We start from the raw sequence: 72,089 nt of genomic DNA on the forward strand, positions 1-72,089 counted from the left end.
TACTAGCACTGGACCGGAGTTGAAGCCCAGACTGGACCCACACATGTTCTATCGGAGACAGATCTGTGTATCTTGCTGCCACAGGAGTATCTCAGACCACACAGACAGTTCATAAAGACACGGTTCATGTGTAGACGAACATTACCTTTTTGAAAAATGCACTGCGATGCCGTCGCATGAGAGGTAACACAGGAGGAAGCAAGATGTCCCTGTGAGAGAGACTTCCCTCGATCACTTCTAACCATGACCTGACGCCCATGTCCCCAAGAGTAACATCGCTGTGCTTCCCCCAAAGATTGGAGGAAAGGAACCTCTCCCCACGTCGCCGCCACAGGCTCCGACGATGGTCATCTGAGATTCACGATTGATGGCTGATCACAACACGATGCCATTCATCAGCAGCTCGTGCTTTTCTGCACGGTACCGCTCTAAACGCAGCAGTATATTTTGTGGTGTTAACGGCAGCATATGCATCGGTCGGTAATTCCTTGGCCAGGCTGCTGCTGTCCTCCAACAAATGGTGCGATATGACGCAGAATGTCGCAGAGAGTTCGTTACTTATTCTCGGATGGCTGGCATAGATGTGAAGTGGTTCCGATGTGCTTTGCGCACAATACGGCGATTCACCCTCGTGGTGGTCAGACTCCGTAGACCGGAACCAACGTTCATGCATACGAATATGCGAGCTTTCACGTTCCATGCAGTCCAACATTGGGCCACTGCCACACCCGAATGCCCTGCAATACAGGATATTGCAAGACTCGATTACACAGCTAAATGGGGACCCACAATGGTCCCATTCCAAACTCTGTCATGTGCCTCACGTGGGTACGTGGCATCTCTCGTCCTTCACAGCGATCACTCAATAGCTGATGCTTTTCCCGCTCTTCATGTACCATACTTAACATGGTAACAACACTAAACACGAACATCACTAATGCGTTCTGTTGGTGATAGAGGATTGCAATTCTAATCGTTTACATATCCACCGATGTGGAGTACATGAACGAAGTTACACTGACCACCAGCCATGCTATCTGGGAGCACAGCTTTTCTTGCCAGGCGTTGTAGCAAATTTTATCGCGAACTGAAGTCAGTCTCGGTTCAGAGGTTATAGCCTGATTATTAGCTGCATTAAAATAATGAGCATTCCATTTCCTACGCATAATTCTGTGCGCGCTGCCATTTTTCTTTTTTTCAATGTAGATGGAGTATTGAAACAGAAGATACTAGCTTCCTGGGACATGTCGTAGATGGTAAACTGTTGTGCAGGAGCTAAATGCAGTTAGCTTTACGATTGTAATACTGTACATAGTCGTATTAAGGGATACACGTTTACATCACATTACACGTTTCTTTACAATTGTTTACTTTTCATATTTTAATTTTTTTATTTCTACAACAGTATTCCGCAAATCACCTAAAGGTGTGCACCTTCCCTGTTCTACTCGCGAATGGCGCGTGCGATGAATGATAGTCTCATTATCGGTAAGCCTCTGAATTAACTCAAAATTCCCGAATTTTTTCCTTGTCATTTCGCGAGACGTATGTGGGAGGAATTAATATGTTGTCAGACTTTTTCCGGGAAATACTCTCTCGAAATTTTAACAGTAAACGTCTCTGTGATGCACGACGCCTCTCTTGTAGGGTCTACCACTGGAGCTTGTTGAGCGTTTCTGTAGCTCTCTCGCGCCGACTGAACGCTCACTTGACGAAACACGCCGTTCTTCCTTGGGTCTTCTGTATCTCTTCTATCAGTGATACCTGGTAAGGGTGCCGTATTGATGAACAGTACCCAAGGACACGTCGAACAAGTTTCTAGTAAGCCACTTCTTTAATGTATGAATTACATTTCCTTAAGATTCTACACATGTATCCCAGTGCGGCGTCTACTTTTCGTGCTATTTGTTTTATTTGGACGTTCCATTTAAGGTTTGTTACTGCTTCCAGCAATCTGTCACCAATCGTGGAGTTGTATAGTAGTATACTTCTTCTCCTATGTATGCGCATTATGTTACACTTATTTACGATCAGGTTCAAGTCCCTGCACCGTTCATCAACCATCTGTAGGTCCTTCGGCAAATCGCTACTGTCTTCTGTCGTGCTACCTTCTTTAGTCAACAGCATTATCTGTGAACAGCCTTGAAGAGACTCCGAAATTCCTGCTAGATCATTTATACACGCTGTAATCAGTAACAGTCCCGTCACATCCACTTAGGGCACACCTAAATTGGGTGGTGGTGTGGGGGGGGGGGGGGGGTCATGTGACTGGAGAGAGTCTGTGTGTGGAGTGAGAGAAAAGTTAGTTACTTCTGGGCAATCGCATTGTCTCTCTCTACAGCGCCGGCTGAATAGTAGTGTATGGGTCGCCCATGTTCGGAAGTGTCTGAATGAAACGGAGTGATAACTCTTATCGCGAAAGAAGTTATTGTTGGACAGCTGGACTGTACGGAGTACGCATTTGGCTGTGGTGGCTGGGCAGTTGTTCACATAAGTAACCTATGTTTCAAAAGTGCAAGGTACGGAGGGCAAATTCTTCCGGGTGGAAGTAGTATGACAGCCACGCATAAAAGCGTGAGTGTGAAGCATGTTTGCCATTCAACGGAGCCTTGGGAGCCTTCGTCGAACATAAACTGAGGTGACAAAAGTGATGGGATAGCGCTATTCACATTTACAGATGGCGGTAGTATTGCGTACGCAAGGTTTAAAACGGCAGCGCATTGGCGGAGCTATAATTTTTACTCCGATGATTCATGTGAAAAGGTTTCCGACGTGATTATGGGCGCACGATGGGAATTAACAGACTTTGAACGCGGAATGGTAGTTGTAGCTAGACGCATGCAACATTCCCTTTCAGAAATCGTTAGGGAATTCTATATTCCGCAATCTACAGTGTCAGGAGTAAGCTGGGAATACAAAACTTCAGGGATTTCCTTTCACCACGGAAAACGCAGTGGCCGACGGCCTTCACTTAACGATCGAGAGCAACGGCGTTTGTGTAGAGTTGTCAGTGCTAGCAGACAAGCAACGTTGCTTGAAATAACCTCAGAAATGAATATCGGACGTACGACGAACGTATACGTTAGGACAGTGAAGCGGAATTTGGCGTTAATGGGGTATGGCAGCAGACGACCGACGCTAGTGCCTTTGCTAACAGTACAACATCGACTGCAGCACTTCTCCTGGGATCGTGAACATATCAGTTGGACCCTAGACGACTGGAAAACCGTGGCCTGATCAGACGAGTCCCGATTTCTGTTGTTAAGAGCTGATATTAGGTTTCGAGTGTGGCGCAGACCCAACGAAACCATGGACCCAGGTTGTGAACAAGGCCTTGTGCAAGCTAGTTCTGGCTTCGTAATGGTATGGGCTGTGTCTACGCAGAATGGACTGGGTCTTCGGTTATGTTCGGCTACCTGGAGACCATTTGCAGCCATTCACGGGCGTCATGTTCCCAGGCTACGATGGAATTTTTATGGCTGACAATACGCCATGTCACCGGCTGCAGTTGTTCGTGATTGGTTTCAAGAGCATTCTGGACAATTCGAACGAATGATATGGCCACCCACATCGCCCAACATGAATCTCATCTGACATTTATGAGGCATAATCGGGGGCAAAATCCTGCATCGGCAGCTCTTTCGCGATTATGGACGGCTATAGAGGAAGCATGGCTCAATAATTCAGCAGGGGACTTCCAACGACTTGTTGAGTCCATGCCACGTCGAATTGCTGCACTACGCCGGGCAAAAGGGGGTCCGACACCATATTAGGAGGTATCCCATAACTTTTGACACCTCAGTGTTAAGGATGTGGCTCACTCCAGACAGACATACGTTATAAGCTGACGCAATGTGGCTCTGTATTTTTGTGATACGTACTGTGTGTTAATCGTTAGTGGCATTTTAATGGTGTATGTAGGGCAATTAGTGTTGTGGATTCTTCCTACATGGATGCCACCTTCTTAGTCTAGGATTATGAAATTTTATTATGTGGTTGTTTCATGACCTTTCCAGCTTTGTTCTCGCAATGGCGAGAAGTTGGTGGGGCATGTTATTTCTTGAAATTATTCACTGTGAAAGCTGTAAACCCTTGTTGTGGCTGTGTATAAAACAATCATCTGAATTGTTGCTGAAGTACTCGTGTTTCAGGACACACACTGCACTTATGTTAGAAAATAGTCTTGTGTGTGTGTATAGAGGACAAGTCTACGGACTCGTTTTCTTGTCGATGTTGACAAGCGATAGAAATAAACTCCAACCTGATCTGCACCCTAAGCCAGATTCGAAGTAATTTTAGTAAGAGGCATCTACTACGGACTGGACACTGAAGCGGTTTAATTCTTTCCACATTGTGTTTTAAATACTGTGATGTTAAATTTATTTTGGGCGGTTGAGTTGAATTAAAAGTTTTAATTAGAAGTCGTTGATCAGTACAAATAACCTGATTGTAAATTGTATATGGCCGACTTGTTTCTTCAAAAAAGGAAATCTCAGTTGCTGATTATAAAAATATCCTTGGATAACATATCAGGTTAGATTTCAGAAGAGCTCCTTATTCTTTTAAAACTCAATTCTAATGAATTTGTGATAGTAAAATGTATTGTTAATGTAATGTGGCATATGGAAAATGGTAAATTCTGCAATTGTTTTTGTATTCCAAGGAAAGAGCAAAAAAAAATTTATTGTTTTTTTGAAATAAATTGTCGAAACTTTGGTTGCGTGTCTATCTTTTTCCCTAATAAGCCAGTGCCAATGAGGTTTGGTCCCAGTTCCGCCGCAGAGTAGAAGCCCAAAACCACCTAAAGAAAAGAGTGTCTACCGAACCAAATTTGCAAACTATATATTAATTAATACTTTAGTCGTTTTCCAGCTTTCAAGGCTGTCTCAGAAAAAGAGAGTTGTGTTAGTTTTTGTCTTGAAGCATCATATAACTTATTATGTCCAAGCTATTTAGCTGTTACGTATATCAGTGCTCGAGCCTTCGTACTCCAGTGCAGGTTGCCGCTACTCTGATTCTAACTGCTGTACACTGCTTGTACCAATCGTACGCAGACGTCATCCATAGCCAACATTCATGTACACTTCAATATATGCTCGTCTTTAACATGTGAAACATCCCAAGAAGAAAGGTTATTTAACTGGAACATAAAGATTGTCTATGCTTATGTTCACTTCAAATGACTCCACCACATTTCCCATAATAACAAAGGACTGTTGTGGATGACATGTCTGTTTCTGTCGTAGCTGTTTATTATTTTGGTGTAACATTAAAATCCACTTTACAAATTCTTTCATCTCTACTATTGTCAGAGAAAGTCTTTTCTAATAAGATGTCGAGCAAAGTAGTTATAGAGCTCTGTTTTGGAGATTCGATGTGTAGCTACATATTCATGAAATAAATCTTAAACGGGTATGGCGGTGGGATTGTGCTATGGAGAATACGGTCTACAACTCGAAGCGCCATTGAATGAGCACTGTTACTAAGGGGGAGCGGTGGCCATGTGTGAATTAAGACAACGATTTTTTCATAGCTACGAACGTTAAGACTTCTTGTACACTGTCACCAACTTTGGAACAATTTCCGTTGCCGATAAACGGCTTTAGCAATATTTCGTTCGTGGGACTACTATGACTGTATTGAGAAAGACGTTGTAGTGAAAGACAACAGCCGGTACTACGTGTCAGAAGAACTTTATTTATTTTAACCAAGACCAGCTTCGAATATCTCCCACTCAGTTTTACATTATGTATATTCAATGTGGATGTTTCATACAAATGGTGGAGGACACTCTTGTTTAAGTTTGCGGTAAATTGAAATTGAGCTACTAATACGATACATTGTCATGTTATAAATTACTGTACAAAATTAGTACTTGGTAAGCTGGTAATTTTGACTTACTGTTTTTTTCATTGTTCAAAGTAAGGCCGCTTCAAATTATCTTAAGATCTGTTTATATAAATATAACTATTACGTAGATCTAGTTGGTGCTTAATTGCGTCGTCATAACAATAAATTTACTTAATGTCATCATCAGCTCTATGCTTCATGTCGAGAAATTTTCACCTGGTCCTTGTACCAGCACGAATGACGTGTTCCCTGGATGTGCACAGGGTTTTCAGTCTCTCAAAAGTCACACATTTCTAAAGCATTTTCTTTTAAATTTCTAACAAATATGAGAATTTGAAGAACGTCACTATGACCAATAAAAACCTGCTGTATGAATGCGAGGGCTACTCATCGAGTGTTACCAGCTCGAAACAATGAAGCTACGTTATTAATTGTTTGTTTGTTTGCAGGCACGAACCCGCAGTCATGAACACTGAAATCTCCACGCCACAATGCCATAGCATGCTCCTATATGAACCCAGCTGCACTTCAAGACATCACCGAAGTTCTTCAAATTTTTAGAAACTGTATCAGCACTACTTACAGAGAAAGGATACATCGTTGCAGATGTTTTATAGTTAGTCCCTCTAGAAATATTTAGAACCTGTCTAAAACGTATTACTTCTTTTTAAGTGCTGGTTTAACCGGCCGTGGCCACTGATGTGATGGTCAATACTTATGGTCTGTAGTTGCGTGCCTCAGTCCTTTTCTAATGTCTTTAATATACTACATAATCTTCTCGCTTTAAAATAAACTTGAACATGCCAGCAGTCGGAATCATACAGCCTACCAGTTACAAGCCAAAAGTTTATTCAGAATTTTACCTAGGTTTCGACAGATATAAACTTGTCTTCCTCCGAAGACGTAATAACACCTAAAAAGAGGATACTTTACAACCAGTACATGGACGTCGTACGTGCAGGAAATAGAAACATCAAAAATTATATACTGTGGAAGTAAAAAATAAACTTCTGTCGTATATTGTGTGAAAAGAAAAACGAAGTCATAGGGCTTAGTCAACAATAAAATCACCCATATAAATACTACGGCGTAGCCATATCGTTTAGTCAACAATAGAAATGACCAATGTAAAGTCTAAGGTAGACGTGCATCATACACCCAAACAGACAAGCCAGCCGGTTTAGTTGTTTTTTAATAATTTTTGTTACGTTACTGTGCCTGTGATGTTATTTTAATGTAATTTTATCAACATGTTAAGTGTCTTTGTGGTTGGTCACCGCTTCTTATGTGAGCGCCGTCTAGGCATAAATTTTGTGCTGGCCTGTCCCTTCTGTCGCGTTTGTTGTCTGCTTGTGTGTATGATGCACGTATACACTAAATTTTACATGGGTAATTGTTACTTTTGACTAAGTCATACAATAGTGGCGTAGCATATGTATGGATCATTTTATTGTTGACTAAGCCCTGTGACTTCTTTTCTCATTTCACGCAATATGTGTGCAATTTCTGATGTTTCTTTTTACTGAAAGAATGACTTCTACACACTGATTGTAATATATCCTATTTTAGGCGTTATTACTTCTTCCGAGGAAGACAGGTTTATACCTGTCGAAACGTCGGTAAAGGTCTGAGTAAACTTTTGACGTGCAACTAGTTGGCTTTATTATGATTCCAATTGTATCTTCTCGTTTTGTTATTTTTCTCCAGTTCGCTTGCAAATCGTTGGATTTCGAGGTTTTTTTGCTTCCCTTAACTATGATTCCATAGATCTCTGTCTGGTCACGTTGTCACAAGCAATCCGACGCAGGTATGTAGCTATCGGTTATACCGACAAAGCAGATTCTAGGGACTATAAAAAGGCCTGTGGACAGCTGAAGAAACTTTTGTTTCAATGGAAAATTTCGCTCCTGCGTGAACAATACCCCGAATGCAGTTGTGAGTAGTAATGGTCGCTCGAGTTGCGCATGTGATGTTTTTGCTTGTGAAGGGTGCGCGCCTACGGCTGCGGGGTGTCCGTGCGGAGAATGCGTTTAATAAGGGTGCGTGGGCCGAGACGCGCTTCCGCCGCCGGCCGGAAGTGCGCCCTTAGGCCGCGCGTTCGCCTTGTTTGCCGCCGACCTCTAACACTAATCGCACATAATGGCGGACATCGTGTGTCGTTTCAACCTAACTTGTTCATTAAAGTCATTACAGGGTTCGTGAACAGCCTATGAAAACTCTGTTAAGCCAATTGCTTTCCGAGCGCAGACCTCCTATTCCGGTGTAACTGCGGGTCGTCCACAAAACACGGGACACTCGCTTCGCGGCAGAATATTACTCACATTAGAGCGACCACGCTCTCAGCCTCTTCTATACTCCCCCCCCCCCCCCCTCTCTTTTCATTCCCTTTGTCCTTTTTTTCCCTCTCCACCGCGTTCGAATCGTGCCTCTTTTTATTTCTTCTCTACAGCTGACGATCTTCTGCAACAGAAATGATGGCGGCCATTCTACAATTGTTGGTCACAAGCTCTGAAACACAGGCCCAATTATTTCTTTATCTGACCTACGTATGAGAACGTATCTCTGCCGACCTTTAGTGGGCAGATGTTCTTGGCAGTTCATTTCTGAAACGAAGCGAGAAGCTAACAGCGGAAGTCCTGTTTGTTGATAGGTAATTTGGACACGAATAAAATTTTCTGCTGTCATCACTCGCTGAACACGTAGTCGAATAAAGGATTTTAACGAGAAGAAAACAATTAAAATTAATGAAAATGCTGCGTTTACTCCATTGGAGATCTCAGTGCTCCAAAATCACAATGGGAGTGGTTAATTTTTCCAGATGCTACGTGTAATCTACAGCTTTTTATTCATTTATTCATCTTTTTAGAAACTATAGGGCCTTTCTTTCGTGGTGCATCTAAAGCCCTCCAGTGTCCCGGGGGTATTTTCTACGTATACACCTTTATTTCATGATTATTAAACCTAGTGTTAACAATGATCAAGTTGTACGTTGTGCAGAGTTCTATCAGGTATCCTTCCCCTACTTGTCTTGTTTTCTTTTCCTTTTCCTTTCTCTTCCTTTTCTTACTGTGGAAATCTAGTCCCTCCACAACAATTAAATTCTCATATCTCTTAATGATCTGAATAATTTCCGTTATCTCATCGTGTATCCTTTCAATCTCTTCACCATCTGCAGAGTTCATAACCATATAGACATATACCACTGTGGTGAATATTGGCTGTGTACTGTTACTCAGAGCTAAATGAAATATTAAACAAATTATTCCTTTTATTAACCCAAAATAGCGTTTCATTTTCTTATTAATAACCCAAGTGCAATTCGAAACACAGCTATATATTTGGGACTTCATCTTATAACTGAGGGAACGTCAGTGGGCTCGAAACCTGTGAATGATGTCCTGCTTTCTCGCACCAATGGACTGATTAATTTTCCTCTATGTTATCCACATTTGAAAGGAGCCACTGGCAAACGAGGTCTTTTAGTTTTTGCTTGTAAAATAGTGCACTAATGCAACATACCTGAATATGATGCTGATGTACTCTCTGGAAATATGAGCCAGGCCCGACAGAGCTGTAATGTTGAGAAAATTGCTGAACTTCCCGTGCGTATTAAAAAGCGAACCGCGCCAGAATATCTAAAAACTGCAAGAGGAAACCAAACTGGTAATCAGGAAAGCCTGAAACACGCGTTACAGGCTGCTACAGTAGATATTAGGGCAGTTAGACAATGGGTTTGTTGCTGCAAGGCACACGCCATTCGCTGATCAAAAGGCACAAAAGCGTATTAGGGCCACTAGATTCTAATCTTCGTGGAGTTTTGAGAGAGGAGGCGAAAAAAGGAAATGTTTACAAAATACATCAGAATTCCGAACATACTTAAAGCACGTCTTAGATGATTCTGGCAGCATATGCATGACAGTGCCGATCATCCGTTTGAAAATTAGATGACTCTGCAGAGATCCTTATACCAATGGGCTAGTAACGGCTATGTGAATTTCTGTCGCTTTTCTTGTTCAAAAGCGAATACAAATAGCTGAAAAGGATATATATTGTACTGAAAAGTGAACATTTTCTCACGAAATTCGTAATACATGCCGTGTAAATTTCGATTTCTTTCCATGTCAATTAAAAGATAAAAAAAATTATAAAATATTATTTCATGATCGATAATCGCGCTCACAGAATTTACTATATATGTACGAAGAAAACTACATCGTGGTGTTAAACGTGTAGAAGGAGCTCGCAGTTCAAAGATACGCGTTTCCATCTCAGAGAAACATCCACCGTAATAAGCTGTTTTCAGAAAATGGAGGTGTACAGAGAAATGTGCAATGCGAAATAACAAAGCTGATATTTTTTACGACAGCCGATAGTACTTGTTATTTAACATGCCGTAAAATATTTCCAAATCTTTGTAACTAATATTTTGAGCGGCAATCAAGTGAAATCAGGTCAACTGCAGCGCTGCAACATTTCCCGAATGTTTCATCAGTTCCAGTACGTCCTAGTGACTGATATGCGAAGTGGAAAGCACTCGGAGTCAAATCACCATATAGTCGGAGCTTCTCTTGCAGAAGGGCAGTTGATGAACATTCCATACATTCCTTCATTTTAACGTTCATTACGGTATAACTTCCGGAGCAACTCAGACAGCTATAGGAGATTGATACATATGGCTTATGACCTTATTTTTCGTGTCCTAAAATCCGTTTATTCCGACAGATGTTCTCATCTGTTGTTTCAAACGTGTACTGGCATCGATTTTCCAGTTAAATAACTATGGGTATCAATCATCTCGAATTTCAAAATACAGTTACAATGTTGAAACAATCGTTCACCAGTTGGTATGGCACAACGATTACTTTCCTCTCTCTTATGCATACAAGAGAATTAGAAAGACTTAGAACGTCTTCGAAAGTGCAGACAGCGTGAGTATTACTTGTCGAACAACAGTCGTATTTAGTCCGACAGGCGTTCTGCTCAATCAATGAGATCTACAAAAGAATATAGTACTCCCCTGAGGGAATAACTGCACTTACTATTAAGTTTGACTCATAACATTATTATCAGCGCCAGTCCTCATTGTGATTAATGCATATTTACCCAAAACGGCAATATGCTACACTGAAGATCGATGAAAAACTTTCAACGTTTGAGCATTTGGAGGCAAGTTTTATAAAACCTTGTTTTATGTGGAAAATATTTGAACTGACACATGTATATGTTAATAAACAAGCAAACTGCAAAAAGAATCGGTTGTTCAATGTCGCGTTTTCTGTCCCTTTCCACTACATGTTGGGAGACATCATGTACTAAGGTCGTTCTAGTGGAAAACTTCCGCATTCTGAAATATCGTTATAATATTTCTTTTTGGAAAAACCTCTGTTAGCTACTCTTGGTTTTCGGCTATCATGTTATTCCCCAGTATTGCCAAAATATTGAAAAAGGTCTGTGGTGCTTGATGTTGACCTCGTACGCCACATTAAACCAAGTAACAACATTGTTGCCACTACGTAAAACGTTACAGCGCCACAAGGGTCCATTTTTAACTTTAGATGTTCAATCTTCATGCCCAACTTGCTCACTATTAGTTATATTATTTTTGGTCTTGAGAAATTAATCACGTAATTTCGTTAACGTTTAAGAAATTTCCTTCCTTACTGAAGTAAACTCCAATGAGAGGAACAACAAAAAAGAGCTCTGCATCGCAGAGAATCTTACACTCAAGGTTCCTGGAGTCTGTAACATTCTAAGGTTGTAATTTTAATTAACGTGGGAATTTTATTGTTTCAATAAATTTCATAGTTCGTGATAAAGGTTTTCATAAATAATTAATTCAGCTTTTACCTTTCACTTTTATTAAATAATGAGCGAATCAGTGAATGAAACCTAAAACAGCTGTTGTTCATAAAAAAATATTAATTAGCTGCCACTCATTTCTTATGCTTAACTTTGGCTTAAGACATCACAGAGGCCTTTACAAATCCCAACTAATTACTGTTCACTAGACGGTAAGTGCTACCCCTCAAGCCAGTTACATACAGTACATTACCTGTTACTGCTAAGAATGTCGTATAACAAAACCGCAATATTTCGTGATACTGTATATACTGTCGTCTAAACTGGAGCATATTTATAAAAATACTTCAAAAGTTTCTTTAAATAGACTTACTTCATACAGTTTATGCTACGTGATTTTAGTTAAAACACATAATCAACAGATTTTCTTCTATTTTATGTACTTTTTACAACACCAATAAGTTCGACTCTTTTGGAGCAGAATATAAGCAGTGTCCGTTACCACGTTTTCGTGTAAACAGTGACATTGCTAAATTAAGACAGCTTCCACATTGTTGAGTATTATATCAATTAAAGGCATTTATATATTCAGGAAACTCATCATACCAGTATGAATCATTGTACTAGCAAAAGATTATTAGCGACGTCGAACTTTTTAGAGCACATGGTACAGTAACATTTTAATTATCGAGTTCTTCCGTAAAATAAAATTTCCTCAGAAAAACTGACTGCTCCAAACGAATCAGCAAACTGCAGATTACCATCTGGATAACCGGAGTACAGAATCGCAGACTGTTAAGTAATTTGGATATTTACCAGGTAAATTTTGTCCGGAAGTAAATTGAAAAAGGAAAAATTTACAGGAGAGGCCACGACGTTGAGGTCACATATTTACTTCAAAACTTTGTACGCCTTTATCAGGTCATCAAAACAACATAATGTGCAAGTAGTAAGGTGCACTACTCTTGCAATTCCGTGAAAATAGAAAGAGAAGTTTTACACGTCTATTATGTAACTGATGTGTCTGTGCGAAGGTGGTTGCTGTAAGAAGTCATGGTGGTCAAGTGATTGGAGTTCGCTCTTTGAAAAAGGGTCGTGGACGAGGCGACAACTGTAATCCTGCCAACACTCATTGTTTAATCTATATTATTTTCATCACAGGTCACACTATTTAATTTATATCACATTCGAGAGGTAATATAATGAAAAAAACCATGTGCATTTTAATGAAGTTGTAATTAATTTCGTATGTTATTGGACTATTCACGATTTGTAATTAAATTTTCAAGGACGATGGACGGTCTTGGAAAGTCCAAGTCAAACTCGAAAAATAATGATGCGAATGACATTATCCACATTAATATAGGAAGTCACAATGTACCAGACCACAAGAGTAATGTACAGTTAGTCGTCGGATGTGCTCTCGACGTCACACGTTGCAGGTCGCATCTGTCACACAGACATGGAAAACATAAACTGATATCCCATGTAAGTATTTCATGCAAATACGCGTTGTTTTTTAATTGTATTACCTCTCGTATATCATATGAATTAAATAATATGACTAGTGATGAAAAATATAGATTAATAATTAAGTCCGAGCGGAAATCGAATCGTCGCCTCAAATACGTTTTTCTAATGAAGCTCGAACACTAATCACTTGACCATCGCCGGCCGAAGTGGCCGTGCGGTTAAAGGCGCTGCAGTCTGGAACCGCAAGACCGCTACGGGCGCAGGTTCGAATCCTGCCTCGGGCATGGATGTTTGTGATGTCCTTAGGTTAGTTAGGTTTAACTAGTTCTAAGTTCTAGGGGACTAATGACCTCAGCAGTTGAGTCCCATAGTGCTCAGAGCCATTTGAACTTTACCATCATAAACTCTACTGGCCAGACCCTACGAACTGATACATAAATCATATAATAGACGCATAAAACTTCTGTGATTTTCTGGGAATTGCCAGAGTAGTGCACCTTACTAGTCGCACATTATGTTTTTTTAATGGCCTACTAAAGATGTACAAAGTTTGAAGTAAATCAGTGATCTCAACGTCGTGGTCTCCCCTTGGTAGTATTTATTCTCTGCGGGAGTGATGTGAGAGAAAGTGGGGATGCCCCACATTGCTATATTTCAAGGCTACACTCCAGAAGGCGACGATAAATATACTATTTCCTCCGATTTACATCTCGTGTACTGACGCCAAGAGAAAAGAGGCGTGAAAAGAGGGATAGCGACAAACTTCCTTGATGTACGCTATCTGACAAAGAAACATCTCCAACTTAACCTTATACTTTACGGAGTAAAACCAAACCTGAAGATATCAGCCACAGCAACCGATACCGCGTGAAAATATGGGCTATAAATCTGGTGATCTTCTGAAAGCGCAACTTTTAAACTTTGGTGCGCACCTGTTGTTTGCCACTGGCTCCCCCCCCCCCTTCCCCCCCCACACACACACACACACTGCAGCCGCCTACTACCAGAGCTCGAAGTTCTGTACAGCAGAGTCATAACCAAAGATGTCCTATACGTGGGATCTTGAAGGAGAGGGAGGAGGAGGGTGGAGATGAATACATCTACACAGCGTGTTTTGAAATCTTGTTCGAGGACACACGTTATTCTACGCCTAAAACAGTAAGTAATATGAGCATGTAATACCTCACACGCATACACCCAATCACTATTATTTTAACGGAATTCTCGTACTGATACACCTCAAAATTTAAATTAATAAAGTTGACTAATTGAAGACTTACTATGAAATGAAGTTATTAATTTTCGGTTTACAATTTAATCATACTAAACACGCTGAAGAACAGGACATCTTCTGCAGATACACCACACTTTTGAAGTGTCAGCTTCGCAATTAGAAGGATGCAAAACAGCGAAGTTAATAATTAAACAGTACTATGCATTTCTTTCATTTACATTGCATTTTTAATGGAAACATAAAAATCATCAAAGAAAAGAAATCTCTGGCGCCAGATACAGATTAGAAACAGTGCACTTTCTCACAATGAACAAAGAACATTACAAATGTTAAAACAGTAATTCACAAACATCTTATTTACTCCGCTGTATAATACTTCGCGCTCGAGCATTAGGCGGCTGCAGAGGAACGGAGCGAGTGATAAACCACCAGTGAGAGTGAAAGTTTAAAAGATGTATTTTCAGGAGGGCATAACTGCTTACTGACAAAATTATAGCCCAAATTTTTGCGTGGGAGCTCTTGTTGGGGCTGATATTCTGCAGGTGTCCTTTTTCCTGCATGAAATATGAGGTCAAGTTGTTGATGTTTCCTTGTGAGAATGGATCATTATTAGTGATGGGGGTGATTGGTGGGATGGGGGAGGGGAAGGGGAGGGTAAATAACTCTGGTACATCTTACACCCTCCGACACTCGCAGTACGTTTGCTTGGATAATTTGGATAATACGGCTATGGATATACACATTCTTTTCCTTTACCGCTATCTGACCGAGTCGTAAATATCCCTTTATTTTTATTTGTCAATGAGTAGAAACTATAGTTTTCATTGTAAGAGTAATAACTTAATCAGACCATGCAGTCAATTATTCAGAAAATGACTACACTCAAGAAATGATTCAAAACATGACAAGTGAATCAGCAGTCATTTTTTGGGATGCACATTTAATAAAGAAGATTCATAGTTACAAAGGAGATATTTATTTTAGAGGACGTAGGGTACAGACGTTTCCCACTAAATATTACATCTGAGATGACTCTTTTTAGTTATAGTGTGAATGACTAATTGTGGTAGAAGGACAGCGAGATATGCCAAATTGAGCTCTAACTGCGAGAAAATTTAAGGAGATCTCCCGTATCTCCTAGTCAATATTCAATTTTTTTGATGAGGAAGATTACCTTATTTCAGGAATTCTCGATAATAGTTAATGTGTCGCCTGGAGAAAACAAAACTAACTGGGTTAAAACATTTTCAAAATGAACACTGGACAAATATAGCAACCTGGCCATTTTCGATAGGAGCACTAGGCTGACCTTCGTGAAGAACTCAACCTCGTACGTGGCTTGAGTTATTTCAAATCGGAAAATCCGAATCAAGGTTTCCATTCACTGGAGAATGTTACCCCACTTTCACACTGTTTGGTTTTCATTGTTCGCTAATATAGTGGTGACAGCGTTTTTCTAAAAAAGTGCAAACAATTCCTTTGTTACTACAGGTGTAAGGGATTATGGTAACAAACTGGAATACCGCGCCTTTAGATACACGTTTTCCTATAGGCTATCTGAATATTCATACAGTTTGGCTCCTCCCGTCGGAGGTTCGGGTCCTCCCTCGGTCATGGGTGTGTGTGTCGCCCTTAGCGTAAGTTAGTTTAAGTTAGATTAAGTAGTGTGTAAGCTTAGGGACCGATGACCTCAGTAGTTTGGTCCCATAAGACCTTACCACAAATTTCCAATTTTTTCCATACAGTTTCCTGGTAGCGTTCTGAATATTCTCCAAGGTCTAAAAGTATATTGCAGGTAAAGATGTAATATCATGTGACTAATTTAGCGTTCTGTGAAATATGGTGAATCATCTGCTACGGAGACCAAAGGTATCTGAAGTATTTATTTTCTCATTCACTCCATCAAGTCTCATCTACTATATCTTTTAGTTTTTTGCACAATAAATGCCCGCATCTCGTGGTCGTGCGGTAGCGTTCTCGCTTCCCACGTCCGGGTTCCCGGGTTCGATTCCCGGCGGGGTCAGGAATTTTCTCTGCCTCGTGATGGCTGGGTGTTGTGTGCTGTCCTTAGGTTAGTTAGGTTTAAGTAGTTCTAAGTTCTAGGGGACTTATGGCCACAGCAGTTGAGTCCCATAGTGCTCAGAGCCATCTGAACCATCTGCACTATAAATAATTTTACGTATTTCGGCACTTGGTGCCTTACAAATGGACATAACAGTGATGGTGATGGTTGATGTTTGTGATAGAATGTCCATAGCATATATGGAGAATAATGATGATATGTATCTGCGCTTTCAAAGGATAACATATCATGCATTTGGAATACTACTTTTTTTTATAGTCGCTGGTGCAGGAAGTTGATGAATACTAACTACAGCTTTGCCTAAGATTTTGTGTCTCTGTCTGCATTTGACAACTAAAGAGATGAGGCCCTCAGTAAAGAATTTTTATAGTTCCTTCACAAGGTGACCTGGATAAAAACACACTTCGCTCGTGTATTTTCAGTTGATCTCATTGCCTACGGATGTGTTTGATGCCGAAAGCGCGGTTATGAGGGAAGACATGCTTGTGATATAAGTTATTCTTACCAATCATTTCCTCGATATATTTCCGCACAAGATGACGCCGCGATGAAGGCAATAGACTCGCATTTGGGAGCAGCTGGGTTCAAATCCTCGTTTAGTCATACATATATAGGTATTTTGCGGTTCATCTAAATCGATTTAGGCGAGTGACGGTACAGTCCCTTTGAAAACCCTGCGACTGATATCCGCTCCCATTCTTCCCCAGTACAACGCAAAACTAGAACATAATGCTACAGCAATTAAGATTCCAGATTAACAAATGTGTTTTTGACCTCATAGAGTTAGAAATCCTCATTTGGTAGAAAGCTAATTTGGAATATCATTGATATGTAAAAACCAACGTGAAGCTAAATAGCATGCAATCACATAAAACATTTTTTTTCTCATTCGGCTTCATTTCTGCTTTTATTTTTAGTTATATTCTGAAACGATTCAGAACACATTCGCCAGACGATACTTTTTACATCGATACAGCAACAGAGACTTATGTTCTTGTATAGGATGTTGACTGTACACCAGAGAGCGAACATCCAGTCGATGACAAGGTCATCGCAGATAGAGCTCTGGATATCAATGGGATAGGAAATCGGCCATGGCCTTTTCACAGAAACCAGCCTATCATTCGTCTTAAAAGATTTAGGGAAACGACGGAAAATGTAAATCTGGATAGCCGTTAGGGGACTTGTATCCAGTTCCCCCAAATACGCAGAGTGAAATCAGATGTGCAAATATGAGTGATGAAAATTTGCTGATGGTTTTGATGGATTTTCATGTTGTGGTCTCACAAAATCGCTGAGCTCGAGTATAGCTAACATTGTCAGAAACGTACACTTCAAGAGTTGCATCAGTCTTCCCTCATGCAGGTTTTTTGTAATGAACCAACAATAGAAGAGAAAACAATTTTTTAAATATTTTTACAGTTTGAGTAGAATTATGAACAGACTGCAACGCAGTCTTGTCTCTCAAATAGTTTTGAAAAAAGACAGTTCCAAAGAATATATTTGATAACTTAGTTGACTTTGCTCGAAGTTACAAATATCTGCTTTGTGCATACTATCTCCATTAGACATGTGCTCACTTATTTCACAAAACGCACTTCATTCTGTAGAATACTATGATTTTCATTTGAGCAATTAAGAGAAACAAATTAGAAGAAATGTTTTATTCATCCTTCAGCTAATCAAGATTTACCACATTATAGATTTCGAGAGCTCACTTTCGCAGATGCCAATAATGAACTGTAGTTCGCCATTTAATTGATCTCTTAAAGTGTCAGATAAACATGTGTACCTAAATCTTTCGTCGCTGAGTTGCTATGGAATGTATATTTTGAATGATATTATCAGTACACATCACTCTGCTGACGAGTGTAGTAGATGGCACTGAGATGCTGTGATGACTTCTGTCAATGGTGTCCAACGAAGGTCTGCGAGGAAATTGGAAATGGAGCGCAGTATCGGGTTACTCAAGAATGGGGAACGGAAGCAGCTTTTTCGATGGTGTAATCACAGTATTAGCTTTAAATGATTTAGAGACACCACTCAACTCTTTTAAGTGGCAGGATATCTATGTCACGAACAGATAGAATAGATTTTAACATGTAACTTAGTTGTAATATATGTGACACTTCTCACCTGTAACTAATACCAATCCCAAACTGAAAGCACCTAAAATATAAAGCACTTAGTCTTGTTCATCTTTCACTACGAATAGCTGTGGATCAAGGAAGGACAAAGGTCTGCTTCAGCAGCAGGCTGTCGAAGGTAGTAAACTATTAGCATCGTTGATCCTAATATGTGATTTAACTGATAGTACCATTTGGAGGACATGCATGCAAAAAGGACAGATTGCGCAACAAGGTCAGCTTCAGTCTCACATCTGCCCCTAGATTTGTCTCAGTGACAGATTTCGTGGATGTCCAGTGTGGTGCAACAGTGCCATGGACTCATTTTTACAACCAACGAAAGTAATGGGGTGCACTGTAGACAATATGAATGGAAATTGTTTCAGCTCTCTGTACAGTCTTGCTGCGTTAAGAATTTCTGGAGTTTCTTTGCTTCACTTTACACGAATGCCATTATTGTTCCATCAAAGAGATCGTGACCGATTGCTACCCATTTTCTGTGTCCAGCTGTGCTAGTGCTCATTTACTTGTGACTTCAGCAATGCAAAAACTTTACCTTCCCTTACTGGATAGCACCAATGGAATGATGGAGCAGTAACACAAGGTTCACTCCAGGCTGGAGAGACGTATGTGGTATAGTACACTTATTATCGAGGAACACAAATATATTTTTTGCAAAAGGAACGTTTTCCTTGTCCACCCCTCATTAATGGCGATAGTGCTCCAGAGGTATATCAAGCACATTATAAGACACATGGACCATGGACCTTACCGATGGTGGGGAGGCACCGTGCCTCAGCGACACAGATAGCCGTACCGTAGGTGCAACCACAATGGAGCGGTATCTGTTGAGAGGCCAGACAAACACGTGGTTCCTGAAGAGGGACAGCAGCCTTTTCAGTAGTTGCAGGGGCAACAGTCTGGATAATTGACTGATCTGGCCTTGTAAAATTAACGAAAAAGGCCTTGCTGTGCTGGTACTGCGAACGGCTGAAAGCAAGGGGAAACTACAACCGTAATTTTTCCAGAGGGCATGCAGCTTTACTGTATGGTTAAATGGTGATGGCGTCCTCTTGGGTAAAATATTCCGATGGTAAAATAGTCCCCCATTCGAATCTCCGGGCGGGGACTACTTAGGAGGACGTCGTTATCAGGAGAAAGAAAACTGGCGTTCCACGCATTGGAGCGCGGAGTGTCAGATCCCTTAATCGGGCAGGTAGGTTAGAAAATTTAAAAAGGGAAATGGATAGGTTAAAGGTAGATATAGTGGGAATTAGTGAAGTTCAGGGGCAGGAGGAACAAGACTTCTGGTCAGGTGAATACAGGGTTATAAATACAAAATCAAATAGGGGTAATGCAGGAGTAAGTTTAATAATGAATAAAAAAATTGGAGTGCGGGTAAGCTACTGCAAACAGCATAGTGAACGCGTTATTGTGGCCAGGATAGACACGAAGCCCACGCCTACCACAGTAATACAAGTTTATATGCCAACTAGCTCCGCAGATGACGAAGAGATTGATGAAATGTATTATGAGATAAAATAAATTATTCAGATAGTGAAGGGAGACGAACATTTAATAGTCATAGGTGACTGGAGTTCGATAGTAGGAAAAGGAAGAGAAGGAAACGTAGTACGTGAATGTGGAATGGGGGTAAGAAATGCAAGAGGAAGCGGCCTGGTAGAATTTTGCACAGAGCGTAACTTAATCATAGCTAACGCTTGGTTCAAGAATCATGAAAAAAGGCTGTGTACATGGATGAGTCCTGGAGATTCAGGAAGCTTTCAGATAGATTATATAATGGTAAGAGAGAGATTTAGGAACCAGGTTTTAAATTGTAAGACATTTCCAGGGGCAGATGTGGACTATGGCCACAATCTATTGGTTATGCACTGTAGATTAAAACTGAAGAAACTGCTAAAAGGTGGGAATTTAAGGAGATGGGACCTGCATAAACTGACTAAACCAGAGGTTGTACAGAGTTTCAGGGAGAGCATTAGGGAACAATCGACAAGAATGGGGGAAAGAAGTACAGTAGAAGAAGAATGGGTGGCTTTGAGGAATGAAGTAGTGAAGGCAGCAGAGGATCAAGTAGGTAAAAAGACGAAGGCTAGTAGAAATCCTTGGGTGACAGAAGAAATATTGAATTTAATAGATGAAAGACGAAAATATAAAAATGCAGTAAATGAAGCAGGCAAAAAGGAATACAAACGTCTCAAAAATGAGGTCGACGGGAAGTGCAGTATGGCTCAGCAGGGATGGCTAGAGGACCAATGTGAGGATGTAGAGGCATATCTCAGTAGTGGTAAGATAGATACTGCCTACAGTAGAATTAAAGAGACCTTTGGAGAAAAGAGAACCACTTGTATGAATATCAAGAGCTCAGATGGAAACCCAGTTCTAAGAAAAGAAGGGAAAGCAGAAAGTTAGAAGCAGTATATAGATGGTCTATACAAGGGCGATGTACTTGAGGACAATATCATGGAAATGGAAGAGGAATTAGATGAAGATGAAATGGGAGATATGATACTACGTGAAGAGTTTGACACAGCACTGAAAGACCTAAGTCGAAACAAGGCCCCATTAGAACCACTGCCTGCCTTGGGAGAGCCAGCCGTGACAAAACTCTACCATCTGGTGAGCAAGATGTATGAGACAGGCGAAATACCCTCAGACTTTAAAAAGAATATAATAATTCCAATCTCAAACAAAGCGGGTATTGACAGATGTGAAAATTACCGAACTATCAGTTAAATCAGTCACAGTTACAAAATACTAACGCGAATTCTTCACAGACGAATGGAAAAACTGGTAGAAGACGACCTCGGGGAAGATCAGTTTGATTCCGTAGAAATGTTGGAACACGTGAGACAATACTGACCCCACGACTTATCTTAGAAGAAAGATTAAGTACAGGCAAACCTACGTTTCTAGCATTTGTAGACTTAGAGAAAGCTTTTGACAATGTTGATTGGAATAGTCTCTTTCAAATTCTGAAGGTGGCAGGGGTAAAATAGAGGGAGGGAAAGCACATCTAAAATTTGTCCAGAAAGCAGATGGCAGTAATAAGAGTCGAGGGGCATGAAAGGGAAGCAATGGTTGGGAAGGGAGTGAGACAGTGTTGTAGCGTATCCCCAATGTTATTCAATCTGTACATTGAGTAAGCACTAAAGGAAACAAAAGAAAAATTCGTAGTAGGAATTAAAATCCACGGAGAAGAAATAAAAACTTTAAGATGTGCCGATGACATTGTAATTCCGTTAGCAAAGGTCCAGGAAGAGCAGTTGAACGGAAGGGACAGTGTCTTGAAAGGAGGATATAAGATGAACATTAACAAAATCAAAACGAAGATAATGGAATGTAGCCGAATTAAGTCGGGTGATGCTGAGGGAATTAGATTAGGTAAAGAGACACTTAAAGTAGTAAATGACTTTTGCTATTTGGGGAGCAAAATTACCGATGATGGTCGAATTAGACAGGATATAAAATGTAGACTGGCAATGGCAAGGAAAGTGTTTCTGAAGAAGAGAAATTTGTTAACACCGAGAATAGATTTAAGTGTCAGGAAGTCGTTCCTGAAAGTGTTTGTATGGAGTGTAGCCATGTACGAAGTGAAACATGGGCGGTAAATAGTCTGGACAAGAAGAGAACAAAAGCTTTCGAAATGTGGTGCTGCAGGAAAATGCTGAAGATGAGATGGGTAGGTCACATAACTAATGAGGAGGTATTGAACAGAATTGGGGAGAAGAGAAATTTGTGGCACAAGTTGACTAGAGGAAGGGATCGATTGGTAGGAATTGTTCTAAGGTATCAAGGGATCACCAGTTTAGTATTGGAGAGTAGCGTCGATGATAAAAATCATAGAGGGAGACCAAGAGATGAATACACTAAGCAGATTCAGAAGGATGTAAGGTTTAGTAGTTACTTGGAGATGAAGAAGCTGGCACAGGATAGAGTAGCATGCAGAGCTGCATCACACCAGTCTCTGGACTGAAGATCACAACAACAAGAAAACCTGAGATCACTGAAAAGTTTGTGAGAGCATAGAATTTTGGTGTCATCAGATATGAGTAGTATATCTAAGGAGCTTCTTTTACTTGTGACATCAAATGCACCAGTTACGCAGGGGAAGATTGGGTGGCGAAGGAATAAGCAGGGAAGAAGATTTGGAGCATGTGCACCCAAGCACATGAACAAGTACGCAAACACGCATGCACACACACACACACATACACACACACGCACACACACACACACACACACACACAAATACACACACACACACACACACACACACACACACATCTGCACATGATTGACAAAGCTGTCACGTCTGAACTCGTCAACTTGTCAGACTTTCCACAAACCAAACACAAAACTGTAACAATCTGCCTTACAACTACAATAACTTGATCACAACTGTATCAGTTTGCCCCATCCCACCAAACTCTATCAGCTTTCCTCAAAACTGTATCAACTTCCCCACAAATTGTACCAAAGTGTCCACAACAATGCATCAACTTGCCCCCTCCTCCCCCTCTATCAACGTGTGACTTGTGCTCCAAAACTGTAACAAATTACCCTGGGTGAGGCAATAACACAGACACACTGCTAACATACATCTGTGACACAGACACACTGCATATGTACATCTGCATGACAGTGCTCCAATTAAAACTCAAGTGCCTGGCAGATGGTTCATCAAGTCACTTCAACACTATTCCTCTGCTGTTCCATTCTCGAACAACATGTGGGACAAATGAACCCTTACATCTTTCCGTGTGAGCTCTGATAGCCCTTACTTAGCTATGATGATCATTTCTTCCTATGTAGATGGACACCAACAAAATATTTTCGCGTTTGGAGGACAGAGTTGGTGATTTAAATTTCGTGAAAATATCTCGCTTCAACGAAAAACGACTTTGTTTTAATGATTGCCACCCCAACTCACGTATCATATCCCTGAAACTCTCTCCTATAATTCGTGATAATACGATATGAGCTGCCCTTATTTCAACTTTTTTGATGTCTGTCAGTAGTTTCTAGTAATGATCCCTCGCCGTACAAGAACTCTCTGGCCAGTAGTGAACAAGAGTGCTGTAGGCAGTCTCCTTCATGGATCTGTTGCATCTTGTAAGTATATTGCCAATAGCAAACAGTTTCTGGTTTGCCTTCACCACAGCATTATCTATGTCATCGCTCAAATTGAAGTTGTTTAACATCACTGGCGACCTTTAGATTTGTGTGATTCGTGTGTTACCGAAATTTAACAGATTCGTTTTACTGCTCGTGTGGGTAAGCTAGCACTTTTCGTTATTAGGGTGACTAGCCGCTTTTTACACCATACTGTTATCTTGTCTGAATCACTTTGCAACTGATTCTAATCTTCTGATGACTGCACTAGATGGTAAATGAAGAGCATAATCTGCAAACAATTTAAGAAGGCTGCACAGATTGTCTTGGGGAAAGCCAGATTTCACTTCTGTCTTACTTAATGACTTTCAGTCAGCTACTACAAACTGTGACCCTTCTGACAGGGTATCAGGATTCCAGTCCTACACCTGGGACAATGATACAGATGTACTCAATTTTATCAGAAGCAGCTTGTGAGGAATGGTGTGAAAATCATTCCAGAAATCTAGAAGCATGGAATAAATTTGACGTCCCCTGGCAATATGACTCAGTTCCTGATGAGACTATCAAGCTAAGTCTGTTGCACAAGACTGACATTTTCTGGATCTCTTTTGATTATGTGTGAATATATCATTTCCTTCGAGGTAATTCATGACGTTTTAACATAATATGTGTTCCAAATTCTATTGAAAATCCACTTTAGTTATATGGGTCCGTAATTCAGCTGATTGCTCCTATTCCGTTCCTTCAGTGTTGGCCTGATCTGTACATCTTATGTGTCTTCGGGTATGCATGGTTCACTGAGCGTGTAATTGCATCTGATCGTTAAGTATGGAGTTATTATATCAGCATACTCTGAAATAAATTTGATTCTTATACTGTCTGGACTGGAGGACTTGCCTTTAATAAGTGTTTTGAGTTGCTTCACTTTACCAAGGGCATCTACTTCCAAGGAACTCATGTTGGCAGAATTTCTTGATTCTAATTCTGTATACCTCTGTGAATACTGTACTGCATCACCATTTAAATTTCACCTCACAAAATATTTCTTACCTTGCTTCCACCTCTGCCTCGTTATTAAATTTCATCTTACCTATATGTGTGTGCACAAAATATTTCCTCGTTTCCATGATTTATACTCCAAAAGTAAATTTCGCCTCTTTTCAAATCTGCCTAATCATTAAATGTCATCTCTCATGTGTGACCACTCAACCTTAAACAGTGGGAACAAGCACTGACTCAATTTTCTGTGCCATATTCAGAAAAAATATACGTGCTCAGGATTTGTCATTAATAAAAGACACACACACACACACACCACACACACACACACACACACACACACACACACCTGAATATTATGCTATGTTCAAAGAAAATATCGATCTGAATTGTTTGTGCAATGTTAGAAAAAGGTATCGATTTGAACTTATTTGCCATGTTCAAAAAAGTTTAATACTCAATCTTAGAAGTTAGGACAACACTCATCCGAAAAACATTTTAAGGACGTCAGAACCATGATTTGCTGGGAGAGATAGACCTTACGAAGGCCAGTGTGGGACTCATCTTCTCTTCTCACATCTCAGGTGTCTGATAACACACAGTCCAGCTGGTTTTGCTAATTGAGAGAAAGAGATGCATGCATGTCAAGTCATTAATACTATGTCACGTGTAGCACAAATAATATATTACAAAGGGAATGGGAAGGAGGAAAAATTTCAGACCTTAAGTACTCTAAAAATACTTTTTATATTGGTAAGAAATGGGATATACAGTACTTTTGGCTACCTTGTTTCAGCTACTTTTTAATGTCATTATTCAATGGCGCACGAGAATAAGATTTTTGTAGTATATTTGGCAGGGTAACATATAAGAAAAGTGATATCCATATATCAACTCTATTAACTTTGCATATACATTTACAAACAGATTATAATTTTTTTATTTGCGATTTACTGGTGTAGTTTTAACTTATAATTTAAATCTACATCTGGATCATCCAAGTCTTTCTCTAATCAGTAATTAGAAAAATATAAAGAAGGTATGTTGTCGAATTGTAATCTGTATCTATTTCTTCTTTAACTATCTGTTCTATGGCCTTAAAAATCAGCTGTTGCTTTCTTGCAATTATTCTACCCAATAATATGTGTAGTTTTTAATATGGTTTTGTATTTACCGCATATTAAATTTGTTAAAGCATTCCAAATCATCATGGGTGTACGTTGAGAACTCTTCTCCACCATAACCATGTAGAATTACTGTGTAAAGCTATAAGTTTACAACTATAGGAGACAGACCGACATTAAATGTAGTTATTTCATCAGTCTTAAACTACGCAGAAGGTTTTTCTGTAGCTGGTGGCACAATGTCCAGTCCACCACACTTACATGCATGTAACCATTCTCTTTAAGTAGATCCATATGGGGAGTGATGTTTATAAACAGATTATTCATATATCCTTTAATGTAGCAAATGTCCTTGGATATAATGGTTTCTGAGATAGCATCAATGTATGGCCACTTCAAATTGCTATTTACAGTAAATGATGGTATCTTGCACTCCCCAGTTGTAGACAGATTTTTCCATGTGCTGTTTTTAAAGTAATATATTAGCCTTAACCGCATATCTGCACTGAATCTTGTTTTCCCAGTAGCAGATTATATCCTTCTGTTATGGCTACAGGTTTCATCATTGTGTTTTGAGTTCATCTTCCATTTCCAGTTTTCTCTTGCAGTTTCAGGCACCTGATTCATTGACTGCTCTTGAAACAGACTTTTTTTAATAAAGAGTGGGTAAATCTGTTTGATACATTGGTTCTAATGCAATAAAACCACTCATGGGAACCAGTTCTGATTTTGCAACTTATATACATATTACAAAATCAGAACTGATTCCCACGAGTGATTTTATTGAATTAGAATATATATATGTATACTAACAATATTACTGTTAATAATAATATCTGATTGAGAATAATCTGTTTATCCAGCTTTAATGTAACACTTATGTGTAATAATTATATCATCCTTGGTGAAGTATATTGTAACAGTTTCAACATTGTTTATGGATAAACGATCAACCCAATAGGCAGACAGATCATAGTTTTGAATCTTTTCTCAGTCTTGGTTGCCTGAAAGGCTTATATGTACACCAGTCTACTTTTGTGTATTCTTAACGCCCCAGTAAACAAACTGCAGATCAGTGGTACATACTACACAGTAATTGTTCTGCAATCTATGCGATAATTTACGCCACATAGAAGAAATTGGTGCACAGTGCAATAGACCACATTGTAAGTACTGTTTGTTGACATTTAATGCACTTAATCAATCTTCCACAGGATCAAACACACCATCAATTCTGTAGTTGTACATTGTAGATTGCAGTCAGGTAATACTATGCTCTTTAGGCAAGGCTAACATAAAAGGGTCTTTCACACCCATGCCTGTACGCTTTATAAACTCGGTAAGAGGGTTGGCGATATCTTTTTTCACTCGTGGGCTTGTGGTTTGACATATAAACTTATTATATAATTTCACTCTATAATTGGAGCTCATCCAACTTAAGCAGTCCTTTACAACTTCGTTATCGTTGTTCAATGAGAGTGCTCTTTCCTTGGTACTCCCCATGGACATAGAAGTCGCTCTTTAATGTTGGATAATCACCGATTTCCGTTTTATTAAAAATTCCAGCGAAATGCTGCGTTATATCTAGAGCTGAGGGTAATAGTTGTGTACAAGAAGCTGCTGCAGTATCCCAGTCAGCTTACCCATTAGTACAGCCATTTAAGCATCAGTCAATTCCACGTTACATGGTACAGACACAGGATTTTTATATTCCTTTGAAACGGCTTTCACTGCATCCTTGCCAATTTCTTTCAATATGCCTCTTTCTGACACAGTATCATTCCTGTGTTGAAGAAATGGGCTTTGCCTTGATGTTTTGTCTCCCAGAGATGAACCTGGAGAGTTTACTATATAGATAATTGTTAAATGTACGACACATTTCCTTCCTTAACATTACAGACCGTCCCTTCTCTGATTTTTATTGGCAGTCCAATTGATTGCAGAAGTTAGCTACCTAGATGTTGTCATCAAACGTTCCTGTAATGTGTATAAGCACGCGTAATTTCTTACTAAGGAGTGTCTCATTTTTGGTGCATTTTGTGTCATCAATGTCAGCATGAAGATTTTCCAGGTTCTCCAGTAATAACCACACACCAAAGCGTGCATCAACTGGACTCGTCTTCCTCCCTAATAGCTGAGTGATGTTTAGTATGTTGGAGGAAACCATGTTGACACATTCTGCTACCATTGACCACAGATTCGTTGCAGCTATCAAGGCTATTTTTATATTCTAAATATCCAGAACTTTTGCTAACGACTCAGAATTTTTGGTAGGGGAATTTGTTGAGTAGGCGTTTCACATAAAAGGAAAAATTATGTGGATTCCCCTCCCCCAACACTTCCTGAGTCAGCAGGAAGGTTTGTAAATACTCAGGAAGTATTCTGAACTATTCAGCTGACTCAGCAGATACGTATTGGAATTTCGAGACATACTTTCTTTATATTTGTCAATTTACAGGTAGGAGTAAGAATCAGACAATTCATATGTAGATTTAAATTACAAGTTAAACATTAATCAGGATATTATTAAAGGTACATAAAACAAACGTAAAGGAAGAGTTGTTTTCTGTGTGTAAATGAAATGCAAAATTTAGTAAAGATTTTGTAAAAGGATGTTTATTCCCTTATTTATTACCCAGCCAGATATCCTAAAAGATTCTTATTTTCGTGTGTTGTTGAATATTGACCACGAAAAGTAGCTCAAACTAGGTAGCTGAAAACACTGCATGCTCCACTTCTCACATATATAACGAGGCATTGGAGGCGATATCGTACACTGTTGTTGTAGACATGCCGTTGCCCTCAACGTACTCATGGTCAATTACGATGATAAAATTGACGAACGTCACATCAATAATAAATGAAAAGCACCAGTTTGCCTTTGTTATACAATCTCACATCATTTATTTTGATGTGTATGGCCTATAAATCTGGGCGACAATGCTTTGTCTTACGATGTCCAATTTTGAATGGTTCCCTTTAGAGAGCATCGAAACTTCTTTGGTGAAAAACTTGTGAGAAGATTACAATCCATGCTATATTTTATAATTGGATCATGAATACCCCCAAAATATTCACGATTTACATTCGTTTTTCCATTATGTCTAGAGAAAGTGCCACCACCACCCTCTAGTAGGAAACCAAAGAAATTCTTTTCTGCCTTGTGTCATGTGAGAAACCATGAAATTCACTGCAGAAATGTGAAACGATGTTTGCAGCATAAATTGGTTTTTAAAAATATTCATCGAATTCTGTCATTTGGGCAAGCTCCCTCGATGAAGCCATACATTATTATTAAATCACAAAATTGCGTGAGTACAAGGAATGATTTCGAGAACAATTTTTTCACACTGATGAAAGACAATGTATTTGGAAAAACAACAGAAAATGTGCGAAAGGTGAGGGACCTAAGACTAGAAACATCGTGTGAAGGCATATTTGGTGCAGCTGCACGAGTTACCACCCCAAATTTTCAAATAGTGTAATGTTTAACGAAAGTTGAGTCGCCATTGAGCTGAGTAAGCATAATGTAGTCTGATAAACTCATTCCAGTAGGAATAGCTATTTTGGATATTTCCAAGACGGTGCTTGTAGATCCTCATTATGGCTATACGTTGAAAAAATTGTAGCCAAAAATGTAAAAATATTTTACACAGACACTGAAAGCCTCATATATCATGTAACTACCTTAAATATTTCTGATGATATTACAAGTGATGTGCTTAGGCCTGACACTTCGTCTTATTCTGATATTATTTACTGCATTCCACGCGTCATAAAAAAGAAAGTTGATATAATAAAACACAAACATAATGATTAACATAGTACGGAATTTTTCGGTCTCGGAGCAGAAATGCATGTTCTTGAGACAAAGTTTGGGCGCGTAGTGGGCAGAGCAAAAGGTGTGAAACAATCTTCTGTTAATAGGTTAATCAATGACAATCACAGACAATGTGTGCCGAATTGAGGAATAAAAACAGCTGTGTAGCATGTAACCACTCAAAGCGACATATTGTTTCCACTATCAAATAACATAAACTTGCTATAGCGACACAAGTCCATAGTAATTTGATACTTCCTAGTAACGTGTATACAGAAAATAGGGGACATTGTCGCATGAAAAATGATGATGATTGATTTTACTGCAAAAATACAAGTAATATAAATACCTGAAGAAAGCTTAACATCTGAAAAATGTGTGTGTAAAATGTAAATCCTACTAACTGATGTTGTTCCCCACACTTTCATGATTATTCTCATGTATACTTCTCCATGGAAGTTTGGTGATCCATCGTAATTGCTCAAATAGTGAAAATATTTTTATTTGAAAATATTGTATGAGAAAAAGGGTAGGGGATTTGATGTTTGTTCTACTTCCGATTACCTTTGTATTAGGTTGTGCTGAAAAGCAATGCTTCCGAATTCTTTATTTTGTTTTCAATATCGGTTAAGGTATTACATCTCATGCATAGTACTCGGTCTAGTTTCCCGCTTCGCTGACGGATGTTGCAACTCTCTGCTGCTACAGGGCTCCGAAATATAGTGTGTAACATGGGTGTAATATTACCACGTCTGTGTATGAGAAACAGTCTGTTTTAATCCCTTAGAAAATTGAAAACATGAATTCGAAGAGTTCGTCTACGTATGGATCATCATCTCCTTCAGTATTACAGTGCCAGACCACACATAAGCACTCCAGAATTTGCAGCAATCCGATGCCTTGAGTTTATTGACATCGATCATCCTCCATACATTCCTGACTTGGCCCCATACTACTTCCACCTGTTTCCAAAACTTAAGGAACACCTTCGAGGACTTCACTTTAATGGTGACGAAGTGTGCAAATAGAGGTGAGACTGTAGCTCTGTAAACAAAGCTAAACATTTTAGAGTGACGATATAAAACAAACTGGTCTCTCATCGGGAAGAATGCATTCATCACTAGTGTGACAATGTTGAGAAATAAATATGTAGATATGATGAATAAACATGTAGAATATTAATAAAGTTTCTTTTATTTTCACACACAAAATTTATTGGCAATAGATTTCAATGTACCCTCGTAACACACTGTTTCGATTCACGCAGCAAAACATTAGCAAGTTTAAATGCGACATCTCTCTCTCTCTCTCTCTCTCTCTCTCTCTCTCTCTCTCTCTCTTCCTCTGTCTCTATCACTCTCCCTCTCTTTTTGCAGATACTCCTTGGCTGTGTGTTGTCAAACACCTGAGATGTGAGGAGGTGACTTCTGCATTGGCCTCCATAAGCTCTGTCTCTCTCATCAGTTGACATCAAGGCATCTACAGCATGTCTCTCAGACATGTTTGTTACTAACGACTAAGATCGAGTATGTACACTTTTTTAAAATGGCTTAAGCAATTCAGATCGATACAGATTTTGAGCTTGGTGTCCTAACGATAAAGCTCTTGTTTTCGTGCTTTTTCTGAATATGGTGCAAGAATTTGAGTCAGAGCTTGCTCCCACAGACCAGTGGGTGTCAGCTACTGGGAGTATTTTTTAATGTTGTGTGGTCTCATATGAGAGATGAGATTTAATGGCGAAGCAGAAATGGAAAGAGAGAGTTCTGTGAAATTTACTGTCATTATTCATTGAGCATGATTATCCACTGACTATCATTGTGGGAAATTTGTTACAGTTGCATGTAGCATAAGAATGTATGGAGCAATTTGTTACAATTATGTTTATTGCTTATCTGTAACCAATGTAAAGTGGAGGCTTATCTGTCTTAATTTCACTGCAATATTGAGGGCAATTTATTATAGTTTTGAGACAATTTGTTAGAGTTTTGTTGCAGCATGGGGCAACTTGTTAGAATTTCAGGATGCAAGTTGATTCTGTTTTGTAATAAGGTGATGCAGTTTGGGTGGCAATTTGACACAGTTTTGTGGGAAAGTTAATATAGTTGTGGCATAAGTTGTTACAGTTGCAGGTGCAATTTGTTGCATTTTTGTGTCTAGTCTCTGTGGAGCCAGAAAAGTCCAGACTTGATAATTAGTGATTGACAGACTATGTTTGTGTGTATGTGTGTGTGTGTGTGTGTGTGTGTGTGTGTGTGTGTGTGTGTGTGTGTGTGTGTGTGTGTGTTTGCATGTATGAGTGAGTGAGTGAGTGTGGGTGAGTAAGTGTGAGTGTGGGTCAGAGAGTGTGTGTATGCAATTCAAAGGCAAATATTTTACATAAATTACTTTGTTGACTTTCAAATGAGGGTTACAGAAATAATCTAACTTGGTGTCATCTCTACGCATCATTTTAGTATTTTGCTGATTAAATACAAAGATATGACCGTCTACACAAAGGAAGTAGCTTTGAGTCCTCATAGGTATACTACTCCTAGTCAAGTTCAGATTTTTCCATGTAATTTTCTATGTGCTCTAACGTAATAAATTTCCTTTGATCCATCATTTTCTGTGAGTGCTGCCAAATATGTCCACTTTCCATGCTGCTTACAGTAAACGCAGATACCTTGTTGTCCTTAATCATATAAAGATTTTTCCATATACTGTGCTTAAACTAATTTGTAAGCCTACTTTGCACATCTGGAATGGCTTCTTCTTTTTCCAAAAGCATTTGACATTTTTCCTTCATAGCAACTGTTTTCGCCAAATACTCCAGTTTGCATTTTTTTCTATGACCTATTCCATGTTCACTTTTATTTTGTGTATACATAACACATTAACTGCACTTGAAGGAGTAATTTCTGTTTAAGCCTGTTCAGTACATGGATCTTTCCTTTAAGACCTGAGAAATAACATCATTTTTGGGATCCAGTCCTAATTTGGCATTACGTGCATTTTACATTATTGTCGAGAACAATGTCCTGGATTGAGAAAAACATGTTGCTTCAAATTTAATATACAACTTACATTGTTGTTGTTGGAGACTGTGTTAACAGTTTTCATATAGTTTACAGGTAAATAATTAAAACTATGAGCAGTGGGACATAGTTTCTAATCTTTACTCGATCTCGATTTTGCAGAAGTTTTATTTTTATACCATGAACTTTTGTGCATTCTTATGTCACCGACAGACTCATTGCAGAGCATAACATAACACAGCGACTGTTCTGTAAGATATACAATAGTTTACACCACACAGAAGCGACTGGTACAGATTGTTTGTTGACATTTCATACAATTAAATTTCCACAGGGCCAAACACACCATCCATTCTGTAGTTATAAATCGTAGCTTCTGGTCTGATAGTACCATGTCCATTAGGCAAGAAAAACATACATGTTTCACACAGACACACATCAGGGCCTTTTATAGAAATGATAAGATGGTTACTGATATCATTGTTCATTCCTCAGACTGTGATTAGACGTTTCATTTGTTATATATCTTTATTCTACATTTGGAATTAATCCACATTAAGCTGTGTACTCCAACTGTCTTCTCGATCTACACAATAATATTGCTGTTCTCTGCGCAATCTTCCTGCTTACAGAAGTCATGGTTTGATATTAGGATTCATACACATCCATTTTGCTAAAAAATCCAGAAAAATTGTAAATTGTATCAAAGTTCATAAGGTAATAGTAATCTAAAAGGAGTTTCTGCAATATCTGTATTGAGTTTCACGCACAATAACTGCAAACTTTAAGATAAGGAACGCCTCTATCGTAATCCCATAGGGAGTGCACCAACCACATAATTATTTGATACATGACAGTATTATTCTTTAACAAATAGCGATTTTTGTTATATGTAGGCTTTTGGTACAATATGAACTTACCAATAGTTCAAGAGTTTTAATGAGACGGTATTGCTAGAACAAGTCAAGATGTGTGTAATAGTTTGTTGCTTCACATTTTTGCACACAATACAGCATCGATGAAGCGTTACATGGATTAGACAATGTGTTAATCGGTTTATTGATGTATATGCCAGAAGATGTTTATGAAATCCCATCAAATTCCAGTTAGATGATAGCGATTTTATATCGTTCCGGTAGAATATACGGTAACATCGAAGTGACTGGTTCTGAGTTACACAGCGTTTGAACTAGGAGACCATTTGTTAGCGAACACTAACCATGTGTGAGAACTTGCAGTGTCATTGTGCTGATGATTTAAGTAATCCTACAGTCCTTACAATATTTTAAAGTAAAATCATCCATTCAGTGCTGCATCGGTCTTCTGGAGATGAACAGCTAAGTGCTGTATATGCACCATACATTATCCTCACAATATAGATGGAGCTCCTCGACAGGGTACACTTAAAGTAACTCAGTACTTAGTTCTTTCTAGATACTATTGTGAAATGCCATGGTAAGAATGATTTACAGTAAGAGTTACATTCCCAGTCACTAGAGTTAATCTCTTTGTATGGAAAAAGCCTACTCAGTACATAGATCTACTGCTGCTATTACTTATGCTGCGCTCCAGATTGTGACGTAGCATTTTCAGCAGATCGTGCATCATAGCAGAGTGGTGCTACAGAAGTTTCTTTCTGGTTTCCAGAGTTTTGTGGCATCACATGTTTGACGCAAAGCCTAATGACACAGCGATGTTAGACAATGACGATGTCAGAAGAGGTGAGAAGTGAGGCAGTATTGAAGAGCTAAACTTTTAGGGGTGTAGCTGGGAATAACATAATAATTTAAAATGTTTAGTGGTACTTCATCTCAACTACATTTTTTTATGTATTTCAAACCCATGTTCTCTTTTAGCCAATGCCTACAGTCCCACTGGTCAAACCGATGAAAGTGAGCTCCTTCACATAAATGTACATGTGCAGAGTAGCAGTACATGCGGTCAATACTTAACAGTATGCTGCCGATATTTCACTGACATCGCGAACAAGCATTGAAAAGAACAGTAGCTCACCCTAGTCTCCCTCCTTCAACAACTGTCAGGCTAGTATCTAGAGAAATGTGCGTATAGCATTGACAAAATCTCCCCATTTCACTACCAACTTGAAACCACTAGAAATTCAAGCTGAATGATTTGTTTTATGTCCTTTCAGCTTGCAAGTATATCTGATGTAACAGAGAAATAGTGTAGTTCACATCACTCACCTGTTTCTTCGTTAGGAAGACCCCAGTGTCTGTCGGGAACGCAGCTTTATTTTCCAATTTTGTGTTGTTACTGTGAGCGACGTACATCTTTCAGTCATTGCCGTATGATTCAGACCTTGTACCACAGATAGTTATCCTACTACAAGACATAATGCTGATAGTTGTTCCTGATGGTGATTGTCTCACATCTGAATATACATAGCGACTTAGAATATAGAGCTAGCAGCAGTAAAAGATTGTTCACAGATAGCGCTGTAGCATAGGGGAAAGTATCATAATTGGACAAGGGTAAGGAACCGCAGAAAACTGAGAACGAATGTATGACAATGGCTACAACATAGAGAAAAAACCTGCAGATGACAACTCAGCTCATACATCACCATTCTACAGAAAATTGAAACAAATTGTTCAGTGTTACAGCAAAACTGTAACAAACTACCCATGTTACAGCAAAACTGTAACAAATTGCCCACGTTGTAGTGTAAATGTTACTAATTGTCTACAATGTAGTGAAATTGTAACAAATTGTCCATGTTACTGTGAAATTGAAAACCCTGACCATGTTACAGTGAAATTGTAACACATTGCCTCCGTGTTACAGCAAAATTTTAACAACTTACTTCACACATCGTCATGTAATGGTATAAATGGCAAAAAATTCTCCAATACATCGTTATGTTGAAGCAGAAGTGGCTGAATGTCTGCAAGCTGAAGAGTTCCACAAGAGCTGTAGGGCAGACCACACACTCACTATGACAGGCCTCAGCAAGTTCTGCAACGATGCATGTAACGATCGAGTTGCTACGAGCTATTAATAAATGCATCATTAGAGCTTTCATATGCCTCCAGTGCTGCTACCAACGTCCTCTTAGCACCAACACAGTTGTATCCTATTGAGTTTTCCCTGATATCACATTATGTAACATTTGTGACGGTTTATTTATAGCTCTCAAAAATACCATAAGTAGTATAGCCTGAATGGTTGACATATTTCACTTGTAATGTTTTTTCTTTGAAATCGTAGTGGACGTAGGTCACTTGTGCCCATTATAGGATCCAAGATGTCCACTTGCAAAATCCAAGACGGCCATGTGTGCTGAGTATAAAATCGAATGGGCTCACTTGCACTACTGGATTTTACCATAATGCCATGTGATGTATGGACTCGCATTCGGGAGGACGACGGTTCAATCCCGCGTCCGGCCATCCTGATTTAGGTTTTCCGTGATTTCCCTAAACCACTCCAGGCAAATGCCGGGATGGTTACTTTGAAAGGGCACGGCCGACTTCCTTCTCCGTCCTTCCCTAACCCGATGAGACCGATGACCTCGCTGTTTGGTGTCTTCCCCCAAACCAACCAACCAACCATGTGATGTAGGAGAATTTTGTAGCGTATCTACTTTCTAAACACAAAGTTGCCAGCCCAGAGTGGTTGTTCCAGTTTCTATGATGCTGCAGTTGCCTATCCCCATCATTCCCCCAAAGTCCAGGTCTATTAGTCATTTGATACAGTCAACAAACGTGCTTTATACACCATAATGAAATGTTGATCATTGGAGGTTCGCAGCACTCAGGCCAGTTAAAAAACTGGCTCACATAGTGAAATGTAAGTATTAACCCATCTTAGTGTTTTATTATTATTATTACTCATTGTGTGTATATGTACGTGTGTTTTCACTGTTTTCTTTTATTTCTTCCTCAGCACAAAATGGTTCAAATGGCTCTGAGCAATATGGGATATAACATGTGAGGTCATCAGTCCCCTAGACTTAAAACTAATTAAGCCTAACTAACCTAAGGACATCACACACATCTATGCCCGCGGCGGGATTCGAACCTGCGACCGTAGCAGCCGCACGGTTCCGGACTGAAGAGCCTAGAACCTCTCGGCCATAGCGGCCGGCTCCTCAGCACAACGGCTACGTAATATGTCAGATCAGAAATCACTTCATCAAACAGAGAAGCTCCCTGATGCAACACCTGATACTTTGGAGGATGACACAGAATCGTTCCCAGACTGATTTTCCACTATTACCATCATATGAACCACTCATCAAGCCACTAGGATTGCGTAATGCACCTGTGAATGTGATGTTACTCACTACAGCATATAGGCTAAATGTGTGTGGCAGGAAACGGGTTCTTAGAGGCTTGTCATGAGACTGAGATTTCAACATTTCAATGTAGTTTTCCTTTTTTTTATGCACGAGTTGTGAATTTCGTGTGTGTTGAGCTTATGTATGCAGTATGTATAATGCATCAGCAGCACTGGTGAACGTTGCTGCAGAATTACGTACATTTTTGAATTCACACTGAAGAGCCAAAGAAACTGGTACACCTGCCTAACATCGCGTAGGGCCCCCGCGAGCAAGAAGACGTGCCACAACACAACGTGCCATGGACTCGACGAATTTCTGAACTAGTGACTGAGGGAACTGACACCATGAATCCTGCAGGACTGTTCATAAACCCGTAAGAGTACGAGGGGGTGGAGATCTCTTCTGAACAGCACGTTGCAAGGCACCCATAAATGCTCAATAATGTTCATGTCTGGGGAGTTTGGTGGCCAGTGGAAGTGTTTAAAACTCAGAAAAGTGTTCCTGGAGCCACTCTGTAGCAGTTATGGACGTGTGGGGTGTCGCATTGTCCTGCTGGAATTGCCCACGCGCGTCGGAATACACAATGGACATGAATGGATGCAGATGATCAGACAGGATACTTTCGTACGTGTCACCTGTTAGAATCGTATCTAGACGTATCAGGGATCCCATATCACACCATTGCAGAGCCTCCACCAGCTTGAACAATAACCTGCTGGCACACAGTGTCAATGGATTAATGAGGTTGTCACTATATCAGTACACGTCCATCCGCTCGAAACAATTTGAAACGAGTCTCGTCCGACCAGGCAACATGTTTTCAGTCGTCAACAATCGAATGTCGGTGTTGACGGGCCCAGACGAAGCGTAAAGTTTTGTGTTGTGCAGTCATTTAGGGTACAAGAGTGATCCTTCGGCCCATATCGATGACGTTTCTTTGAATGGTTCGCACGCTGACGCTTGTTGATGGCCCAGCATTGAAATCTGCAGCATTTTTCAGACGGTTTGCACTTCTGTCACATTGAACGATTATCTTCAGTCCTCGTTGGTCCCATTCGTGCAGGATGTTTTTCCGGCCGCAGGGATGTCGAAGATTTAACGTTTTGCCCGATTCCTGATATTCATGGTACACTCATGAAATGGTAGTGCGGGAAAATGCCCACTTTATTGCTGCCTCTGAGATGCTGTGTCTCATCGCTCGTGCACCGTCTATAACAGCACGTTCAAACTCATCTAAATCTTGAAACCTGCCATTGTAGCAGCAGTAACCGATCTAACAACTGCGCCAGACACTTGTCTTGCATAAGCGTTGCCGACCACAGCGCCGTACTCCGCCTGTTTACATATCTCTGTATTTGAATACGCATGCCTATACCAGTTTCTTTGGCGCTTCAGCATATTTATATACCCAACTGTATTAAACTAACTTAACGAAATTAATAGTAAATGGTCGTCTTACTCCCTAAACTGTTTTCTTTGCACGCAGCCTCCAAAATGTTGAATAAAATATGCATCTATGTTTAATAAGGTACAAATTGTAACTGAAACAACTAAAATGTAGATACAGAGGTAGTCAAGTCATATCTCAAGGAGGAACTGAAAACATTTTCCCTTGGGAAAGAGCATCCAAAAATGGGTCTAAGCACTATGGGACTTATCATTTGAGGTCATCAGTCCCGCCGGCAGCTGTGGACGAGCGGTTCTAGGCGCTTCAGTCCGGAACCGCGCTGCTGCCACGGTCGCAGGTTCGAATCCTGCCTCGGGCATGGATGTGTGTGTTGTTCAAAACGGTTCAAATGGCTCTGAGCACTATGGGACTCAACTGCTGTGGTCATCAGTCCCCTAGAACGTAGAACTACTTAAACCTAACTAACCTAAGGACATCACACACATCCATGCCCGAGGCAGGATTCGAACCTGTGACCGTAGCAGCAGCGCCTTTGCGGACTGAAGCACCCAGAACCGCTCGGCCACATCGGCCGGTTAGGACATCTAGAAGAACTGTAACATCACAGCATTTAGTGTGCTTGGCATATAAATGTGAAACATAGTCTAATGTAGAATTTGAGCAATCTTTCTTAACTCCAGCACTCGTGTCATAATGAAATTCTGCCACATTTGCAGTTTTTCCAATGACTCTCTACGCAGTTGATGGGTTAGGTAAATTAAGTTACCTGAAGAGCAGTGACTCAGTTGTGTTTAAAGTTGTTGGTATAGATTTCATGCAAAATGTTACCAACCAACTGTAGGGCAAACGATACTGTTGGGGGAACATCCATAACTGAACATCGTAATAGGAATGAAAACCAGCGCTTCAGTTGTAAAGGTTCTATTTATTAAGTCACGAGCGGTTTCTGGCGCTCTGCATTCGCTTGTGGTGGTAGCCTCCGCTCTACCGAGTCTCGCGGCATTCAGAGTCGCAGCACATAACTACTTACACCTGAAGACGGACATTTGTTAGCTCAAGACCAGTCTTGACTTAAAAAGTAAAGGCCTTACAACTGAAGTGATTTTCATGTCAAGTGTATGGCGTTAGCTATGTCATATATTTATAGGAACATTGTATTTTGTATAGGAATCACTGAAATCAGCGAATTTTAGATCAACATCGTTGTATTTAATCTCAAAATCAGTGAACTTTGTGTTGAATTCCGTGAATCTTTTTCTAGAGTTAACAAACTTATTAAGAAAACTGGTTTGAATAAAATATTCTTTTAGGATTTTTCGTAATGTGATGAATACGTGTTTAAAATTCTAAGAATAATAAGCGTAGGCTATAGGGAAAGATGGATATTAAACAATATGTAGCAGGACCTATGGGGAATCAAAAATGTAAGTCCAAAAGGGAAATGCTAAGACTGAAAAGAATAAGAAAACAATGTTCTCCCACTCCAGTACAGTTGTACCTGTACATCGAAGAACCGAGAGCTGCTATAAAATTCCTGGCGGTTGGTACATCAAAAGACTCATTTTAATGTCAGGCATTTCTATTTCGTATATAGCAACAAGTTTTTACGTATTTCCTTGCCGATTTTTCCCAGTATTCCTCTTGCCAGAATGTTGTATATTGGGTGGAATGAAACACAATTTAGAGCGAGAGACAAACGTTTACTATAAATTTTTTTAAAGTTTTGTTTGATACATTTTGGTATACAAATACATTTAAATGAGCACATAATCCTGCAGCAAAGCCCGGCAGTGACACTAATGCATCATACATTCTGAACGATATCTTAGCGTTTTCATTTCCTCATAGTACATTTTTTGGTAATCACAATATTTATTTTATTATAATGTATGAGATCTCACTGTTCCACTATCGATACTAGGTAATTTGCCACCTCTTTCCTTTGTCACTGTTTTAGTATGAAGGCTTCAAACCATGTAACATCCTTGTTAGAAGAGAGTTAGCCGTTGCTATTCTGCTATTACCTCCATGCAGTTCTGGTCTGGTGTCTATTCTGAGTTGGAGAGTTACATTTGAAGCTAAGTAGTGGTGAAAAATGGTTCAAATGGCTCTGAGCACTATGGGACTTAACATCTATGGTCATCAGTCCCCTAGAACTTAGAACTACTTAAACCTAACTAACCTCAGGACATCACACAACACCCAGTCATCACGAGGCAGAGAAAATCCCTAACCCCGCCGGGAATGGGATCCGGGAATCCGGGCGCAGGAAGCGAGAACGCTACCGCACGACCACGAGCTGCGGACATTAACATCTGCAGGAAATCCGGTAAGATCAACCCAAATTGGGTTCTCTGACAAGGTTAGGTTTGCAAGTGAGATTAGCTTGTGAATGTTTAAATACAACAATCCATGTGCAGGTTCGGTTGTTTGACTCCACTCAGTGAATTAGTAGCAGGCAGGTTGCTAACTCAAAAGTGTTTCGAAGCTGATATTGCATTACAAACTAGATATTTCGCTTTGTGCTATGATAAAATCAAACTGTTACCTCTACTGAAGCGTATAGATTAATTTCCTCAGCACATATTTCGTGAATGATGTTATGTCTGCTTGTGAACCAAATACTTGGACTGAGAGATTGAAAAGTTTATTACTGTATGCTTTTGACAATACAATGAGGTGACAGATATCATGGGATACCTCCTGATATCGTATCGGACCTCCTTTTGCCTGTTGTAGTGCAGCAACTTGACGTGGCATGGACTCAACAAATCTTTGGAAGTCCACTGCAGAAACATTAAGTGATGCTGTCTCTATAGCCATCCATAATTGCGAAAGTGTTGCCAATGCAGAATTTTGTGCACAAACTGATCTCTCGATCATGTACCATAAATTTTCAGTGGGTGTGCCAAATCATTTGCTCGAACTGCCCAGAATGTTCAAACTATTCGCGAATAGCTTGGCACGGTGGCATGGCACATCGTTGTTTGGGAACATGGAGTCCATGAACGACTGAAAATGGTCTCCAAGTAGCTGAACATAACCATTTACAGTCAGTAGTCGGTTCAGTTGGACTAGAGAGCCCAGTTCATTCCATGCATAAACAGTGTACACCATTATGGGACCACCATCAGCTTGCACAGTGCCTTGTTGACAACTTGGATCCATGACTTCGTGAGATCTGCGCCACACTAGAACCCTTCTATCAGCTCTTACCAACTGAAATCTGGACTCATCTGATAAGGCCACGGTTTTCCAGTCGTCTATGGTCCAACTAGTGCGGTCACGAGCCCAGGAGAGGCACTGGAAGCCATGTCGCCGAGCGGAGTGGCCGTGCGGTTAGAGACGCCATGTCACGGATCACGCGACCTCTCCCGCCGGAGGTTCGAGTCCGCCCTCAGGCATGAGTGTCACGTGTGTTGTTCTTAGCATAAGTTAGTTTAAGTAGTGTGTAAGTCTATGGACCGATGACCTCAGCAGTTTGGTTCCTTAGGAATTCACACACATTTGAACATTTTGGAAGGTTGTCGTGCTGTTAACTAAGACACTCATGTCAGTCACCTGCCAAATTTCGGCACACTGTTCTAATGGATACGTTCGTCGCACGGCCCACGTCTTTTCCATGCAGTGTTGCTTGTCTGTTATCATTGACAACTGTAGGCAAACGCCGCTGCCCTCGGTCGTTACGTGAAGGCCGTCGGCCACTGCTTCGTCCTTGGTGGGAGGTACTGCCTGAAACTCGATATTCTCGGCATGTTCTTGACAGTGTGGATTTCGGAATACCGAATTCCCCAACGATTTCCGAAACGGCATGTCCCATGCATCTTCCTCGAACTAGTATTCCGCGTTCAAAGTCTATTAATACCCATCGCGTGGCCATAATCACGCCAGAAACCTTTTTACGTAAATCACCTGAGTGCAAATGACAACTCTACCAATGCAATGCCCTTTTTTACCTTGTTTACGTGACACTACCGCCATCTGTATGTGTGCCAATCGCTATCCCATGACTTTTGCCACCTCAGTGAAAACTGAACTCTCACAACTTTATTTTACCGACAACCCCATCATTGTAGTCTTATCTCACGTACAGTAACTGCTGAAGTGGAGTCACACCGACAATTAAATTTATGGCTGCTGAGCCATGGGGAGGCACAACATTAGTACATGAAATGTACTCACTGTTGCGGATGCGAACAATCATTTTCTCTATAAGGGTATTATAACAATGAAAATTTGTGCCAGACCGGGACTGGAACCACCATTTGTGTCTTTACGCGAGCTGTCGTTTTAACCAGTTTGTCAATCCGTGCACGGCCCACAACCAGACCCAAAGTTCCTGGTGTCGTCGTTTCTGCGTTACAGCCTGTACTCGTGCACACTTTATGTTATTCGTGTACAGGGGAGGACATTTAATTGAAAGTTGCTGCCCAATATTGGCGGATAAATACGAAACGGGAGTGCCTGTGTTGTTAAAAATAATGACACAACATTAATAAATGGTGCTAGTAAAATTATAGCGACTGAGAAAATTGAGGCTATGTATTCTGTGTTGCTTGAAGCTGTTGGGAGACATATGGTTGTGCTGCTTCACTGGTCTGTGATAAAATGTTCAAGTGAAAATTAACGTTTTTTAAATCAATTTTCAGCATTTCACATATATGTGCACAGAGCTGGGTGACAGTCCCATCGCCTTGATGGATGCTGCCATCGAAATACTAATACATTTTCAAAGTGCCTAATACCACTTTAGATCTAATTCATTCATATACTACATGCAACATTGAGATACACTGGCCCTCAGTTCTTTCCGTGACAGCGAATTTATGAAAATGCTTGCTATGTAACTATTTTAGGCACCATCATCACGTCAGACCTCGATCCTAACTTTATTCTCATGGTCATTACATATACCATTCTGCATATATTCCATATATCAGGGATTATTTCTTACTACTTTTGATTGTAGTCCCTGCTTCTTTTCTATTCAGAATACATAAACAGCTTTCAGTACTGAGAATTAAAGCACTACACGAGGCAAAATTCGTATCGAAGACTTCTGAAATTTTCTAATGGGTAAGCTCTATAAGGCACTGCCAAAACCATTATAATTTATTCAATACGCTCATCCACTGCATGCTGCATGGTGTTGCTAGCATACATCAAGTTTCTGAATGTGGATTTCTGAAACTGAGTGAACCTCGTGGTCTCCTCATTGTTTTGTACTTTCACTCTTCTTGTATGACAATCCAATAACACTATCAGTGTTTGAGAGTTGAACAGTTATTTGTGCAGTATTCTGACGTAACTGAGACCATTCAGGATGTGATAGAAATACTTTTATGTCACTATATCATGAATTTTAAAAAATTGCCACTACACTAAACTCTCGCTCTGATGACAAGCCTATAACGACACATTTTTGGTTACTCGCATCCAACTTATACATTCGAGTGAATAACACCACATTTATTGTTGCATTATCCATTACTAGAGGCTCAACAAGTGATGCAGATATTTGAGATAGCGGAAACTCGAATTCTAGTGACAGCTCTTTGTCTTGCTTCAATGCACAGGGTGACAATTATTGAACTATATGAAAAGAAGTAAATTAGTTACAAACTACCCTGTGCACACACTAAATTCAACATGTAAACGTCACTACAGATGTTCGGATTTAGGTTAAGACATGTTCGATATGCCAGCCATCATTGGCGATGGGAAATTCTGCATGACCCGCTGAAGTATCGGAACATCGAAGCTGTCTATGACCTCCTGAATGGCTGTTTTCAGCTCATCAATGGTTGGGGTTATTGCTATACACTTTGTCTTTAATATAGCCCCACAAAAAGGAGTCGCGTGTGTTCAGATCCGGAGAATATGGCGGTCTCTGGGTACCCGATCCCCAAAGTGATCCTCCAGAACATCAAACACTCTCCTGCTTCGATGGGGTCAGCTCCGTCTTGCATGACCCACATCTTGTTGAAATCAGGGTCACTTTGGATTATGGGAATGAAATCATCTTCCAAAATCTTCACATACCGTTCGGTAGTCACCGTACCATCATGGAATATCACACCGATTATTGAGTGACTAGACATTGCACACCACAGTCACCCGTTGTGGGTGAAGAGACTCCTCGATCGCGAAATGCGGATTCTGTCCCCTAAATGCGCCAATTTTTCTCATTGACGAAGCCATCCAAATGAAAGTGGGCTTTATCTCTCAAACAAACCATAGAGCTTATACTAATTCCCATCATGCCCCGCAGCCAACCGTGCAGTTTGAACGTCCTAACGCAAACAGTTCAGAAGTTATAACGATTTTATTTCATACAGTTCCGTGACTGTCACCCCGATTCAGGCGCTGCAGCGTGGAACTTGTGTGGAAACAGTTCTGCATGCTGCCCCATCGTATCAGGCACTGCATCAGGGAGCTTGTCTCCATGCTAAGTGGTTTTCTGCTCTGTCGTAGCGCAGGGCCACTGTGGTGAGGGAGGAATAAAAGAAAAATCTGAAAAGCCACATACATATACACATAATGAATTATAATAATAATAGCAATAATAGACATTGTAAAGACTTTTTTGCCCTGAGCCTGAGATCTGCAGATCTCCGATAATCATCCTTTCACTGTGCTATACAGAGCACGTCTGCTGACTCCACCAGATGGCTAATAAACCTGGAAGTTGGTAGAGTTATGGGGCTACGTGACTACAATGCCATGTAAAAAGTGGAACAACTATTGTGGGCTGGCAATGTTGCATAGGGGAAATAGATCAGCTATAAATAGCTCCCACACCACACCATGGAAAAACCCACTACGACAAGTAGGGGTGGTCTTCCATTTTTGATTCTCTACTTGCTCCATTTGGGATGTTATGCTGACCACAACTGGCCTCATTTTACAAGAATCGATCTTGGATTCTCTGCCTAGCATGAGTGACTACTTCCACAGTGACATTAGGAAAATCCATAGGACGAGTGAAATCTGAGAACAGGTTCCAACAGTTGTGAACTGTTTATGAGCTATAAATCGATATATGAGAGATGCAGAATGTAGCTGTAGTGGAATTCTACAGCTTGCAGTCGTTTAGCGAATACTATAACATGGGCAGTTTGTCGCAGTTTTGTTGTACCATTGGGCAGTTTGTTATAATTTTGCTGTAGAATTGGGTGATGTGTAGAGTGCGTTGTCATGTACAGGTTTATTCTCCACATTATGGTCATTATCGTATATTTTGTCCTCAGTTTCTTGCAGTTACTTACAGTTGTACAGTTGTACAACGTTGAAACAGCGTCGCTACTAAAAAGTCTTATAGTGCTGCTGATCCTTGACGCTAAATAATGTGGGACAGTCACCATCCAGAATAATAAAATCTATTATGTCTTCTAGCAGGTTAACTGTGTGTGATACAAGGTCTCACTCGTGCTACAGTGGTTTAAGGATGTACATGGTTAACACCTGCTGTTCCTGCTGATGACTGAATAAGATCAGAGGTAGACCACACAGCCCTGTCTCAGTCCCTTCTTAATCAATGCTCCCCTTCAGCTCTTATGACAGCCATTTGGTTTCTGTACGAGCTGTAAATAACCTTCCGATCCCTGTACTTTATCCCTGCTACCATCAGAAATTCAGAGAGTGTATTCCAGTAAACGTTGTCAAAAGCTTTCTCTAAGTCTAAGAATGGCGTAAACGTTGGTTTACCTTTCATTAACCTTTCTTCGAAGGTAAGTCTTTTGGGCAGTATGACCTTCTGTGTTCATATATTTCTCCAGAATCCAAACTGATTTTCCTCAGTTTTCTATCAGTTCTTCCATACTTCCGTAAATAGTTCGTGTTAGTATTTTGCAACCACGACATATTGACCTGACACTATCAGCATCTACTTTCTTTGAAATTGGAATTTTTATATTCTTCTTGAATTCTACGGTATTTCGCCTGTCTCAAAGACCCAGTGCACCAGATGGAATAGTTTTGTCATAGCAAGCTTCCCCTACTGACATTAATGTCTGCCAAACGAAGAAACGAATAAAGGATGTGAAGTACACTATTTCTCCACCACATCAGGTATACTTGCAAGCTGACTAGACATTAAACGAGTCATTGAGCTTGATATTTATAGCGATTTTAAGTCGGTGGTTGAAATTGGGAAAGTCTATCAACACTGTACATACATGTCTCTAGGTACTTGCCTGATAGTTATTAAAAGAGAGAGTTAGTGTTCTCTCCTGTGCTTGTTCACGACGACAGTAGAGTATCAGCAGCATACTGTTAAGTACTGACCCTATATGCTGCTATCCTCTATGTGTCTATTTATGTCAACGAGCTCCATTTCATCGTTTTGACCAGTGAGATGATTATGGATAATAGCCTGTTTCTTGTAAGTACGTACGATAATGAACTCTCACAAATGACAAGATGGCAGCTTACTGTAGGCACTGGGTAAAGTCAAACAGTGGTTTGGAGTAAATCAAGAAGGTGTAGCTGAGATGAACCACCTTTAAACATTCGAAATTATCGTATGATTCCCAGCTACAACACTAAAAATTTACTTCTTCCATACTGCCTCTCTCCTGGCCTCTTCTAATACAGTCATTGTCTAACATCACTGTGTAATTAGACTTCGCATACAACGCGTGATGCCACACACCTCTAGAAACCTAAATGAATCCTCTGTAACACCACTTGCTATCATTCTCTATCTGCTGACAATGCTATGTCCCCGGCGGGGTCAGGGATTTTCTCTGCCTCGTGATGGCTGGGTGTTGTGTGCTGTCCTTAGGTTGGTTAGGTTTAAGTAGTTCTAAGTTCTAGGAGACTGATGACCATAGATGTTAAGTCCCATAGTGCTCAGAGCCATTTGAACCATTTTGCCAATGCTATGTCGTCATGTGAACGCAGTATAAGTAATAACAGCAGTAGTTATGTACACTGAGTGGGATTTTTCCATAAAAAAGGTGTAAATTCTTTGACTGGCAATGTCACTCCTACAGATAAACATTCCTACCGTACCTCTTCATAATCGTATCTAAAATGAGCGACATATGGATTTAAGTGTTCCCTGTCAAGTAACTTCATCTTGTATTGTTTGGAAAATGTCTGGCATCTACACGGCGCTTATATATGTATCTCCAGCAGATGAATGTAGTATTCTTCAGCTGATTTTAGATTAAAATGTGGACCTAAGGTCTGAGGGATTACGCTGAATCATTACCAAGTTCATGTTTCGAATTACGACACATGTTCAGTGATTCTGCACAATGTTCTCCTTGCTCGCACACCATCTAACTTGGAACAAACTTCTTTGAGGTTGCCATGCATTCTGTTCTAATAATGGAAAACCGCGATAGCTGAACGGAAATTGGACGGGAATTTCGTAAACCTTTGATGACATATACGTCGAAAGACCTATCAAAAACTTTTACGATCCATGTAACAAAGAATCACAGGTGTATTGTGTGAATATGACTGTTGACATATTTCTGTTGCATTAAAAGCTAACGCACAAAAAATTCGGTTTTAATTGAAGAATAATACCGCCACACATCAAAAAAGTGTGTGGTTGTTGTAATCCCTGTCCAATTATTGTACTGGAGTATCAGCCCCTTAATGTTTGCAGTTATTGTGTGTGGAGCTCTATATAAAAAAACTTTGTTGGGAATAGCATGGGTGAAAGAAGGTAGCAGCTCGACATGCAGTGATTCTCTGCATTAGAATCTTGATAGCGTCGCATTCCGGATGACTAAGAAGCCTGAAACAGCTCCCACAAACTTTAAAGATGCTTGATGGGGACATTGCAATCCACCAGTTACAGTAGGCTGCATCCTGTTCGGACATGTTGCAGTCCAGTTTTAAAATGAGAGCAGGGTTAAGTGTAAAGCTGTGTTGTCTTAGAATTGCTTCTGAAAACACTCTGGCTGTCATGTGGCGCACAATCCATAGCGCACAGTAGGCGATCAACATCTGCCCACATTCCAGATTGCATTCATGGTGGTATAAAAACACATCGCACAAGTCCAAGTATTTGGCTGGGTACGCTGGGTCCATGTTGTCACATGGATGGATGGATGTGTAGGGGACACTATGTGGTGTGCTGTGCACTGGCGGCTCTTACTTGTCAGTGAAGTACTTTGGTGGTAGGGTCTCTTGGTGTGGACTATAAGTCTGCCAGCAGTTCCAGGTCTGTGAGTCAGCCTGACCAGATGGCCTGGCACAAAGTGTTGATGGGTTTAACATATGTGGCTGGTAGTTGTCGACATACAACTCCCTCTCTACTGTGAGGGCTGGTCATTGTGCTGCTGGCAGTGGCACATAGCCTGTGAACTTTGTGAATGTCGTAGTGTAGGATCTCGTGGTGACACTGTTGCGGCCCTCTTCTAAGTGGCATTTGATTGTATAAACACACAGATCGTAAATGTCCAAACACTGCAAGTGGGTTACATAGTTTTAAAATTAGCGTAAGTCAGCTCATGGGATACTAAGCTTAGGATGTGAATGGTTTAAAAAACACAAGTGAGCTGGCAACAGGGTTTGAGGAAATTGCTTACAGCACATGTGGATTTTTGAATTTTCACGAATGCTTAACTGAGCTCTTGAATTCTATACATAGAACAAGTGACCTAGCAACCACACAAAGTGCACCAATATCCCCAGGTCCACCATCCTGGATTCTACACTTAGCACAGAAGACCTATCAACTGTGCAGGTTACATCAGATCATCAGGTCACCCATACTGGATCCCATACTTAGTACCAGTGGCCACTAACATGTGAGGGGTGGGACAAACCCAGTAGCAGACAGCATCAGACAGATAATATCAGAGGAACTGGAGGGAGGGTTAGGAGAGAAAGCTGGCAACAATTCATAATATCATTAGGTGACATAATCGATGACGTCACGGGATATTTGACAACATTGCAGACTGCGCCACTACTGTGTCCATCAGGTGCCTAGAGCGACCAGCTCATTCCCTGAATTTAAATCCGACTGAAAATGTATAGGTCGCTCTAGAGCAGAGGTATCATGGTTGAACCATAGCCTACACGGATCGTCACATAGAACATGTACAGACATGTCCTGTATTATCTAAAACCATGCTTGATGGCCTTATGCATGCTATGGAGAGCTGTTGTGCAAGAGATCGCATTCCCTACCTCTTAGCCTTTAGTATATTTGTTATGATTTCCTTTCTATTTGGTGATCGCAAACCAAATTAATCGGGAAAATACCTAAGTTTACTATCTGTAAACAATGATTTATATCACTGAGATTGCAACAGTAACAATCCTTCATAGTATAACTAGACTAAAAAAGGAGACAGCAGCCAGTTCTCATGATATTTACTTGTTTTTTTAATATCCGAGGTACATTTCTATAAGGTAAGTAAAACAGAGTCACATCTACTGATCAGCCAGGTAGAGTCAACTGCCTTTGCCAACAATGGAATGAGTTGCAATCGATTTTCTCAGGATAACAGAGTAAATAGGCTTCACTGCAGCAAACCTCTCGCCAATTAAATACTGTACAGCAATGGGCGATGTGCTGCTATATCACACAGAGCTCCTGGTTATGTGTCGCAGAAGCCTACAACCCGTAGGTGTACCTCCGTCTACAGTATACCACACGTGCAGAGATTGTCATGGGTGTATAAACGTTGGTGTTGGCTGTCGACGTATGGCGAAGAGTTTGTTGAACTCATCATTCACCGTACATAATGGTGCACGCCGATGATGGAGTGCGAGACAGCATAGAGGCCATCCTACTTGTGACCACTGCAGCGTTCAGGAAGACAGTACTAGTAATTATGTATAGGGACGTCCACATGAGATGAAACGTGACCCATGACATTACAATTGTAGTCTGTTTCAGACGAATGAGACAGGAATATAATGTCCGATCATGTGCAACCATTTGTTCTCACATGACACCATGGAGTCCACCTGCGCGTTCATCAAGAGAATCCATCATCCTGTTAATTCCGAATTGTATCATAATGTTTGGAGAAACACTCTACAGCTGGGAGGATGCTTGTGCCGTTCTTCTCGTTAATCTCAGTGAGATCATCTGGGACGCAGCCGAGTGAGATGAAACAACTTTTACCAATCTGTGTGAGGTCGGGCAGCTGTAGATCGCTCGCTCGGGGACTAAACTGCCCCCTCTCCACCCATCCGCCCCCCCCCCTTCTCCACCGTGCTAGCTTCTCATGACGTTGATCGTTGATTTCAGGACGAGTCACTGCGATCATCAGAGCGAAAAGAGGTGCTACACCTTGCGAGGTAGATTGTTTTCAAATAAATTGCTCATGAGCATACTACACGAGCAGAAATCAGAGAATGAATACCTCTAACCACATGACATAGGAACGCTATATATGGATGAGGAATTGATGGATTCAAAGCATCGAGAAATGGACAGCCCAGGAACTACGTCATGAAAATAAAACACTGAGTCCTTAACAGCTATATTCGGCTTTCGGAATGAGTGATGTGTTGTTTCAAACGTCGTAATTAGTTATTAAATATTGTAGATATGCAAGGACGTTGAATCCAAGCGCAACATGCAGAATTAACTGAAATTTACGGTAGCTGTATTTCGGGCCTGAATACTGGTGGAACTTCTGAAGAACTGTCCAACGCGGTACATATGAGTTGTCAGTTGCATATCAGTGCTGATAGAGATGGTCCACAGTTCTGGTTCCGGACGTTAGTGGCATACAGATCCGCAACGCAGCACGAAACAAATTTAATTTTGCGTCTAACTGATAGCGATAACCGCCAAAGACCATGATCTGGAAGACGAAGAGGCGTGCCAATTCACAGATTTCCTATGCACGTCGTGACTGTATTGCCTTACGATAGCATAGCCGACTATGAAGCTGGTAGGATGAATGACAGCATATGTTGCCTTATCCTCAATGACGGTTATTTGCAAGTGCGGCGTCGATTAGAGGAGCGATTACTAACGGAGAATATGAAGCAACGACCCATGGATCCAACTCCACGCATGGTGATGTGCGGAACTGTAGCTCACGGTAGCGGTGATGTCGACGAAACATTGAAAAATTCCAGATTCAACCAGAATATCACCCAGTGTAGTCAGGTACTACGACGGCAGAGAGCTGCGCTCTTCCAACTGAACAGTGTTTGCTCATGCAATTCTTATCTCAAGCCCAGACGTTGCAAAGCTCAGGCCCGCACGACCACCGTACTGTGTGGTGCATGACTGGATGGCATCTGGTCCGATCTCCGTTGTTGTTTCAGAATGTGACAACCGACTTCTCTGTGATGGTATCCAAGCACAATTTTAGGTCTGCATGGTAGTGGAGGTAACACAAGATATCGAAATTCTTGTCACTGTCACTCAGTCTATAAAGGTATGACCTGTATGACCTGTAGTCACTCTATTTCTTTGTAACATCTGAGGTATTTTCCGTATATACTCTCACGTAGAAGAAGGCTGCGTCTTTAGAAAAATATGACTCAAATTGAACTCGAATACGTTTAACTTTATAGTCCATTAAAAGTGAGATTTTTTTCAATTTTCCAGACACAAAATAGTATGTAAAAACAACCAAGTTTGTATAACTTTTAGTTCAGATCACCTATGAAATTAATTTTCGGTATGAGTGTCGTACGTGAGCTTCTTCTTCCAGTTTTCGTGTCAAGATGTTCTATTTACAGGTTATCCTAATAATTTACTATGATATGATTGGACAATACAAAAAGACAAAACCACTGATGAATGTTATCTGTATGTTATCACATTTTATTGTAGCAGTAGCGTATTCAGCTTCGTGACATCGTAGGACCGCCCTGTAATATCAGGTGAGGCTAATAACTGTTGAGTTATGTGGATAATGTTAGCATAATTGATGTTTCGAGTTATATTTCAGCGTCAAGTGTTAATTATAGGATGATTTTTACTCTATGGGCTATGAAAAAGATTCACATTTCTCACATTATGGTCCACAACACAGCTCAGACACAATGTTCAGAAAACTTCACCTCGTCAGAATGCCAAATTGGACGTGCTTCAACAGATTGGCTTCACTGACCCATACCATGTGAGCAGTGCAGTTTTTAAATAGAGCGTAATTCACATTGTATGAAAATATGCAAATATATTTATTTTGACAAGTACCATAACATTTCCTATGTGAGATAAAAAATACATGCTTTCTCAAAAGCAAATTCGTTCTTCTGTGATTATACTCAGGATTTCTTAAGAGGCTCAAGGTAGAAAAGTACATGGAAGTTCTTCGAGGATCTATTAGCTAAATAATGTTATTGAAAAAGTGTCATAGTTCCCGCGAAAAGTTGCTAAAAAGGCGTTTTTATTATAAGCAGTTTCAACTCTCGCCGGCCGGGGTGGCCGAGCGGATCTAGGCGCTACAGTCTGGAACTGCGCGACCGCTACGGTTGCAGGTTCGAGTCCTGCCTCGGGCATGGATGTGTGTGATGTCCTTAGGTTAGTCAGGTTTAAGTAGTTCTAAATTCTAGGGGACTGATGACCTCAGAAGTTAAGTCCCATAGTGCTCAGAGGCATTTTAACCATTTCGACCCTCAGCGGGTCATCAAATATCCTATCTACCAAAGCAGAGCAAAGATGAAACGCATTTCATATTCAAATGTCAATACGATGCTACTTGGTGTAAATGCTCAAGAAAACTTGCATAACATGTTGACGTATGCTCACATAAAACTCTTAAAACAGCTTACTTCGATTCCAGCGACTAATATCCTTACGATTCTACGTGTTGTATATCAAATTTATACGGGGCAGTCAATTGAAAATGGGACAAATGAAAGACGTAAGTATTTTTTTTTTTTTTTTTTTGTTATTTCGAAAGTAATCGACATGACTGTTAATACATTCCTCCCACTGAGACAAGACGGACAACGCCTTCGTGGCAAAATGTTTGCGGTTGCCAACGGAATCATAAAAAAAAACATCGACTGATCAGGCTTTTAAGTCCAATGGTATCGACCGGCCGCCGTGTCAACCTCAGCCCTTAGGCTTCATCGGATGTGGATACGGAAAGGCATGTGATCAGAACACCGCTCGCGAGGCCGTTGTCTATTTTCGTAACTGGTGCCGCTACATCTACATCTACATATATACTCCGCTAGCCACCAATCGGTGTGTGGCGGAGGGCACAAATTGCGCTAATGTCATATTCCCCCCCTCCCCCCCCCCCCCCCTTCTGTTCCACTCGCGGTTCGCGCGAGAGTAAAACGTTTGTCTGAACGCCTCAGTACGAGCTCTAATTTCCCATATCTTTGGATATTGATCATTGCGCGATTTGAAAAGTTGGTGGTAATAGTATATTCTCTACATCCTCGGCGAAGATCGGATTTCGGAATTTAGTGAGGAGCCCCTTCCGTTTAGTGCGTCGTCTATCTGCAAGTGTGTCCCACTTCAAACTTTCTATTAGATTTGTAACCCTCTCGCGATGGCTAAATGTACCAGTCACTAATCTTGCTGCTCTTCTTTGAACCTTCTCATTCTCTTGAATCAGACCCAACTGGTACGACAGATGAACAGTTCTCTAAGACTGGGCGAACTAACGTATTGTAAGCAATTTCCTTTGATGAAGGACTGCATCGCTTCAGGATTCTACAGATAAACCGAAATCTAGAGTTCGCCTTGCCCGTTACTTGTGTAATCTAATCATTCCATTTGAGATCATTTCGAATAGTCACACCCAGATACTTGACGGATGTTACCGCTTCCAAAGACTGGGCATTTATTTTGTACTCTTACACTAATGTGGGATTTTCGTCTTGTTATACGCAGTAGGTTACACTTACTAATACTGAGAGAGAACTGCCAGTCATTACACCACGCATTTATTTTCTGCAAATCCTCACTGATTCGTTCACAACTTTCGTGTGATACTACTTTCCTGTAGACTACAGCATCATCGGCAAACAGTCTAATGCACCTGTCAACACCATCAAACAGATCGTTTCTGTAAATCGTAAGAAGCAGTGGACCTATTACGCCGCCCTGGGGCACAACTGAAGTTACGCTTGGTTCTGTTGAAGTCACCCCATTCAGGAAGCCCCCATGTGCCCGCCACAAGTACTGTGTTACCCACGTAGCATCTTCCTGTGTGTAGTGCACCCCTGATATATCGAGGGGCGTCCTACAACCTTCCTCCCCATAGCGTAGGTCGAGGAATCTGCAACCATTTTCGTCACAGAGTCGACGGAGCCTCTGGTTTTAGTTTCTCCAATTGACTCCAAACCAGTGGACCCCAGTCCACCCTGGGTAAGATGCTGTAGATCGTCAGCTTGGCTTCCACTCCTCGAGAGATGGAGGTCAATTTAGCCATCCGTCGAAAGGACCCAAGGATTTCCTCGGAACCCCGGCGACAGGCATCGTTGGTGCCGACACGTGCGACGATCTGCAGCTGGCTGCACCCCGCACGCTCGATAGCCGCCGGAAGAGCGTCTTCCACATCCCGGACAAGGCCCCCCGGCAAACACACCGAGTGAACGTTGAACTTCTAGTCGCTATGTTCCTGCGGGGCTTCATGAGCCGCTTAACATTGGAGCTCCCAATAACTAACAAACCCCTACCCCCACGTGCCTGTCCGGACCTTGCTGAAGGAACGGCTACTATCCTGGCAGAAGGTGCATTCTGATCCGGTTCAGAATCCCCCAGAGCATCAGATAGCACACTGAATCTATTAACAAAGTGCATGGGATTTGGCAGGAGCCTGCTTCCTCCATGCAGTCTTCGCCTTGAGGCTAGAGACCTCGACACAGTCCGCCACCCACACTGAGGAGAGAGTGGGTCAGCCGGCTCAGTCGCACCAGAGGTCGGCTCAGTGACAGTGCTGTGATATCCCCCCCCCCCCCCCCCCGAACATTATAGTACAGCACTGGCTGCCCCAGGCACTCCATCCTCGCCGCACCTGCAGGTGGCACTCTGGAGCTTGTTGACTGTGGCCAACAAAGCTTGCAGCTGCGTTTGGACTGTGGCCAACTCCTCCTGCGTCCGCACACAACAGACAAAGTCCCTATCCAACTAGATATTAACTCATTTACTATAAGACAGACCTACTGCCACACAAGTTTAACAGTTACACTCTACTTGGCAGAAAGGACTCTCAACAATTAAAAACAATAAAAATGTGTGGTAGAAGCAAGATCTGGTGCTCATTCTTCTGCTAGGAGCTATTTAGTGAATACTAAAGAATGAGACAGTGACCCACAGTAAACTGCTAGGGGCTATCTAGAGAACATTATTAACGAATCAAACAGTAACCTACAGAAAGGTCCGCCTACTGATTATCCCTTGTATTTATAATGTAAACAAGCGTTTACGTTCACGCGAAAATGACCTAATAAAACTATAAAAAACGTTACCTTAAATTTACCGAGTCTAAATGACACTAATGAAAGTAAATGCTGAGTATTGTACACTGGCAGATGCAGGTACAAAACGAAACTTTTAGCTAACAATAAGAGTTCAGAATGTAGAGCACAAATACGAACTCTACTTTATAGGAACCGATGGGCTTACAGTACACGATCACTAAAGCCCACAACAAGCTAAGGAATTTAAGCAGACGGCGAGGTGAGTTTTAGCTTTCTGCTAACTAAACCGTATGTAAGAAGGGCTCAGAAGTTGAATTGTAACTCTGATTTAGTCAGATATTGTAGTGTAACACTAATTTACCACGTATTTTACGTTTGCTTAACTGTTAATAATCGCAAGTTGCGCTAGTTAAACGTATACAAGTGAGGTTAGAATTCACTGCCAGTATAACTTTTCCTAATGAAACGTATCAAAACCTCTACCTTCAATGTATCGAGTCTAAATGACATTAATAAACGTAAATACTGAGCATTGTGCACTGACTTAATTGACAATTTCGCGTATTTAACGTCAGTTAAAAATGTAAACAAACGTTTGCGTGCACGCGAACCTGTCCTAAACAGAATCTTTGCTTATCTTATTCAGACGCAAATAAAAACTGAATCCTTCAATTTATCACGTCTACCTGACACTAATTCAAGTAAATAATATAGAATATACAGCAAAAACGATTAATCACTAGCTAAATTACTTACCTTGTAATACAGCAAACGAAAAGCGCTCGCAGCCGGCGTCAGGGCTGCCAATCTCAGTCAAGTATCTCCTCAATTGGCCTCACAAGTGAAAAGTGCACCCTGCTTGCCAACAGAACTCGAAATATCCGGACAGTGACCCATCCAAGTACTAGCCAAGCTGGACACTGCTAACTTTGTTAATCTGACGGAAACTGATGTTACTGCTGTGGCAAGGCCGTTTGCCTACGGAACCATCAGAACCATGATTGTACACAGGCATGCACCTTTTCAGCCAAAACAAACCGGCGGCGATGAATGATTTTCTTCACGGCTCTAAAAATATGAAAATCGCATGGGGAGAGAATGAGGCTGTATGGAGGATGTGCAAGGGCTTCCCAGACAAAACTTCTGCATCGTCGTCTAAACAACCTTGGCAACACACTGGCAGCCATATTGCTCGCAGGTTGTTTTGACTACACTGCAGACGTTTCACTGAGAAGCACTTACACATTCTCCATACAATCTCTCCCATGAGATTTCTATATATCTGGGGCCCTGAAGAAAGACATTCGTGGCCGTCGATTTGGGGCGAAGATGTGCACGCCTGGGTACAAATTTGGATCAGTAGGCAACCGCAGACATTTTTCCATGAAGGCGTTGACCGTTTTGTCTCACAGTAGATAGACATACCAACAGTTATGGCGATTACGTTTGAAATAATTAAACAGTTTACTTACTGTTTTTCCACCTATCTCGTTTTCATTTGACTGCCTCTTATAACTATTTCTAACAGGCAAATATAAAAACCTAACACTCTATACGTTGTATGCGATAGCATATTATATGTATTACAGTATTAGCGTTATAAGTAATGAAGAGTAAATGAGCAGCGAGTTATACTTATTTATTTTCGTCTGTGTACTCTAATAAGAACTTACGTTTTATATGCACATTGCATTCGATTTATAGCGACCTTAGAGGGATAGACTTTAGTTTCAATGTAAGTGAAGTACAAAAAAGTACATTCATATGTATGAGAAGTCACTGGCTAAACGTAATAATTATGCGAAGTAACTTTTAGGTTCTAGTTACTGAAGGGAAATACTGAACTTAGTCTCTGGTATATTGGTTGACGATTTGTAGCGATATAGTTGTATGCATAGCAAACTATTAATGGTATTAGGCACAAACTGTGGAAATCACAACAGTAAATGACGGCTCAAGCCATAGCAAATACTCGCTGATTACATCAGATGTGAAGTCGCCAGTATGCTGAGTACCCCCACTCATAATGTTAGAACCGGACTCTATACACAGCAAGGAAATCGAAAGTGTTTGTTATATTATATTATTGATAATGCAATATATTTTACTACATGATAACAGGCAAACTGTATAATTGCATCGTACTTAAGTATTTCGTTGTAAGTATGAACACTCTCAGTCCTCCTACTTTGTGTCGCATTTTTTCATTGAATTCTGATGGAAGTCTGCAGGCTTTCGTGGCCGTTGTCACCAAAGTTAAAGTCTTGTGGGTTGTTAGGCAGCGTCATATTTCCTTCTAAGATAATCGACTTTTCTTCGGGATGTTTCGGTGTCCATTATTGCTAGAACACTCTAGAAATAGTGGACACCGAAACATCCTGAAGAAGCACCCAGCAGAGGGGTCGAAACGTCGATTATTTTAGAAGGAAATATGACGCTGCTTAACAACTCAAAAGACGTAAACTTTACTTATGATGGAGTATATAATGTTCGATGCCTTAAGGTTTACGTCGATCGGTGCACTGTTTTAAATGTTTTATGTGAGTATGTGACATCGCATTGTGTGAGTTTTAGTGTGCATGTACACCAGATAGTGTTTCATCAACAGATAAATATAAAATGAATTTCATGTTCTCTTTGTTTCGTATACAGCATAAATAATCATAGTCTGAAGACTGAAACCGGACGTAATAAAGAAATAGATATTTATAGCAATACTTGGCGGAGAACAATGACGATTTTTAAATACCAACGAAATGTGAGGTATACCTTCACAAAATACGATGGAATGATAATTACAATCTCAGTAAGTGAGTATTCCGTTATGAGGTAAATTAAAATCAAATCCATAATTTTTCTAAAAAGGTTAAACAACAAATTACCGTTTAGTGATTTTTAAAACATGACATTTGGCTCTGCAGAACGTAAGACAACAGGCAAAACTACTTACCGACTTTTTTCTCACAGTAAAGTAATTTGTACCATCAAAGAAATACAAAATGCAAAGCAAAAACTTGGGAAAACTTAACCAATGAACTAAAACGTGTGTAAGTCAAAGAAATGTTTTAAGATACTTTATGTTTAAAGTATTTAAGAAAAAATGTAAGTAGCTGGTATTCAGAGATCAACAGAAGATTTTACAATACTTGGAGAAAATAACTGGAAGAAATTATCGAAATGAATATTTTAAAGACGTAAGTGAATTTGATGGGCCTAAGAACTTTTAATGAAAATAAAATTCCAGAAAAATATCAGACATATCTCAAAATACACAGAAATATAAATAAACTTACGGAGTTTAAATAACTTGAAGAGAGAGAACACAAAATTGTTGTACAGTTGAAAACCCAGGCTGCATGTCTGCCTATGAGTGTTTGAAAATGAGCTCCTCACAGGATAAAGTAGAGACACCTGAAAAGTATATCGTAAGAAAAATAATAGATTTTCTGAGAAATGAATCAAAATTTCATCGAAACACATACATAACATCACAGGCAATGGTAAAGCGAATATTAAATTTTTTGACATAAAACAGATTAACTCTAGAACTATTTCTGTATTTCGGGAAAAAGTTTCCTACAGTGTTCTAGTTAACAGAAATATGAGAAAAATGTTTTTTGGGGGCGTGTTAAGAGTCGTGCCAATATACTTCACTGGGTAAGGGTATTGCCCACCAAAGGCAACAAGCTAGGTTCGGCACCTGGTCTGACTCAGTTTCTCTTTACCAGGGAGATTAAGAATTGGGAACTCTCCGCTGCAGATTTAAATATTCAGCTCCTGTAGAACAGTCGGGGGAAGACGATACTTGGCAGCTGCAGGAGACTCGGCGCGGCACCTTCGCACATCTACTTGAACCAACCATGTAACGCTATTATTTATACGTCTCTATGGCAACGTCTGAGTGTTGTCATAGTTTTATGGATGACTATTGTTTTCACCTGTAGCCGTATGCTCTTCGCAGCTGAACGCTGGCAGCAGCATTGCAAGTTATCAGGAACTCTGGCATAGGCTGTGGCTAAGCTATTTCTCCGCTGTATTCTTCCAGAAGCGTTTGTTCAGTGAGGTATGCAGGAGAGCTTCTGTGAGTTTGGAAAGTGGGAGACAAGTACTAGCGGAAGCGAAACTGAGGGCGGTTTGTGGGTCGCGAATCGATAGCTCAGTCAGAAAGAACTAGGCCCGCGAAAGGGAAGGTTCTGGGTTGGAGTCCCTGTCTGGTGCACACCTTCAATCTGCCACCAAGTGTAGGAGCCTAAAAGAGCAAGAACAAGAAATTCAAGAATCAGAATTAATATTTACACGAGAAATAAAATGGTTCAAATGGCTCTGAGCACTATGTGACTTAACAGCCGAGGTCATCAGTCCCCTAGAACTTAGAACTACTTAAACCTAACTAACCTAAGGACATCACAAACATCCATGCCCGAGGCAGGATTCGAACCTGCGATCGTAGCAGTCGCGCGTTTCCGGACTGAGCACCTAGAACCGCTAGACCACCGCGGCCGGCTCACGAGAAAGAAACAGGAGACAGAGGGAGAAGATTAACAAGTGCTGGGAAAAGAGGAATATGTAACATATCGTTTTGTAGTCCGGTTAAGCCTTCTGTGTTAGCTGATCATCCAGTAAGGTTTCAAAACCGGAGGTAGGGGGGTGGATTGTGTATATTACGCCGCACCATGAAAGCAATTTAATTTAATCGTTGTGAACACTGGCAGATAGGTGTCCATTTAGTGAGAACGTTTTCGCGCCACTGCAAGCGCAAGCTCGCAACAATTAGGGGTGAGTATATGTCCCCAAGTCCAGCGTAGTTGGTTTTTAAAGTCGAATGATTTCTCAGAGTATCAGGGAGATCTGCTTTCACTACCAGTCCTTACTGGCTTGTATCTTCAAGCTATGTCAAAGACTGACATTTGTCAAAGATTAAAAGGCCCGTATGTTCCACGTATTCACATAAGCTAATGGCGCAGGTTTCCGAATAAAAATTCGAAATTAGTTCTGTTCATTGCTATCTACCCACGACTGTGGTAAATGAAGGTAAATGTGTGCAAAAACCACTTTGACACACAAAACTTCTATTTACTTAGATATAGCGATGTTTTGGAACTTGTTGCTCCATCTTCAAGTGCGGTGGATTCTCAGTGACATTATATGTTATTACTACATCCACGCTTCTTCGAACAGGAAAAACTTATATAATAATACAACAGTTAATTATATAGATGAGTAAACGAATTCTGGGCTAAACACTCATCTATGCTTCATGAGCTGCTGCCTTCAGTATTCCGTACATATTGTGCTTTAGTATTAATCACGACAGAGTTCAAATACCACCACAGATATATTTATTATACAAACTTGAGAACTAGACTCAACTGATATAAAGGTCAAAAATATACTAAATGGTGAAGAATACAAGGAATGCAAATGTTAAGTTTATCTGATTTTCGTTCGACGTCAGACACTATAAGTATATGTTTGTGTATAACGTCATGCTTGTAGACAGCTCGGCTACGTCTACGCAAAAATTACCGGAAAAGCAGTAGCTGTTGAAGTATATTTTTGTTGAGAATGTATCGGGATGTGAAGTGTTTCAAATTAGTTCAAATGGCTCTGAGCACTATGGGACTTAACTTCTGAGGTCATCAGTCACCTAGAACTTAGAACTACTTAAACCTAACTAACCTAAGGACATCACACACACCAATGCCCGAGGCAGGATTCGAACCTGCGACCGTAGCGGTCGTGCAGTTCCAGACTGTAGCGCCTAGAACCGCTCGGCCACTCCGGCCGGATGAAGTGTTTCGAAACTCATTCCAGCAAGCAATAGAAATATCTGAAGCGTATACCGACACACATAAATCACGATGTTCAATGGATTGTCTGTTTTCCATGATTATTACCAATAGATTGCATTTCCGTATCTGCGGAGGTTCAAGTGTCGTAGGTTGATGATGTAGCCATTTAGATGCCCGTCAATATTGCCCCAGTCTATTTCATCTCAGTTCTCTACGACCTTAAGGGAATTCTACAGCGTTTCCTGTCATTAAATTTAGCTGTGTTTCGTTATTGATCTATTTCTCAGTTCTTTCCGTGTGTGGTTTTCAAGTGATGATGCGTGCTATTCCTAAATTATTCCTGCTGTTGTACCAGATGCTCTTGGTATTGCGTTGCACGCTTTCTGAAACTCAGTTTTGAGAGCTTTTGGGTCTCATATTTTTCTCCTACGAATGAAAGACTTTTATTCGAATTTAAATGTGTTTGTTGAATCTGGCCTCATGAATTCTTACTTTCCCACAGCGTTCTTCTACTGCCTTCGATATTACCAATAGTTCCTGCAGGTACTGTTCTTCTGTATCCAAAATCCATCTTTTTTGTCAACAATACATCTACATATGTGGTAGCTTTCCTTTGCGAAGCATGTGTTGCGCCTTAAATGTAACTATTTACTGTGATGAATGAGTGTAGTGTTTCTGCTGACGACGACGATAAGAGTTAATAAAGAGGGGATGAAGCTCCCACACAGCGTACAGACTACCTCTCTCAAACAGCACCAAATGAGTCTCTAAACTTAGAAAGTCCCAACCCGAAGGACGATTGGACATCTTCACTATCATATGCCCTCATTCTGTAGGACACTGTGAAAAGAGATTGACAAAGTAACCAATGGCACTGGCGCATAGTGTAACGACCAGGAACTCTACAACAACACCTTTCCTTCTCCTGTGGCTAAATGATGGTGATTAAACTTTCTTCGCTCACCAGGATCCGAACTGGCAACCTCTGGGTCGAATGCCGCTGCAACAGCGTAGATCATTGTTCCAGACTACGAATACGGGTATATTTGTACAAGGATCAGTACTATTTTCAATTCTCTTGTTGATACACTAATTTCCATTACCTAAAGACTAAAGCGGGAACAGATACATCAAACAACAGAGAGTCATATACGATACTGCAGTGCCTGTGTTGTTAAGAAGAAAATGGCTCTGAGCACTATGGGACTTAACTTCTGAGGTCATCAGTCCCCTAGAACTTAGAACTACTTAAAACTAACTAACCTAAGGACATCACACACATCCATATCCGAGGCAGGATTCGAACATGCGACCGTAGCGGTCACGCGGTTCCAGACTGTAGCGCCTAGAACCGCTCGGCCACTCCGGCCGGTTATTGAGAAGAACGATACACGCATGTCCGAAGTACATTGCATCGTTCAACACAGGCACTACAATACCGTATTTATCTGCATCTGTACGGGAATTATATAATGTGTGTTACACATTACGACCCAGGAACGACGACACATGGAATTTTGGATCTGGTTATGAATCGTACACTTGATAGCTAAAGCAGTTAAGGCGATCGCTCTCGTAAAGCAGGAAATCCGGGTTTGAGTCCCGGTTCTGCACAAATGTCCATGATCGTCATTCCAATTAAACCTGATGGATGTTCGTATTCGAAACTGAGAATATATTTTATGTAAATCATAAGCCAGTTCGTTGTGTCTGACCTGCTAACTACTATTTCTCACTGAAATCTTAAACAGCCGGCCGAAGTGGCCGTGCGGTTAAAGGCGCTGCAGTCTGGAACCGCAAGACCGCTACGGTCGCAGGTTCGAATCCTGCCTCGGGCATGGATGTTTGCGATGTCCTTAGGTTAGTTAGGTTTAACTAGTTCTAAGTTCTAGGGGACTAATGACCTCAGCAGTTGAGTCCCATAGTGCTCAGAGCCATTTTTTTTGAAATCTTAACTATAGTTAATTATTTTATTACAATCCTCTGTACTCGGCACTATACTTGTTCAAGGCTCGATTACTCCAGCAACAAGTTCTCTAGTTAAGCCTCTGAAATTATTCGTTTTACAAGAGCCAGGTCAGTTACATGGATATATAAAATAATCCACAACATTTTTCCGATATTTCACTAAAGTATGGTAAGCTGGGCGCCTGAATCACATCAGCTCTTTCAAATCACCATGGTGGTGCTATTCCTTGTCTTGATCGTCTCGGCAACAAGTAGTTAACGAAAGTTCTAGACTCATTTCTCAACTGTAGACAAACATATTCGATGACGTCACCATTAGAGGTTCCCTTGTAATAACTTACTTACGCACGACCCTTACAATGGGTAGGAAGGAAAAATACTTACTTTAGTTTGGTGTCTGTAGCCGTGGGACTCGAACCGAAGCGTGCTGCGCTGCCGAGTGACAAAGGACTGGGACAGAGACACGACGTATTCTGAACGGATAGTTGCAGTCCTGCCACAAAAAGTAGAACCCAGGATAATGATAAGTCCGCGTCCCCTCTCCCGTAATGTCTCTTCCTCCACAAATGTAATCCCTGTCTTAATGATAAGGTTGCGAGTCCTCTAGCTGCTACGTGCTGGACGCGCGCCCCTTTTTTGCCGTTGCTGGGCACAATGAATAGGCTTATAAAACTCTTTGACTTAATGACAGAGGCGACTCCGTGCAGCGATACACTTCACCGATGGTGCCGCTAAGCTCTCACGGCGTGCCTAACCAAACTGCACTCGTCGCTCTTCCACAAATAGTTGTCTCTGTCGGCAGCGAAACGGTGGGAATTTCGAAGGAAATAAGCATTCCTCCGATTTGTAACGGATTTACCGTGGAAAACATCATTTTGCAATTAATAAGTTATCATCACTCCAATTAGCTCTCTCTAGAATAATCTCTTACAAAAGTCACTATAAAGACTCCAAGTATCTCTGTTTGTTACAGAAGGAGTGGAAAATACAAAAAATAGCACATAAACAAAAGAAACAACCAGATAGTATTCGATTACTCATGCTAACTACATTAAATGTACTCGCAGTTGCTAATATGGACAACCATCAGCTACAGAATGGAATGACGACAGTGAAATTTGTGCCACTTATCGCGAGCGGTCGCCTTACCATTTGGCTATCCATGCATGATTCACAGCCACACGTAAACTTTCATATGTCGTCAACCACGTGTCTACAACCTGTACTCGTATATCCATATATATTCCCGGCTGTAGCCACCGCCGTGCCTATACCTTGGGACATGCATGCATGTCCAAAGGTACATTGCATCGTCATTCGGAATAACACAGGCACTACAATATCGTATTGTGCTAACTAAATTTCAGGAGCTTTCGACTGACTCTGCGAATAGATATTGAAAGGAGCTAAAACTGAAATTATGAGCTTGCAAGACTTAGATTTGTTCGAATAATTCTGAGGCACATATGATAATCAAGTATGACCTGTTGCTGGGTAGTGATCCACTAGTTGTAGTTCTTATATCCTGATCCCACTAGAGGATATCATAGCAAGATGAAACGGGACAGCTCAGCTGCAGTAACTGACTTAAATTTATTCAGTTCACTTGCTCGCACAGTTGCTTTATATGAAAATTTAATAACTCGTATCTATTTCGGAATATTTAAAACCATACTCGGGCAGCTTCTAGAGGCCATCAATAATCTAACATACAAGCACTGTGCCATCACGATTCCAAGACAGTGGGGGTCACCAAAATGTGTCAGCCACCAGCCGGAAGCCTACCAGTTTGATACGGCACACATAAAAAGTTAAGAAAGAAAAACTTATAGAATTATATGGTCCGAAGTCCGAAGTGATAGTAACACGATAATACAGAAATATCAGTTTCAGTCATTTTCATGATACAAAAACCGGAATTGGCCTATTTGAGTAGGAAGAAGGATATCAGTATATCATGAGTATATATAAGGATATACATATTGGAACTTAATAGAAAGCGAGAGAACTTAAGGCAACATTCATGTAGAATTACAAAGAAATTTTGAGTCTCTGCACAAGACACAAAGAAAATGAAACTTTGAAAATATGTCATGCTATTGCACATAAATTGACGTTAAGATCTCCAACAGAGCGTGCATTTTGTTTTAGTTCCTTATTTTATTGCTAGACTAATATCTGTCTTCAGTGGCATTATATACATACCAAAGACATACATTGATGTGAAGCCCATTGCGCTTGCCTAATGCACAACATCAAAAGTTTGTCTGCCGATTATCCAGTCACATAATTTAATAACTACGTTAATGTTACCAGCAAATGTGTTTCTGTTTACAAGATGCCGCTGAAAATGGGCATGAGCCTGATACTAGCACAGCAACAAAATAAGAAAATAAAAAATACTTTCTGTTGGGCAGCTTACATCAATACAGATATAATAACTTAAGACTTTTCAGTATCTGCAAGCAGTTCATGAAGATGGCAGCAGGATTAATAGTCTTGTCTTTTGCGGTTTATTATCATTTCTTGCGCATGTAAATTAGTGAAAGGAATAGTTGTAATCTACATAATTAGAAGGGTGCTGTGCTATGTGACTTACTTATTCAAGAGACCTCACTGGTTTTTCAGTTGAAGTTGTGTTGTATATTATCGCATTGTCGTTCGCCGCATTACGTTAGGTCTTAATCTGTCAAGATGTTCAGGATATTTGTATGCCCTCTGTCTCCTTTTTCTAAGGGGAACTGTTGCTAAGATTTGTATCCTACTCTATCTCCTACATAGCTAGAACGATGCTATCTCTCGTCCTGAATGTAACTACAAAGCCAGATACAAAGCCCAAGCGTATTGACGCAGCTATGCTTCATTAAGCGGTAGAGTCATTTACTTTGGACACATGCGGAGTCGCAGACCTCAAATGTCATTCTTAATTAGGATATAATAACGTAACAGAAGAAGCAATTTCCTGTAGCATTGGGATGTGTTTAAGGAAGATTTCCATCCTTGACTTCCTCTTTCCATTTGCTTTTCCACATTGCATTTGTCATCTGAATACAGTTCCACCAACTCACACTGACTGAAAATGATCTAAAAACTACATTCTAGTAGCGATTCCTACTCAAACATACATTACATATCACAATTGTAAAAGCATATTGTACCTCTTTATATAACACTTCTCTTCCTCATCACAGATAGCTGAAGTAATTTTAAAAAACAAAACTTTGAAAATAGCAAAATGAGAATTATAATCTAATTGACTGGTACCTGCATTGTACATTTATGTAGAGATAATAACAAAAAATTATGATCGTAAAACAATCGAGATTTACAAATACTACAGACCATGACATCTGCTGTAATGTTTTGTCACAAAAACTTTACTATCTTTATCGAGAAAAGATGTCAAGTTCCCGCTATAGCAAAGCGGCAGTAAGATGAGTTCATCTGACTTGTAAAATTGTTGAAAAAGTAAATCAAGATTCGTAAATTAAACAGTTTTTTAGCAAAATATCTTTGAGGGTGTAAATGTTTGATGCTTCTAGTTATTAGTAGCTATATCTTCTAAAGAGGATTAAAAAATCCTTCTAATATTGCAATTAAAATCTGTTACCATTACGGGTGAATAGTTTAAAGCTAAACTAAACTCATCCCAAACACGCATGAAGACCAAACATTACCGACCGGCCGCCGTATCATCCTTAACCCACAGGCGTCACTGGATGCGGATACGGAGGGGTATGTAGTCAGCACAGCTCTCTACCCGCCTTACGTCAGTTTACGAGACCGAGGGTGAATGGCTTGACGTCATAACAACTTGTTGGCCTGAAGAATGGTCAGTTTCCGAACAAGTAATTGCTTTAATAGCATACCACAAAATAGCCCAATATTATTAAATACGTATGCCAATTCAGCCAAACATAACACACTCACTCTGTAAAATACTAGCACATGGATACTATTTTGATTACAGTTCGCTTTTTTCACCGTTAGATGGCATCAGCCAATACATCTAGTAGAGGTAGGGTCCGCCTTCAGCAAAACACAGTTTTGTTTTTCACCCAAACATGTTTCACTGCAGTTGCAGCATCTTCAGTGGGCTTCTATTTTTCATCTGTTAAAGATAAAGAGTGTTCTTTGCTGTTTTTATACATGTAGCTATTAGTTTTTAAATCGTAATTACAGATATCTGTAAAAACACAAATTATGAATTCATACCTTTTTACCACATGGTGTGGTTTTTCTGCTGTGTTGTGTTTCTACAGTGACCGTTTTGTACCTTAAAGTAGATAAATTGTTTAAGCCAAAATTACGATTTGAAAAACTTGTTATTTCTATGCCTGAAATTATTTAATTCTGTGTGTGTGTGTGTGTGTGTGTGTGTGTGTGTGTGTGTGTGTGTGTGTGTGTTTCTATTTATACGATGTTTCACTTGCATTTTCTTTTTACTCATCTTCATTTGTCAGACACTATATATTGAGTTGCCACTGTCACTGTCACTGTTTCACTGTTTACCTTCTGTAAAAACAAACATGGTGGGCAGTGGAACAGTTGAAGGGTTTCCTGGCGGTTGTTCTGGATATTTCAGAGGTGACAATAGTTAATTTTATAAGAGTGATAGAAGAAATGAGGGATTGCGAACTTGAAACAATGGGGGCCAAGGGCAGGTTTACCGGACAAAGAACGTTGAAGGACCCTTAGGAAATTTCGGGCAGGACAAACTTCAAAACTGCACAAACGTCGTCAGACAGACAGTTGTTTGTCCATGTGTTGTTCAACGCTTAGCACAACAATTTATGATAAAAGTTCGGCATTCAGAAGATGCCGCTAAGCAGCATGAAGACGATTGTCGATGGTTTATATTTGATGTTACGTACTCGAAGAAACTTGAACAACATGCTCATACCAACTAAAGGATGCCCTCGCTGCAGCTGTCAAAAGACGATGCCATCGAATACTATGTGCAGAAATCTTCGGCAATGTGGTCCGTTTACGACTGCTCATCCACGTGTGTGTTGTTGGCTACTTATCACAGGCGAGTAAGTTTTCAATGAGAGTGTTATCTTGTATATGCGACAGCAGATCAATTAGAACGACCACTCTTATTAAGTGAATGATGAACTTAAACAAGCCACGGACAAACAACAAGCGACTGTTACGTACTTTTTGGATTTCAGCAAAGCTTTCGACACTGTTGCCTTTGACATTCTACTTTCTAAACTCACAAGTCAAAATTTTTCTTCAAGCACTGTACGATAGTTCTACTATATCTTACATCCCGACGACAGTGTGTAATGATTGGAGCTAAAAAGTAATAACAGAGGGATTTGGCATCAGGGGTCCCACAAGGATCGGTATTTGACACAATACTCTTCTCGTTACCTGTTAATGACGTGCCAGCTACTCTCTCCCACTGCAAATATCACCTATACGCTGACGAGCTTCAGTTATATCTATGTGCAAGTCCAAAAAACTTGCGCACAACCATCCAGCATGTAACTGTTGATTTACTTGCTTTATCTGAGTTGTCTCAGTATATAAATTTGAAATTTAATCTATCTAAAACGCAAGGAATCTTAGTCGCTCTCAGAAAGCTTTTTAACACGCAGTTAAGAGAATTTCTTCCACTCTTCCTAAACAGCAAGGAAATAGTCTTTTCCTCTTCGGAAAATAACTTGATATTAATTCTGGACCATCAGTCAGGCTGGACTGAACACCCAACTGCAGTCTGTAAAAAGGTGTCAGCGTGACTTCATTCACCACAGAAATATAAAAAAAGTATTTCCTTTCGATCTTAAGAAGAAACTCGGGGCGCCACTAATAATTCCCATTCTTGATTATGCTGACGGTATTCTGCAAGGATTTTGGTATGAAAGCTCACGTAGGGTAGAAGAAGCGATTAATGCTTGTGTGCGATATTTCGACGATATCACTTCTGCCTACGTGCAGTTATAATGGCTAAGTGCCGATAAGTATAGAGTTTATGGTTTCTCTATCTTATGTTCAATTGTTGTACTGGCTCTTTATTCATCTTTACTCTTACCCTACTATCTGAACAGCACAGCAGAAATATTCGTTCTCAACAAAATAAAATCATCTCTGTACCATCACATAACACTGCCTTTTTTATCTACGTCAGGAACCAGACTTTTGAGCAATCTTCCTTTAAAAAATCAGAGAAATTAAATTCCTTCTAAACTTCAAAAGTCATGTAATGGCCCACCTATTATAATAGCCATCTCTCCCATACACTAGCCTACGGCTCACTCTCGTCAAACTCACCTCCCCCACAATTTTTCCCTCCTGCATGTTGTCAGAATTCTTTGTTTATATTCTGTTCTTTCCTAACAGCAACTTTCATTGTCACTGCAGTCCTGTCTTCTTCCTTTATCCCTTCACCTCTATAATACCACGCACTTACACCGAGGTCACAAAAGTCATGGAATACCTCCTGATATGGTGTCGAATGGTTCAAATGGCTCTGAGCACTATGGGACTCAACTGCTGAGGTCATTAGTCCCCTAGAACTTAGAACTACTTAAACCTAACTAACCTAAGCACATCACAAACATCCATGCCCGAGGCAGGATTCGAACCTGCGACCGTAGCGGTCTTGCGGTTCCAGACTGCAGCGCCTTTAACCACACGGCCACTTCGGCCGGCGATATGGTGTCGGGCCACCTTTCGCCCGGCGTAGGGCAGCAATTTGATATGGCATGGATTCAACAAGTCGTGGGAAGTCCCCTGCAGATATATTAAACCATGCTATCTATGCAGCCGTCCATAATTGCGAAAGAGTTGCCGATGCAGGATTTTGTGCACGAACTGATCTCCCGATTATGTCCCATAAATGCTCGATGGGATTCATGTCGGACGATCGGGGTCCCCAAATCATTCGCTCGAATTGCCCACAATGTTTTCCAGACTAATCGCGAACAATTGTGACCTGGTAACATGGTGTATTACTATCCATAAAAATTCCATAATTGTTTGGGAACATGAAGTATATGGATGGCTGCAAACTGTCCCCAAGTAACCAGAAATAACAATTTCCAGTCAATGAACGGTTCAGTTTGGTCAGAGAGCCCAATCCATTCCGAGTAAATACAGCTTGCACAGTGCCTTGTTGACAACATGTGTCCATGGCTAGGTGGGGTCTGCGTCTTACTAGAACCCTACCACCAGCTCTTACTAACTGACATCTAGACTCATCTGACCAGGTCACGATTTTCCAGCCATGTAGGGTCCAATAGATATGGTCACCAGCCCAAGAGAGGTACTGCGGCACTGCGGCCGATGTCCTGCTGTTAGTACAGTCACTCGTGTCAGTCGTTCGCTGCCATAGCTCACTAACACCTGATTTCCCCGTGCTGTCTTAACAGATACGTTCGTCTACGTCCCACGCTTATTTCTGCCGTTATTTCAGAAAGTGTTGCTTGTCTGGTAGCCTTGACAAATCTACTCAAACGCCCCTGATCTCGATCGTTAAGTGAAGGCAGTCGGCCAGTGCATTATCTGTTGCGAGAGGCAATGCCTGAAATTCGGTATTCTCGGCACACTTTTGACACTGTGGATCTAGTTCAACTAACATTCTGCGTTCAAATTCTGTTAATTCCCATCAGAAACCTTTTCACATGAATCAGCTGAGTACAAATGACGGCTCCATCAATGCACTGCCCATTTGCATCTTGTGTGCGCGATACTACCACCATCTGTTTATGGGCATATCGTTATCCCATGACTTCTGTTACCTCAGTGTATTCAAATGTACCAAACTAACGTATATCATTCATAATGCCCTTTACTAGCATTATTATTATTATTATTATTATTATTAGTCATAAACTGACTAAACAGAGTTTCAGGGAGAGCATTACGAAACAATTGACAGGAATGGGGGAAAGAAATACAGTAGAAGAACAATGGGTAGCTTTGAGGGACGAAGTAGTGAAGGCAGCAGAGGATCAAGTAGGTAAAAAGACGAGGGCTAGTAGAAATCATTGCGTAACAGAAGAAATAGTGAATTTAATTATTGAAAGGAGAAAATATAAAAATGCAGTAAATGAAGCAGGCAAAAAGGAATACAAACGTCTCAAAAATGAGATCGACAGGAAGTGCAAAATGGCTAAGCAGTGATGGTTAGAGGACAAATGTGACGATTTAGAGGCTTATCTCACTAGGGGTAAGATAGATACTGCCTACAGGAAACTTAAAGAGACCTTTGGAGAAAAGAGTACCACTTGTATGAATATCAAGAGCTCAGATGGAAACCCAGTTCTAAGCAAAGAAGAGAAAGCAGGAAGCTGGAAGCTGGAAGAAGTATATAGAAGGTCTATACAAGGGCGATGTACCTGAGGACAATATTATGGAAATGGAAGAGGATGTAGATGAAGATGAAATGGGAGATATGATACTGCGCGAAGAGTTTGACAGAGCACTGAAAGACCTAAGTCGAAACAAGGCCCCGGGAGTAGACAATATTCCATTAGAACTACTGACAGCCTTGGGAGAGCCAGTCCTGACAAAACTCTACCATCTGGTGAGCAAAATGTATGAGACAGGCGAAATACCCTCACACTTCAAGAGGAATATAATAATTCCATTCCCAAAGAAAGCAGGTGTTGACAGATGT

The sequence above is a fragment of the Schistocerca americana genome, chromosome X (genome assembly GCF_021461395.2).
Source record: "Schistocerca americana isolate TAMUIC-IGC-003095 chromosome X, iqSchAmer2.1, whole genome shotgun sequence".
In the NCBI taxonomy this organism is placed as follows: Eukaryota; Metazoa; Arthropoda; class Insecta; order Orthoptera; family Acrididae; genus Schistocerca; species Schistocerca americana.